The 72,089-nt window shown below is 31.4% G+C and overlaps 4 protein-coding genes and 2 long non-coding RNA genes across 11 annotated transcripts in view; 3 read left to right on the top strand and 3 right to left on the bottom strand.

Annotated features, from left to right (window-relative positions):
* LOC121119125 (endoribonuclease Arlr) overlaps positions 1-3,105 on the bottom strand; it is a 5,748-nt gene extending 2,643 nt beyond the window's left edge. Inside the window, exons 1-8 of one of the 4 annotated variants that reach the window (XM_071888203.1) lie at positions 2,872-3,105; positions 2,389-2,510; positions 730-768; positions 552-656; positions 430-480; positions 249-366; positions 130-177; positions 1-44 (exon numbers count right to left, since the gene is read on the bottom strand). The exon at positions 1-44 is cut by the window's left edge and continues 76 nt beyond it. In XM_071888203.1, the coding sequence (XP_071744304.1) occupies positions 335-366; positions 430-480; positions 552-656; positions 730-768; positions 2,389-2,510; positions 2,872-2,900 (378 nt within the window). In that variant the 5' untranslated portion in view covers positions 2,901-3,105 and the 3' untranslated portion in view covers positions 1-44; positions 130-177; positions 249-334. Of the gene's footprint in view, positions 45-129; positions 178-248; positions 367-429; positions 481-551; positions 657-729; positions 769-2,388; positions 2,511-2,579; positions 2,841-2,871 lie in introns of those variants that run through there. The other 3 variants (XM_071888201.1, XM_071888204.1, XM_071888202.1) reach the window with 3 other exon arrangements.
* Positions 3,106-40,435: 37,330 nt separating this feature from the next.
* Positions 40,436-47,694, top strand: LOC121118891 (uncharacterized). 2 transcript variants are annotated; one of them, XM_071888200.1, is made up of 5 exons: positions 40,436-40,601; positions 44,597-45,171; positions 45,233-45,904; positions 45,967-46,099; positions 46,213-47,694. In XM_071888200.1, the coding sequence occupies exons 2-5, from the start codon at positions 44,909-44,911 to the stop codon at positions 46,267-46,269; spliced, it is 1,125 nt and encodes a 374-aa protein (XP_071744301.1). In that variant the 5' UTR covers positions 40,436-40,601; positions 44,597-44,908; the 3' UTR covers positions 46,270-47,694. The 2 variants fall into 2 exon arrangements, with proteins under 2 accessions (XP_071744301.1, XP_040569420.1); XM_040713486.2 differs by having other exon boundaries at positions 40,437-40,601; positions 47,509-47,694.
* On the bottom strand, positions 41,585-44,396 carry LOC121118892 (uncharacterized). The gene is made up of 3 exons (XR_005864601.2): positions 44,269-44,396; positions 42,465-44,209; positions 41,585-42,060 (listed from the first exon to the last, which is right to left on the bottom strand). It is a non-coding gene; the product is annotated as an uncharacterized lncRNA (long non-coding RNA).
* Positions 47,695-51,425: 3,731 nt separating the features above from the next.
* Positions 51,426-53,362, top strand: LOC121118666 (putative sodium-dependent multivitamin transporter). Its single transcript, XM_040713257.2, has one exon. The coding sequence runs from the start codon at positions 51,654-51,656 to the stop codon at positions 53,277-53,279; it is 1,626 nt and encodes a 541-aa protein (XP_040569191.1). The 5' UTR covers positions 51,426-51,653; the 3' UTR covers positions 53,280-53,362.
* A 598-nt stretch (positions 53,363-53,960) lies between these two features.
* On the top strand, positions 53,961-54,960 carry LOC121119122 (uncharacterized). The gene is made up of 2 exons (XR_011779967.1): positions 53,961-54,108; positions 54,206-54,960. It is a non-coding gene; the product is annotated as an uncharacterized lncRNA (long non-coding RNA).
* Positions 54,961-56,914: 1,954 nt separating this feature from the next.
* On the bottom strand, positions 56,915-67,211 carry LOC121118665 (diacylglycerol kinase theta). Of its 2 annotated transcripts, none has more exons than XM_040713255.2 (14): positions 66,043-67,211; positions 65,895-65,974; positions 65,505-65,831; positions 65,262-65,436; positions 65,032-65,196; positions 64,705-64,969; positions 64,438-64,634; positions 64,156-64,368; positions 63,780-64,089; positions 63,468-63,725; positions 63,028-63,384; positions 62,806-62,962; positions 62,630-62,737; positions 56,915-58,647 (listed from the first exon to the last, which is right to left on the bottom strand). In XM_040713255.2, the coding sequence occupies exons 1-14, from the start codon at positions 66,221-66,223 to the stop codon at positions 58,468-58,470; spliced, it is 2,973 nt and encodes a 990-aa protein (XP_040569189.1). In that variant the 5' UTR covers positions 66,224-67,211; the 3' UTR covers positions 56,915-58,467. The 2 variants fall into 2 exon arrangements, with proteins under 2 accessions (XP_040569189.1, XP_040569190.1); XM_040713256.2 differs by lacking the exon at positions 56,915-58,647 and adding an exon at positions 61,852-62,093.
* Between the last annotated feature and the right edge of the window lie 4,878 nt (positions 67,212-72,089).

Raw genomic sequence — 72,089 nt, 5'->3', positions numbered from 1 at the left:
ATTACAATTAGCATTGCATTGACACGCGTTTTCTGTATTGAAGCCTGCAATAATGAATTTATTTTAAATAATGTGTAGTTGCGTGATTTATATGTCATAAGTACCGTAGCAGATATATTTCATACTTACGTTCATTACATTTTCCCACACAAGATTTTGTAGACTCTACTGTTGCTTCTAATGAATATATGATAATAATTAATAAGCAATTTTTAAAACTCAAATTATCTGTGAAAAAAAAAACATACTTGATGGACGTTTCGTGGATGACTTGGACTTTTTACATAGAGCATCAAAGTCTGAGCAACAATTAGAGAAATTGTTGCAATTAGAGTTACATTGACAAGAATTTTTTTATATTAAAAGCTAGATTAAGTAATAAAATATATTAAATGAGTAGATGAAATGAATTAGAGAGATGTCCCTTACGTTGATTGCATTTTCCCAGGCAAGAGGCTCCAGAAACAACGGACTTGGAAACTACATAAGTAAAAATAAAGGGTCTATTAAATCAAAGTTATGTAAATTAGGAATTCAAAATTTCTACTAACCGGTGGATTGGGTTTGTGCGGAACACAAACTTTCATAATCATCACAACAATTCCCTCTGGATTTACATCGATCATTACACTGGCATGGGTCTTCAGACTTGAAGGCTAACAAATCATAAAATAATTATTAATAGTAATTGTAAATTAAATAAATAAAAAATTGGGTCATTCTTATTACCTTCAAAGCATTTTCCCTCGCAGGATTTAATCACTGGTGCTGAAATTATTCAATAGAACGTAAAATTACCGACATATATATATTTGTTAAAAAATTAGTCAAGCGAAAATATTATATACATACATGTGATTTTAATGGGTATAGTATAAAGACACATGCTACATTTTTTATATAGGGCCGAATTGACAAATATATATAACTAGAATAAACACACATAATCTCTCAAATCACTTTTATTATATTTATTATTCCATATCATATAAATATTATGTTATTATAAAATATAAGTAAACTTGTCTTTATTATTCATTTATTTATTATATTTGATCTTTGAAATATTACATAAGTATGTAAAATTGTTTTTACATTTTTGGCAGCCATGTTGCAAAATCAACCAATTTTTGACTGTAGCATGCAGATAGTGAGAAAAATAAGTCAATTTTATAATGATAATATTTAGCTATTTCTAGTAACAATATGAATCATTGATTACGACTATGTATATTATTGGCAGCTACATAACATTTTCACAGTTGATATTTTTACTACTCAAAATGGACAAATTTCCAATAAACCTTGATACAACTCTATCAAATGGTTTTATAAATACAAAAAACTTAATACCTGCATTAACTACTACTTAATACCAATAATAAACACTGATATTTGAATTAAATCAAATTAATATGTACTGAAAATTCCTAAAAATGGTTAGATTTGTACTATATTTTATTTTTTTGATAGATTAGGTTCCAGAGGAAAATATCTTATTCTTTCCATTGTAATAGTTAATTTTTATCTACAACAAGGAAATAAGATTGTACAATGATGTAACAACATATTTTTAATACATTTTAGGGACAATTATATATTAAAACAAGGCAATTGAGTAATAAAAAAACTAAAGACAGTAAGATTTAAGTTTTTATATTTGTCAGTCCCATTTTCACACCCAATAGTTCACTATTTGGGCGGATATTAATGAAAAAATTATTGGTTGTTTAGGCCTTCAAAATGACCTACATCAAGAATGCTGACCTCACGTGAAAACGCTGCATAAGTAATAACTAAAAACATATTACCACCACTTTCAAAGATTAGAACTTTTATATTTTCTTACGTAAAATGAAAGTCGTAGTTGACAAAAAATTTATTTCCGAGTACTTCATATTTTGGTTAATCTGCTGGGGATTTTTTTTTAAATTTATCTATAATCTACGATTTGGTATTGAAGATGAAATCACATTCTTCAAAGGTGTAACGTTTAATCTGCTAAAATATATATTGATTAAAAGTTTTAGAAAAGAAAAAATGATATTTGAAGATTTTTTTTCACTAATACCCTTAAAAAGCTAAAACATTGATTAATTATATAATTATTTTGATAGATATGCTATGAGTATTTTTTCTGTTAAGTCATATTTAATAAATGTTTAGATTGTAAAATATTGAAAAATACATAATTAAATCAAAATAAATTTAGCTGTTTTGTAGCCATTTAATATCAATAGTATATTATGCGTATTCAATGCCGATTTTTCCAAAAACAAACTACAGAAACTGTTTTGCATTTGAGAGTATGCCATGATATTTATATACAGGGATGCATTACATAAACAAAAGCAACATACAAAGCAAGTAATATATCAATATGTTTACCTTGAGTCGTAGAGGTGGTCGACGCTGTGGTGGTACTGCCACCTTTTTTCTTACCAGTTTTACATGAAGTAGAACCAGCTGTCAGGAGAGTCAAGAGCAAGAACGTTCTCCACGACATTCTTCTGCTCAGTTATGAAAGTAGAAGTAAAATAATGATCTAGAAACATCATTAACATATTGATAATAATTACCCTAGTTATTATTTTACAAATATTGTACGAGTACATTAGCATACACAAACCCGTTTTTGCTCATGTGTTAAGAGTGGACTCAGTTCTTTAGTTATTTACCCTCATGCGCAAATACGAGAATACGCAAAATACAGGTTTTAAATAATATATTCTAATATCAACATTACGAAGAGTATCACGGTATCAGTCAGAACTAACATACACTACTATTTATTTTTTTGGCTACAAAACATGGATGTATAGAGTACACCACAAAAACTTACTCAAAACAGAAGAACTCTTGTTTATTTACCTTAAATATCCTAGATGATTGGAATGCATCTTCCTCTTCTACTCCAAAATATGTTAGTGGTTATTCAAACAATATACACAAATATGGATAAAATACTATTTACTTATTAACCACGGGCGGTATTATGGCCCTGATAAAGAGGGCGTTCACAAGCCTTCATCAGGTACATTCATTGAAATATAAGTACATATATAAAAAAACTAAGTATTGACACTCTCCTATACATTCAAGAACGGAAAAAAATAAAGTTAAAGTTCCAGTCTACTCCTTTGAGACATGAAACTTTGAAGTGATTAATTTTCCAGGCTTCATTAGCAATTATAATTTATGTAATAACAAGTACATTATAATTGATTATTCCCTTTTCATGTGCATTTATTATTTTGCTTACTTGGAAAAGTTATCAATCTTAATAAATTAACGGAAATATTGAAATTTAAAACTCTTAAGAACCTTTAAGTACCTACTAATAGATTCAAGTATTAAACTTTTCGAATATTTATTAATTGTTTTGATCATTTGTGCTGTGATACTTATTGTAATAAGTGAAAAAAGGGATAATTTCCCTTTTATATGGAAATAGTGTTGGATTGGAGATATGACTATCGAGTTTAAGTAACTGAATATTGAGTAGAGTCGAGTTCGAGTAAATACATCAGAGAAAGAAAAATATATATATCTATATTTTTTTGAATTGATAAGATCTTAAGTTCAACAATTAAGTCAGTTTGATACCTCAATAAGTAGACAATAGGATATGAGCGTTGTTTACTTATATTCGTTTGTAAACAAAGTGATAGAGAGTGGCGCTGTCATATGGCAAAATAATACAACTCTCTGATCAAATTGTAATATTATCTAATAAAATATATTATGTATGTTTCTCCCAGAGAAGGTGCTATCAAAAATTTTCCGATTATGGGCCATTTTTTAGAGAACAAGCTTCGGCAGACTGTCACACGACCTTGCAGATAATATATATTTTTTATTTTGCTCAAATAATGTAGGTAATTTTACAAAATATTTCTTGGTACAATATGAAATTATTTCAAAAATGTGTATCACTATAATCACAACAAAGCAATTGTATATAAATAGTCTTATTAACAACATCTCAGTTGTATCCAGTACTGCCACTCGTAAAGGGAATTCTAAAGCTTTAAACCAAGTTGCGAAACGAGGACGACAATAATTAACAGCTGAAAATATTGGTCAGAATTTGTTTTTTTTGTCTACCGGAGGCAATATTTTGTTATTATTTATACGATCAAGAAAATAACAACTTTAGCTATAAACTAGAATATATTCGTATATTAATAAATAAAAAATAGCTAGATTTGAGTCACAAGTGTAGAAAGTAGAGTATTCTATTCTACTAATTATAGTGTTAATAAATAAGTATTAAGAATAGTTTAGTTATTTTAGTGAGAAATTATATGAGATGATAAGATGAATGTATGGGAGTCTTCCGTGAATTTTCTGCTTTGAAAGCTGTTCAACTTTTTCTTCAAGGGAGCAGACGAGCTTTTTGACCATATCAACAGTAATTTTAGCGAGGAACACTGCTAGTCAACTTTCTTCACAAGTAATGTACGGCTTTGCTGCCCACTGTCGGATGATACCTACTGGAACATTCCCCTCGTTTTGGAGGAGTTCCATTCTAAAATTCACCAGGATGTCCTTGAGGAGAATAAATTGATTTTTTTTTTCATTAACGAGGCTTCAAACTTCAAGGCTCCATCTTTAAATCCTTCATGCAATAATTTGTTGGGGTCTCTCTGGAGGTGGAGAAATTGATGGAAATTCATAAGTCAAATCGGAGTTTAGGACAGTTCAATACTGGTCTGCAAAGGGAATGCTCATTTTGAGACAGAAGAGAGGGCAAATACACCCGGGACTACAGGAGACAGATATTGATGGAACTTTCAAGAGAAGGCTACAGAACAGATTGAATTCAGAATTTATTCTTGAGTTTTTAGAGTTTACCTCAGATGCAGGATAAACCTTTTATATATAAATTGAAATAAATAAAGTATATAAATTATGCTTGAATTTGTGTTACTTCTTTTCAGTTTGTTCGCTGTTAAGCTTTTATTTGCTCTTTAGTTTTAGATTCATTTATGGGAAGATACTTACTTCACTCATGTATTGTCATCGGAGAGGATCTTCTCATGAATAATCCGCCTACTATATCAAAGATGCGTGACTAATTAGTCTCCAATGATAATATAAATTAATTGAAACAATATATTGACAATTTGAAATTTTAATTTATTTCTTAAGAGATTTGCTATTAATGGTGTTTTTCTTTAGTTTCTATTAACTTAGATATCTCGTTCATGACTATTTAATGTATATATTAGTAATTTATATTTATATTAAAACATTGTACGGTCACATATATCTCAAGCTTCTGGTATAAGTGCACATTTAAGGTCAATATTACCTGAAAAAATTATTTGTATGTAGCTTGTAAGAGAATCTTCGTGTACACTTATCAAATTCCATGTGAAAACTTGGTACCGAAAGAGAAGATCCAGAATATCTATTGACAGACTACGGGAGCGAGTGAATTACTTCAAAGAAACATTAAGGTCAAAATTCACTTATCTGAGGAGATACGAAAGAATTGGGGCCTTAATTATATTTTGAACTGTATTAAAACTACTCACCCTGTAATAACGATGATAAAATGGTTCCTTCAGCTTCCTTAATTTGATCTCAGTCGGTAAACTATTGTAATCTTCAGTTATGTTACTGGCAAATTAGCGTTTAATTTGAGCAAAAGTTATACCTTTAGGCATATTGATGTGTAATTTTATCTTGTCTAGGGACCATTCTCCTTGTCCGAACCTCCCATTCGAAAAAGAGATGCGTCAGTAGTAATTTCTAAATATTGATTCAATTCCCGGGGGATAGGAGAGCACGAGTCTTTATTAAATTTGACCATCATTTTTAGTCATTCAGACTCTGATATGGCGATCTGATTGATGGCTTATAAAGAATGTGAAAGTCCCCTTAATTGAGATCAAATTGTAAATACCTATAAAACAGGGTGGAAGCTTTACTGTAGGTCTTACTTTTATAAAAATATAGTATATGTTATGATGATATTTCATAAACAAATAAATGACGTCATAGGAAAAGCGACATCTTGCTAAAAAAATATAAAAAATACTGACCATACAACTTTCTCTGACTAATGGTCGCGTTTCGCCACTTGGTTTAAAACTTTAGGGAGTTCAATTGGTCGTATGAATAAATTATATAGTGGATGTCTCCAGCACCTGGACAACAGACTAGAAAATGGGCACTCAAAGGACTGGTTTAGAAGAAGTTTACGAATATGTTATTTTTTAATAAAAATATATTAATACGGTTTTTCAATACAGATTGTATAAGTAAAAATCTATAAATGTTTATTCATAATAGGACAATTAATAAGACTTCAAGACTAAATAAGCTGCAATATATGACCAATATAATTTACATTAATTATTTAAAAAATAGATGCACTCACCAGAAAATTAATGTTCATAACTTAAACATTATCAGATTAAAGTTTAGTAACCTTTTTAGATTTGAGATTGTTTTCAGATGATCTTTTTCTGCCTTCCTGTCTGATGTTGTCATTGAGTTGAGAAATCAAATTTTTACCCATCACTTTGAAGATGATTTGTGAAATCTTGCCAAGAATTCTTGCCAATTTATGAGCTTGATCACACACAGTATGAACTATTGCTTCGATTGTAGTTTCTTAGCTCTTTCTTGACATTTTATTTTATGGATTTTCTTTGATATGAGCAAGTTAGAGTGTAGCAATGGTTTAACTTCTAGAACGTTCAGGTGCATGCTGAAGTATTCTTGTCTTTGGAAGCAGTTGTAAACATTTTTTATAACTGTGTACAGGGTCAAAGATTAGATGAACTTTTCTATTGATGTTGTGTGGATGAATAATTAGAGGGGTTTCATAATTAAAGTATATTTACTGTAGAGGAATTCAGCGTTTAATTTGGCTACCGGTATGGGTGCTACTATATCCATAAGTACCTCCAAAGGATTTGATCATAAATTGTAGAGACCGTTTTAGTTTTTCTTGCAGCCCAAGAAATTACCTATAACAAACTCGACTCTTTCTGCGGAGTAGACCTCATCGATTATAAGATTGACATTACACTCTCTGTTGTTAACGTATTTGATCCTTGTTCCAAGATATTTAACTATAGATGTCGGTAGTCCAATCTCTAGGGTATCTGTAGTAGACAGAGTTCTAAGATACTTGGGACATGGAACTGTAAGGCCATTTTAACTTGAATATTTGATCATAAAGGTTCGTACTAACACTTTGCCACAGAAGACAAACAAAGAGAAGACAAGTTGAAAATCTCCTTCTATTGGATTTCTTTAAGAGTAATATCATCTGTTCTATGATGAATGACAATTTTTGATTATGAATTGGTTCCAAGTCTTAGGATGCAAGTAGTTTTTTTGATAAGCTTCATTATTCAAGAATTCTTGATTCTAAATACGCAGCAATGTTGATTACTTCAGTTACTGATTTGATGACATTAGCCTTTGTGCCAAGACAGAGGGAGACTGAACTATTGCTAAGTGTATGATGCCCATGAAAAATTTGAAAGGTAAGGTCTTCTCGGATTTTGAGGCTATCCTTAATATCAAGGCCTCTGCCTTCAGTCGCTTCCAGCTTAACAAGGTCCAATTTGGGGGATTTAATTAGTATAAATCCCGACGGTAATGTTTCAAGTAACAACCTATCATAAAGCTCGTTAAGGGTTAGTACTTCTTCTTCCCACTAGTGGATGCTCGAGTTGGCCTAGGAAGAGGTGGAGGAGAACAGATGGTTTGTCGGATTTGTTGATATAAATGTGCCTTTAGTCCCCTGTCTAGAATTACACGCCACTCATTATCCTCATCTCATATCAAGATCATGGATATTCATCTAAAAAATCAAGTTAATGATGAATACATCAAGTCAGACTTTAACTCTGATCTCACAAAGATGCTTAATGCATGTAATATAACCTTATCCATTGCTAATCATCTATGTTCAAAACATTTATGGAGAAATATCCCTTCCCGAGGAACTATCATTAAATTAATGGAGGATGTTGGTACTGATGCCATTTATAGAAATACATATAAAAATGTTTTGAGTCATCCACACCAAATGACGATCAAGTTATCAGTAAAAAGTATAAAATATTTACTAATTTCGAAATGGAACTCTGAATTTTGTACTATCTAACAGTAAGTATTCAATTTTTTTAAATCTAACCCTAAAATATGATTCTATTTTAGCCAAAATTATCAAGAATTATGATACACAACTCATTCAATGGCAAAAAAAAGTGCTTAAATGGTCACCACAACGGGAGTAGTAGCTTTGGATGGTTCGCAACTAGTTTGTCTGAAACTAGTTTCTTCACTTAAAGACTTGGGTATGATAATTAGGTTTTCCAATATTACATAGTCAATAAATATTACTCTTTTTATCACTTAAGGCTTAGCTATGGTTGATAGGCTCCAAGAAATGGTGAAAACTCATAAAAGGCAAAAACAACTACTTAAATGGTCACAACAACGGGGGTAGTTACATTGGGTGTTTCATTATAATTAGCAATTGTGTATATCCTTCATGATAATAGTATGTTGTTATATAAGCATAAATAACGGGGAAAACATCTTTTTTGATGCTCTTAATAAGGAGTAATATCGCCGGACATTACTACATAATTAGCTTTTGCTCTAAATCTTTAAAATGGATTTATTTCTAACATTTTTTTTGTTAGTATATTTATAAGAAAATATTATTTGGATCAATCTATTATTTCAATATTCTGTATATATAATTTATTGTTATTAGTTATATGATTCCAATTGTTTAATTTTGTATATTTAACATAAATGTATAATGGTATATTTTTTATTATCTAGATTATATTTAATTAAAGCCTTCTTTTTTAAACCTGGAACTTCAAATATATATCGAATAATGATACCATATGTATTTTTTTCCCCTTCTCCTTGCACGCGTTTTTCTCTACAATATTATCAACTTTACTAATTAGTATCTATCCCTACGGTAAACAATGAGTCATTGTTTACCGTAGTGATAGATACTAATACATTGTCAATGACCAATCAAATATTAAAAAAAAGCCGTGCGTTGGAGCCGGTGCGCTATTTGAATCTACATGGCTTGTAAGCTCGAGATGTCCATGATTATATTATCGAAGGAAAATAATTATCTAACCTTATCCGTACGTAGGGATATTTTATCTTTACTTTATTTTAAGTAACTAAGGATATGAATCGACACAAATCTTGTAGGGTATAATTACGTTTTGAGTATGACTATGAAAGGGTAAAGTTTAAATTGTGTTGCCCGATAGTTCTGGTTTATTAATTTATTTTAATGATATTAATATTTTCGATGGTTCTTTATCTACCCATTGTTCCAATGAATGGATATATTTTCATTTGAATATCCTAGCAGCACACACTTTAAAATTGTTGTGTAGAGATATTGTCCCTTTGAGGAAGAACATTGGCTCGCTTTTTAGCTCTCATATTCATTAATGGAGATACAGTTTTACAAAAAGTTCCATTATTGTGACTTCTAATCTCGTAGTTCATTAAATGAAGAATGTAAACCTATATTTTTTTAGTCGATTAAATGATTAATTATTATTATTGATTCAATAAAGAGTTTTACTGTTACATTTATTACATATTTGAATACACATGTCATTTTAAAAAAAAAGCAGACAACACAATCAAAGGACCATTTGAATCTTAAAAATAACAAATACATATTTCGATTACATATTTGTTGGCCTTTTGAGTGTAGAATTGAGTTGTGTGATTCTGCATGCGAACAGTTCTTTTAGCTTCCTCAACTTTTGACTATAATTATCCACATCCTCAAGCGTGTCTTCCCATTGAGATAGAAGTAAATCATTTCCTTTTTGAGCATTTTCAAATCCTACGACGAACTCAGATACTTTGTCATGCATATCTGCCATGCCATCGGTTATTATCTCAGGACATCTTCCTTGAATATAACTCCTGGGCTGATCACTTGTAGGGTCTGTCTTTACGTCCAAAAGCTCTTCAACTGATTTGTGATGAACACCAAGAGGGGCGGAAGAAGAATACATTGTAATAAATTTATATTATCTTTTGATGGATTGAAGTGAAATGCTTGAGTTCTGATATCTTTTTCAGTTTCAATACCAGAACAATCGTTTCTTCTTTTTAATAAGTAGGAGAGTAGAGCATCCAAAATTTAGTCGAAAAAAGGCCAAAAACGAACAAAAAAAGAAAATTTATAAATTAAAGGATATCACTCTGAAGAAATTGAATTCCAACTATTTTTTAATATTTCGTTTCACTAATTTTAATTTTAATTAATATTTTAAAAACCATATTTACCAATAAAATAAATGAATCTCTGGAATTGATTATTACAATTTGATTTTTATAGTGTATCTCAAATTTCCTCTAAAAGAAAAATAATTCAATTTCTCAAACAGATTCTTATCCTCAAATGACCATATTTTTATTACCAAATTTTAGATTTGACGATGCTTTCATGATAGTGTCACTGTTTCTAAACCCACTTAATGATCGATCCACTGCTTCAAGATGCCCTCTGTGAGATATTGTACTTCCATGCCAAACAATTAATTTCCCTTTTTTAATACTTTTGCAATTCTAAAAGATTGATATGTTTCTATTTTTCTGCATTACATACCGAATAATCTTAAGATGCAGAGCTAAGAGGCAATTTGAACATACTATTACAATGAGCATGTTTTCTTCCTTATAAAAAAGTTACATCAATGTCCGATGGGCGATGTAGCTACGTGCAAACATTAACAAAAAAATAAACATATTTGTAAAGAAAGATTTTCCAGTGTTACAAGGTGCATCTAAGAAACTAGTTTTCCTTCAATTCCTTCAAGTTACTTCAATTTATTTTTAAAAACCATATTTACCAATAAAATAAATTATTCATTTATTTATAAGTTTGAGCTCATGTAAGAGGTCTATGAATTGAGGAAAAATAATAATGACATTAAAGGGGCGTCCGCAGGATTTTATAGAAGATTTTGCCATTTTAAATTTTTTATATAAGACGATCATTTTATATAACGATAAAAATTTCTCAATTTGGAGTAGGCTATGGACCTCTCCAGTCTACTTACTGCGGGCATTCCTTCATTAATACTTACATAATTCTTTCTAAGTATCCATTTCAAATAAAAAGAAGTCTGTACATATAACAATTGAAATTTTTAAGCGAATGCTCAAGCACGTCCGCTGCAAATTTGGTAAAGGAATTGATAAATTACTAAAATGACATAACATAAGTTTAAATGGACATTTGTCATGTTTTATAGAAAAAGAAGGTATATAATAAATTTAAATATTCAAACATGAATGTCCTAGAAACGGTTGTTGTACCCTAGATGAAGGCAGTGGCTGAGGGCAGGCCTTGCACATTCCAGCAAGACACTGCACCAGCACTCAAAACCTGGATAACAATTGAATGGTTGAAGACCAATGTACATCACTTATGACCACGAGAGGTATGGCCTCCAAACTCTCCAAATTTAAATCCATGCGATTACTATCTATACAGAAAGTTGGAAGCCAGTGCTTGCAGGACTTGCCTTAACAATATTACCTCCCTAAAGGGAGTAAAAAAACTCAGGAGCCAGGAATCTTAATCCCGGGAGATAATAAGAGTCAAAGTAACTTGAAATACAAGGTATGTCAATTACGCATATTTGGACTAAATTGTGTCTTCAAACACGTGTTTCCCTTTTTTTTCTTTATCGATGGAGTGTGACGTCACAGTCGATATACTATTAAATACATCGATTGAGTTAAACGTATCATTATTAAGTGATTGATCTTAATAATTCAGACTAAAATGCTTTTCAGTTTTTAAATAAACTTAACAATTTTTTCAGATGCAGTCTCAAAAATTGTTGAATTTGTTAGTTATAGATTTCTATTCCGATATGGAGAGCCAAATTTAATCTGCAATGATATGAAATGATTTTTAAAGTTAATATATCAAAATAATGCTAAGACATATGGGTTTATTAAACTAAAGCCCTTCAATATTACACATAGAACAAACTAATTAGAATGTCAAATATATACAAAGGTGTACACAAAATAAATTATTATAAATGGAAAAATTAGGTACTGTTTCTTCATCTTTTTCAATATATTTCATGAAATGATAACTGTATTGTTGGTTATGTAAATCCTTAGGAGTTTAGGATTGTATCACATTGATGCACTATAAATCCCGAGAGTTCTATAATGGACCTTTTTATCCTTTGACATCATCATCCACATATATAAGCTCCAAGCATGACCATACATTATTATGTTAAGTAACTTATGGAATACTAAAAAAAGTATCTGTAGCGTTATCCAATTTCTACAATGGCTTCTGAGATCCTAGCACTAAGGTCGACTTTGATGTTAATCTGTCTCAAGGTGTGATGACTAAAAAGTCTGAAAATATATACCTAGATTTAGATGCAAAATATTAGGAATTGAATATTTCTTCCCATTGATATGACAAAGGGATTCTGATGGTGATCGTTGCAAGTCAAATATCATAATTAATTTAAACATTTTAAGCCAAAACGTCAGTAACAAACAATACATTGTTACGATAATTTATATAATATAAAATGGCTGAAAGATAAAATAATACTTTAGGTCTTTAATTTTTATTCAAATTGTTTTAACACAATTTCGAGAATGATTGATCGCTTTAAAATTTTGAATCTACCTTTTAATAGTTGATATACAAGGAGCCAGAAGAATGCCACTTGACTGAATGTATCTTTAACTTTTTGAGTAGAGAAAATTGAGTGCCAGTCCCTGAGTAATATCTTCTTTATTCAATCTAACAGATTTTTCTCGCTGACGATGAGTTTACTTTGAACCTTAGTCAATAATTTTTTTCAAATCCTCCTTTCCTCACATTTAGAAAATATGAATTAGATTTTGGCTTCTTATTGCTTTCCTCAAAATGATTTACACAAATTCTGGGTATCTTTTCAAGGCAACCCTTTCGATGACAAGCTCTTTCCCAAATCTTTCGCCTTGAGCAATCCTTAGGGAAATCTGGTAAACCAAATTATCAGGTGAGTCACAAATGCCATCTGCACCGATCCAAGATTTATTGCGGGACTCCATCACGAGTCACTATATAAGTAGAGGTATAGGAAATTTTAATGATAATAATTTTATCTAATTACTAAGAATACGATTTAAATACAATATTAATTTTAATTTTATATAAATTCCTCAAATCGGATCTGATGTCACAAAATAAATAATTCTATTTAGCTAGACCAAGAGTCGAAAAGGAAGGCTGCCCCAATGTATGTTATTGACATACCTTGTATTTCAAGTTACCTTTATATGGTGTATCTATATTACTTTTAAAATCTAATATAAGATTATTAGATGACTATATGTTGATTTAAGAATAATGTATTAATAAATTATAATTATTAATGAATTTTTTTACCTTCTTTTATGTCTATATTTTGGGTTTTTCTTTTTTTGATTTTACATTCCATTTAAATCAAATTTCAATTAGCAATATTTTGTCCCCTATAAAACTGGAGAATATTTACCTTTATAAAAAAGTCCCCAGACGTCTTACAATGTATTAAATGGAGAAAATGCCTAGGAAAAAGAGGAAATTGGTCAATGGTCATCCTACTAAGATATATATATCTTTGTTATTCATTTTTGTACTCCATCGATAGAGTAGAAGCTTTTGTAAAAATGAAATATGAAGTAAATGTTGCCACAAATATATATTTTTTTAGTCGATTAAATGATTAATTAATTATTATTGATTGAATGAAGAGTTTTATTGTTACATTTATTACATATTTGAATACACATGTCATTTTAAAATAAAGCAGACAACACACTCAAAAGACCATTTGAATCTTAAAAATAACAAATACATATTTCGATTACATATTTGTTGGCCTTTTGAGTGTAGAATTGAGTTGTGTGATTCTGCATGCGAACAGTTCTTTTAGCTTCCTCAACTTTTGACTATAATTATCCACATCCTCAAGTGTGTCTTCCCATTGAGATAGAAGTAAATCATTTCCTTTTTGAGCATTTTCAAATCCTACGACGAACTCAGATACTTTGTCATGCATATCTGCCATGCCATCGGTTATTATCTCAGGACATCTTCCTTGAATATAACTCCTGGGCTGATCACTTGTAGGGTCTGTCTTTACGTCCAAAAGCTCTTCAACTGATTTGTGATGAACACCAAGAGGGGCGGAAGAAGAATACATTGTAATAAATTTATATTATCTTTTGATGGATTGAAGTGAAATGCTTGAGTTCTGATATCTTTTTCAGTTTCAATACCAGAACAATCGTTTCTTCTTTTTAATAAGTAGGAGAGTAGAGCATCCAAAATTTAGTCGAAAAAAGGCCAAAAACGAACAAAAAAGAAAATTTATAAATTAAAGGATATCACTCTGAAGAAATTGAATTCCAACTATTTTTTAATATTTCGTTTCGCTAATTTTAATTTTAATTAATATTTTAAAAACCATATTTACCAATAAAATAAATGAATCATTTATGGTATAATGAATCTCTGGAATTGATTATATGTAGAATTATTACAATTTTTATTGTGTAAAAAAACAATTCATTCACTAAATTTAATAAAATACCTATTTTAAATCAGTATTAAGTTTCAAGTTATATAATAATCTAACACATTTTGAATTTATACATCCGGAAAAATAAATTCCATTTTTCTAAAAATACTAAAATAACAAGATTAAAAGCTCCTAAAATACTTCTCAAAATTGTTTGCCTATATATAATTTGAAATTTGAGCCGTAAAATCAATCAAATTTTATCAAGGAACAAAGTCTGTTGTTTAATTTGTTTGTTTATTGTATAATAAAGATAAGAATAGAATGATATATTTAGAGTAGACTAGAACACATAGCGTTCTTAATTATTCAACCTTTCCTAGTGAAATTCTGAGGACAAGTACTTCAGATTCAATTAACTCAGTAACTTGCGATAATTTTGTCACTTTTCCCAACTCTTCTTAGGAAATTATTATAATACGTTTCTGTTTTTGTATTTGGGGTATTTAAATAGTGTTATAAGTTGAATTAATATATTCACTGCTTATAATGGAATAATTAGAACTCTGCTGTGACTTGCTGTGACAAGAGATGAAGGAGAACAGGAAATAAAAAAGGACATTTGTTAGAATTACTCCTATATCACTACCCCAATTCTACTTCAAGTCCAACAAGGACTTACAATTATAACTCCGCCACAAATCCTCAGGGTCTTATATACAATCAGGTTTTGAATATGATTAAATCTATTTAGGAAAGGAAGTTCACTACTCTGGAATTAAATAAAATAATAATCACAACTATTAAGGAAAACAAAATCCGTTATTATACTACCAATTATAAATTAAGGTGGCAGCTAAAAAACACACCGTATTATATACTTATCTATAATACATTCAGATGAATATAAAAGAGTGCCGGCTCCAAGACAGGCATTTAAAAAAAATTTATTAGTCATTCATTGGCCAACTCATTGCCAAAGTTGATAATTCTGTAGAGAAAAACGCGTGCAAGGAGAAGGGGGGGGGGAGAAAGACTTATGGTATCATTGTTTAAAATACTGATGTGATTATCATTTGCCTGCTTTATTATGATTTTTGAGGGTATAACGAAATTATTTATTCGCAAAATGTTTAATAAAGATATACTACGTATATACTACTTAGACGTTTTGTATCCTTTACAGTAGATTTGAAAACGTCACACTCCATGAAATTGTAATTCATTATGAACCATATTCTCAGAATAATAACTAATGAAACGACAAAGTAGAGTATTTCGAAATATATTTGAAGCTCAAAGTTTAAAAAAGAAGGCTTTAATTAAATATAATCTACATACTAAAAAATAAACCATCATACATTTAAATTACATATACAAAATTTAACAATTAGAATCAGATAACTAATAATAACAATAAATTATAAATACAGAATATTGAAATAATAGATTGATCCAAATAATATTTTCTTGTTCTGACATTGGAATCCAGTTAAATATGTCATAACTTTAGGTTGCAAAACACAAGCCAGACGTTGAGTTTAATCAAAAAGATCATCACCCCTTTTTCTTCATGTGGAAGTTGCTATATACAATTGTGCACAGTATATCTACCGATGAGATCTAAATAACTATTAATAATAAAGTAAATGTCAAAATCATAAAATTAGACAATATATATACTAATAAAAATGTTGGAATGAAATCCATCGTACAGATTTAGAGAAAAAGCTAATTATGTAGTAATGTCCGGTGATATTACTCCTTATTAAGAGCATCAAAAAAAAATCCCCGTTATTTATGCATATATAACAACATATCATGAAGGATACACACAATTACTAATTATAATGCTACACCCAATGCAACTGTCCCCGTTGTTGTGACAATTTAAGCAGTTATTTATGCCTTTTATGGGTTTTCTGAACACCATCTCTTGAGCTTATCAACCATAACTAATCCTTAAGTGATAAAAAAGTAATATTTGAAAAGCTAATGATCATACCCAAGTCTACAAGTGAAGAAACAAGTGTCAGACAAACTAGTTGCGAACCATCCAAAGCTACTACCCCCATTTCTATAAATGATATCATTACCAACACCCTCCATAAATTTAATGATGATTCCTTGGAAAGAGATAGGTTTACCCGTGTATTTCTCTATAAATTTTTTGAACGTAGGATGATTAGCAATGGATAAGGGTATATTACATGCAATACAAATCTTTGTGAGATCAGAGTTAAAGTTTGACTTGATATATTCATCATTTACTTGATTTTATAGATGAATATCCATGCTCTTGATATGAGATGAGGATTATGAGTGGCGTTTAATTCTAGACAGGGGACTAAAGGCACATTTATATCGACAAATCCGACAAGCCATCTGTTTTTCGTCCGGTAAGTATTTCCAAATTTTCAGTATCTAATATTATATTAATATGGAATAATAAGGAGGGAATTGATAACATTTTTGATAGAGGAAGATGTTTATTATTTAATAAATGATGGCATAAGTAGTTATTCCCTTCTCCTCGCACGCTTTTGTAGCCTTACCAAAATTATCAACCTTAGTCATTGCTTAAAGTACAAATTGTAGTGACAAATACTATACTTGATATTTATAAGCTCAGGATTCTGATCGTGGCCGTTAAGTTTAAGGTGAAGGGATGGAAATACTGTGCCCCTGGATGCCGTCAAGGTTATGATGGCACCCTTAATAATTCTAAGATCCTAAAATATAGTTTTCCTGGTTTCAATGTGCTTCCTAATCTGGAACTAGATTCCAAATGGGAGAGGGCTGCTCCAAGACAGAAATTTATTTCAAAAATTTAGACAATTACTAAGAATTCAAGACTGTGCAGTCTCCCTTTCACGAAATTGGAGTATATTACCCATTCCGTAGACCAAAGACAGGGCAGTGGTCATCAACTTAATGGGCAACTGGAACTACGGTAGGGCTCTCATGGGCACAAGCTCAAATATAGGTTTGGGTAAAAGGCTAAGTTGCTTCAAAATTCAAGGATTGACATATGTACTTAATTGAGTTACGTTATTTTCAGGAGATTGAAAAAGGATTATATGCCTTGAGTGTGGTCAAACCTTCCACTCTACCTCTCTTCTCCTCTGCCTCTTCATAGGGATCTACAATATATGATCAAATCCTTTGGAGGAAACTATATGGATGTGGTAGTACTTATACAGGGAGACAAATTAAATGCTGAATTCCTCCACAGCAAATATACTCTAATTATGAAAACCCTCTAATTATTCACCCAAACAACATCAATAGAAAAGTTCATCTAATCTTTGATCCTGTACAGAGCTATAAAAAATATTTACAACTGCTTCCAAAGACAAGAATACTTCAGCATGCACCTGAATGTTCTAGAAGTTAAATCATTGCTACACTCTAACTTGCTCATATCAAAGAAAATCCATGAAATAAAATGTCAAGAAAGAGCTAAGAAACTACAATCGAAGCAATAGTTCATACTGTGTGTGATTAAGGTCACAAATTGGCAAGAATTCTTGGCAAGATTTCACAAATCATCTTCAAAGTGATGGGTAAAAATTTGATTTCTCAACTCAATGACAACATCAGACAGGAAGGCAGAAAAAGATCATCTGAAAACAATCTCAAATCTAAAAAGGTTACCAAACTTTAATCTAATAATGTTTAAGTTATGAACATTAATTTTCTGGTGAGTGCATCTATTTTTTAAATAATTAATGTAAATTATATTGGTCATATATTGCAGCTTATTTAGTCTTGAAGTCTTATTAATTGTCCTATTATGAATAAATATTTATAGATTTTTACTTATACAATCTGTATTGAAAAACCGTATTAATATATTTTTATTAAAAAATAACATATTCGTAAACTTCTTCTAAGCCAGTCCTGGGAGTATCCGTTTTCTAGTCTGTTGTCTTGGTGCTTTTGGTTAGATACATCATTAATGAGGAATATAAAACAAAATAAAACCTGTGCATATAAGCGCACTTTTTTTAATAGTTTAATGCAAGATTGAACAATCCTGAGGCTATCATCCCCCCCAAAAATTGAGATAGCAAGTACTTAATCGTGGCAAAATTTGTGTCTTCACAAATGAACGTATAAATATGTAAGTTTTGTCATAGTTAAATCTTTTCTTTTTCAATTTTTATTTTGGGACGATACCCTCTATAATGAGTATGTTCCCCTCAACTAGTCAGTCAACCAATATTTCTATATAAATTATGCCTCCATCTATCAATAAAGTCCTTGTGCATGAAAAACAAGCGATTTAGTCATTTGTTTTTCGAATTGGGCTTTATTTTGAAGAAGCTTGAGAAGCATTAGATTAAGATATTAAAAATGCCAGACTTAATCACTCAAGAAAATCAGCAAGAATTAATTTCCCCAAAGGTCAAACTAACCATCTTCTGATAACATCCCACCTTCGAAGATATAATTCGAAAGAAAATAAACTAAGAAAATACTAAATCAATATTTATATTTGTAAAGTAAACGTTGAATCTGATGAGATAGATTAAATTTATGTTTTCTATTATTTGCTCTCTATCAACAAATATATTATATTTCTATTATTTTTATAAACATAAAGAGAAATCCTTTAAAAATTATATGAAATCAGTTGAAGCTAATATATTTTTGACTTTTAAGTTATATAAAACTTAAATTACAACTGGAATTATAAAAATCAATATAATATCAATTTTTGTAGTTTTGGTCGCTTTTTAGGGGAAATAAAGCACTGTGCTTTGTAAAATTTGAATCATAATACAGGCCTATAACGAATAAAATAATATTTTATCAATTGTAAATTAACTATTTCCTTATAAGAAAAGCTCGTGATTCATCACATCAAAAACCTTGATTAATATCTTCTGGAGCTAAACTGCCATTACCTCTTTTTAAAGCTACAACAACCACTCTTAAGCTATGCGCTTTAAAAACTTTAACGTTAATACATTGTTATTTGCATGATCTCTCTTAACCAGTCTGAGTTGCAAGGGGTGACAATTCCCCCTCAAAATCACAAACAATTTATCTTTTAATTTTAGTCCTTTTTGCATATTCAATGATATGTCTAACTGGATCAAGTCTCTCGTCTGATAAAACTTGCTAAATTAATTACACTTCTAATATTTCCTAAACTTGAATCTTTCTAAACACAAAAAAGGGGAGAAAAATAAATAAATCACTATTTATTTTATAGCTCGAACTAAATGAAGTTAAAGAACAAGCTCTAGCAATACTCACCGACGCTATTAAAATAGGGGTCTTTTTTGCCAGTACTTTATAATATGAAACTATCCAGACACCCTTAATCTTTTAATTTATTAATGAGCATTTTAACATTCCATATTTAGGTAACTGATAATTTAAATTGAATGAATCTGGTCAACAACTTATATGATGATAACACCTCTAGCCTTAATTGATTCTTTACTAAAGCCACTTTTGTTGCTGCAAGGGCGCTATAGGAAGACGTAGGATATAATACTGAGTAATTAATTACCTCACTCTCTGAAACGTTAAAGGGAGAGATACCCCCCTCTTAAATAAAACTTATAAAAATATTTAAAACTCGATGTGTAAGTCCTCTTAGTTGAGGAACAAATATCAGAATTTTTTATTAATTACTTTAGAATCGACATCTAGATGTTGTAAAGACAATGTTTGTAAGTTTTTGACCTTCGATATGAAATCACAGGTTTCAATAGCTTAGTTAAAATTATAGATACTGATGTCAAACCAAAATATACAACATTAAATTGCTAACTTTATTTCTCCATCGAAATTTGAAGAAACAACAATGGTCAGAAAAGATCTTAAAATGCTGGTATGCATCAGATAGATCTAAAGAGCATAAAAAAGAATCTTTGTCTAGCCAAAATCTTAACAAATCAACTTATTGTAATTTAAATTATGAATAAACTTATTAAAAACCTTGAGATGTATTATTATTCTCCATCGAGAGTTATCCTTGTCAAGAGCAGCGAATACTTTGGAAATGAAGGAAGAAGATGAATCACTTTCAGTGACTGTCTCAATAGCATTGGAATCCAATGCTTCTGTAATCTCTTTATCTATTGCTTGTGTAGCCTCAGAGCATAAATGAGGATTGCATACCACATAAGAACAAGAAAGTTCTTTAGAAAAAAATTGTGGTTTATAGTCACATTCAATAATATAAAGTATAAAATTTACTCTTAGTCTTAGCTTTATCTAAAGTCTCAAAATCAAAGATATTCCTAAATGAGTAATAAATCAAGGAGGTGTATTTCTGTATCCTCCTCTTGGAGGTCCCATAAATTAGCAAGCAGAGGACTTATCAATACTGCAGTCATTGATCATAGTTTTGTCCAAGACAAGAGGATTATCATGTTCAACAATTTCTTTCGTAATCTTTTACGACACTTCTTTACATAGGGACTCCAATTACATTGCGAAGGTGTAGCGTGAAAGAATGGCTTTGCCAGTATAAAGTTTTATAAATTTTACAAGATTTGAATGGCTATCAATAAATAGTGTGACATTGCAGGAAACATGCATCTTGTTCATATCTGACATAAAATTAGAAGCATCAGGATCCAGGACTGGATTCAATTACAGTATGTCCAAAAATTGATGGTGGTTTTAAAAAAAATCATGAAATAACCTAACAACTTTATTGACTTCCCAATATGACTACATTTAAGCTTACTACATTTTTTATGCGTTTTGCCATCTCTTCATACAGATTATTCAAAGTATTGGATAATTTTTTCCCCAAACTTTTGTCAGTTCTTTTTTTAATTCATCCTCTGAAGTTTCTTGGCGTATTTTCATTGAGTTCCCTCTGGACCAAGGCACACCATTTTTTAATGGGAGACAAATCAGGACAGTTGGCAGGCCATGTGCCTTTGCTCCAGAAAGAATCCAAGTTGTCTGAACACCACTTTTAGGCCTTTTGTTTTGTGATGTGTCAGACAACATTTTCCACTTAACGAGGTCTAGTTTCTTCAGTACGAGACAAAGCTGACATCAAAGACTTGCTGAAGATCTCCATTATGTTGTACTCGACCGTCATAGTTTAGTTTCGTGGAATTAGGTAAAGATCTGGCACTGCCTGGTGGCTGATAACGGCCCAAACCTGAATTTTCAGAGGAAATTTCATAGTTGGAGTGGGTTCCACCTCTCCCTTATCTCTTGCCCAAACCCAATTTGTTTGGGGATTTGGAGCATGAAATAGCTCAAATGGACTTTCATCACTAAAGAGGATACATTTCCAGTTATCTGCAGTCCAGTGTTTCCGCTCACGACAGAATTGAAATCGGCCTTCGTTTGCTTTTCAGAAATTTTGGGGTGCAGACGAGGTTTTTATCGCAAAACATTCAAAGAGTGCCTCAGGTAGTTGTGGACAGATGACATGGTTATTAGATAGCCCTTTGAAGTCAATCTTGCTGCAAGTTTCCTTGTGGATTGCCTCTTTTTGGTCAAAGATTTTGAAATCTCCAGTTTGGCAACTTTGCTATTTTTTTTCTCCTTCCTCGACCCTTCTGATTTGCAAGGGTTTGTCCATTCTTCCTTTTCTTACATCAATTCTCAATAGTCCTGAGAGGAATCTGTAACCTTTGAGCAACGTCTCTCTGGCTTGATCCACCCTCTATCATGCCAATAGCCTTGGCCCTGGTCTCCAAAGTGTGTTTTCTCACCCTTTCGGATATTGAATTTCGACTAACATCCTGTGGTTTATTCTGAGCCCTTTTATACTGATGTATGATGCAATCATCGAAAATTATTGCATCAGAAAAATTCAATATTGCCTAATGATTATATCAGCCAAATTTCATTTCATTCCGACGAAAAATATTTTTTTTTACTACTATAAAACGGATAATTTTAATACCACCATCAATTTTTGGACATACAACATATATACACTTTGAATAAAGCTTCAAATTATTATCGTCAAGACAGTTTTTCTTATGGTGTTGAAATGCAAATTTTCTAAAGGCTAAGATCCCAAAACCAGAAAGGCCATGTGGCAAAAATCTTGAAGCCCTGCCATAAATCTATACTTTTTCTACTCCTTTATCAGTGGAAAAGGAATTAAAATTATATTATAACAACTATGACATGAAAATCAATGTTTTTTAATGTTAAAAAATAAAATATACCTAACTGTTATTTTTTTTCTTGTAACATACATAATATTATATTTAAAACATGTTAGATTTGTTAATAAAAAAGAGTATGTAATATTGAAATTGTTGGTCCAATACATTTAAGAATAAGTATACTACCTAGAATATACTAGAAAAATTATTAAACAAATGGAAATCTGTATAAATTATATCTTACATTAAAGAAGACATGCTATAAAATCAACATAAGTTTTTATTTTTAAATTTGATATCATTTTTTTAATACAACTTTGGTAATATCCATCTCGATTATACATTTAAACAATTTGAGTTGTCTTTTGTAGGGTTTTGATAATGACCATGACGTCCACCATAATATTAAATGACAGTTTTGTAATTAAGAAGATAATATAATTTCAATATTTAGAGGGAATCACAGTTTAATATTGTAATATCAAGGATCCATATTGTCTACTCTTCTCATACCTTTATTGAGAGTTTTACCATTTTAGGACACAAATGATATTGGACTGAATCCTTTTCTTTAAATTTTAACATATGATAAGTCATTCAACTGAGTGAGATAATGGACTAATAGTGTAACCATTTTTAACTATGCAACATTGGTTGGAAGGTTATATTTATGCTTATGATAAAAAGTCCTTGTTCAACTAAGACTAGAGTTTAGGATCGAATCTGAAGTAATTCTTGCCAATGTTTTTACAATAGATACAGAGTAGGATTTGTGTTTACTTTCTTTCCTACTCTCTCAAGGCTGTTGACAGCTAATCCAGTGTACGTCATGACAGCTAAGCTGCTTTTCTCCAAAACATTCTTCAACTATCAGGGGTAACACGTTAATGTTTGGTTTTTTTTTTAACATACCGGTGGATAGCCCTATTTTCCACTCTGCATATCCCTCATCATCTTTTCCTTTTCCTTTGAGTGTGCTATAGCTAGAGTTGAGTAGCTTGTAATGAAAAAAGAGCGCGAGGAGAGGGCTAGAGCAAAACATATGGTACAACTGAAATATGACGATTGTTAATATCAGCTGCTTATTATATGTCTTTTTTTTATTATTGTGAAGGAGGGGGAGGAGAAAATGAATTACTGTTATAAAGAGGAGAACCTTCGACGTAGAAAATAGGATTAGTGCAGGGAAAATATTTATTTATATTTATTGTATTATTCATTTTTAAAACAATGGTCACCAAAGATTGGAAATAATTTATACATCAGATCAGAGTGATAAATTAACACCACGACGACCGATTAAATAATAAGAAAGAGTACACCCAATAACCCTTTTTCCTTTTCTAATTTTTAAAGGATAGTTTTTACATTACAAATTAAGTCTACCGATAGGTCATCGAAATCGGAGACTCAATGTACTCGATAGGCCAAACATAGTATCCTTATTTTATATTTTCTAAGACTAATAGTTACAAAACTTTATCTCTAATATACCTTGTGATGAAAAGTGTGATCTAGTGATCAAAAATTGGCATGTTAAAAAAAACAAAAAACGAAAATCAATATGTGGATCCTCAAATTAACTCTGAGTTTAACAAGGACTTATAATTATAACTTCGCAACAAATTAAAGGTTACTCTCTGTCATTTTAGATCACACACGACTGTTCTATCAGGTTTTGAATATAGTAGAAAATGAAGTTTCTCAACATGGGAGCTAAGTAATAATGACAACAGCTGAGGAAAAGAAAAAAAACAGGCGAGCTAAAACTACATTACTAACTTGTATAGCCTTTGAGTGTAGAATTGGGTTGTATGATTCTGCATGCAAATAGTTCTTTTAGCTTTCTCAACTTCTCTACATACTCAAGCGTGTCTTCTAAAAACCATATTTATCAATAAAATAAGTGATTCATTTATGTATAATGATTCTCTGAAATTGATTATATGTAGAATTATTAATTGAAAACAATTCATTCCAATATCCTGCATACACTAAATCTAATAAAATACATATTTGAAATCAGTATTAAGTTATATAATCATCTAACACATTTCAAATTTATGCATCCGTAAAAATAAATTCTATTTTTCTCAAAAAACTAAACCGAAACAAGATGAATGCTTTTAAAAATAGTTTGCCCAACGACAGTTTGAAACTTGACCTTACAATCAATCAAATCTTATCAATTTATGTTTGAATGACCAAAGTCTATGTTCTTTAATTTGTGTGTTTATTGGATAATAAAGATAAGAATAGAATATTTTTAGAATAGACCAAGGTTAATAGAAATATAAGGTTAGACCATCATGTAATCGAGCTTGCTAAAATTTTCAGTCTGATGTATCGTACCGACTGCTGGGCAAGACAACCAGATTTTGACACAACACGCAACCACTTATACTTTATGACGTCACTAGTGCTAGAATTTTCCTGGGCAATACATATAATAGAGGGTTGCTCTTTTGAAAACTCAAGGCGTCTCAAGTAAGTTGCCACTATGACGTAGTTGCATCATACTAATCAGTGGTACTAAGCGATGTTTTGTGTCATTTTTAATGTAATTTTGATAATGAAAGGATTAAATGTCTATTTTTATTTAATTTAAATTAATATTAAAAATCCTCTGGATAAAAAAGTTTAACATATAGTAAATTTCATATAATTAACCAATTATATGAAATTTAATATAATTTATGGAAAGTTATGTTATATAGTGTCCTACACCTCAGTCCAGAGAGGAATTCTGTTCTGAGCATCGTCATGGTTTCAACACGAGATCTTCACAACAGGGAGCTCTTGTTACTCGTGTATTTGTCGAATGACTCCAGAAAAGGAAGCTATAGTTAAGGCGGAGATATTCAAACTAATCTCAGCGGGAATTTTGCGAAGGTCAAAATCAAATTGGTCGTCTGCAATACATTTGGTGGAAAGACAAGACGGTTCCTGGGGTATGGTCGGAGACGACTATAGGCAACAAAATTATCTTACACTCCCAGATCGATACCCAATGCCTCATATTCACGACTTCATTGGAAATATTGGAGGTTGCAAATACTTCACCAAATTGGACCTCAAACGTGCCTAATATCAGGTTCCTATGTCGAGTGAGACGCCAAAAAAACCAAAAAAAACCCGCCTATTACTATATGCACCGGATTGTACGAGTTGTTTCATTTGTTCATTTGATCATTCTAATGATTTACTGTGTCTTGTTTCGGAAGATACCCAATTCGTATTTCACCTTTAGCAAGATTAAGAAGTATATGTCGGATACAAATATTGATGGATCTACATATATCTTTTTTTTAGTTTGCTTCTTTTTATTAGTCCATGGCATGTAAAATGATGGTTTTTTTTTATAGATAGGTTCTTCTTCAATGTCCTTATTCAAAAATACAATGAGTCCAAACTTGAATTCTAGTAAGTGTCTAATCATTTATACATAGGTATATATTTAGCCCATAGCTTCCAATGATTTTGGAATGTTGTTTCCACTCCTGCAGCTTACGACAACACATTAATCAGAGTAGGGACAAAGTCATTATACTGCAAGTCCACGTAAAATATCACATGTCCAAGTCCTTCAAAATATTTTCACGGAATCTTCAGATTTCATTCTTTGGAGTCAAAGTCGAGTTGCAAGAGTTTGGCTATGGGGTCTAAATCAAGTCTCATGTCTTTGACTGTGAGATTGTGTTCAAAATATGGCCTCAACTTCAATTCGAGTAGCAAGCCTTGAGTCCAAGTTCCCACCTCTGGCAATAATTGATATTTTTTATTGACATAATATCTTATATTATAAATTCATTATTATACTATGATTATTATGATATCAATTAACAAATCATAAATAAATGCATAGTTAATTGAAAACCCCTTTTTAACTTTAAAAAAGAGGTGACGAGTGATCAGGTTAAGAGAAGTCTGATACATCACTTATACTTAGGTCATTAAGTTAAATTAATAATTACGTTTGTATGGGTTTTAATGATTGAATGTTTGGTCGTAAAGCTGCTATTTATTGTTGTATGCTGGGGGGTCATTAATGATGGCGAGTTAAAGGACAGGGGTAAGTGTCCTCCTACAACCAGGAGAAACAAAGTGTCCTTTTCTTATTTTTTGTAAGATTTTTACTTATCAATAGTGATGTCCAAATAATGGCTAAAAATGAAGCTAAATATGCATGTAGAAAAAGTCAAAAATGAAGAAAAAGGCCAAAAATGCAAATAAATTGGTTTTGGTAATAAAAAAAAAAATATATATAATTAAAATTTCTCAATCAAGCAGGTCCTTGTACCGTTGAATTATCATCTGGAGTGGCTATGCATCGTCTTAATAGAGTACTTCTCCAAGAAGTCTTTGAACTCCCTGTTGTTGATCTTGGCAAGGGGGATGTTAGCAGAGACCAAGGCCTTCACTAGGTCAGTATTGAAGATACCAACACTGTTATCGTTGGAGGGGAGGGCGTTCTGTGTAGCTTTGTCGCCATTATTGTTGAAATCTACATTCTTTTAGTGGCCGGCGCACTCTCCATGCTGTTCTAGGACACACTTCCTGTTGGCTTTAGCGCTGTAGTTCCAAAGCTTGCATAGCAAATACTTTGTGTAAGGCACATAAGTACAAATCTTAGTAACACTGAGCTCTTTAATGAACACTGAAAGTCCATTATTTTAGGCATGGTCAATTTAAAAAGATGGCCTTTCACTTCGAATGAATGTAAATATAATGAAAAGAAATTGAACTGGATGTTCCTTTAAATTTATAGAGAAAAAACGGATTGTAAAAAATCTAAATAGCTTTAGTGACAAGATGTTCATTTGTGAGCACACACGGATACTCCCTCAGGTTTTGAATATAATTGAATTTAGTAGAAAAGGAAGTTCACTCATTAAGATTTAAATAATAATGATAAATGCAAAAGAAAAGAAAATTCATTCTTTAAATTACCCAATTCAAAAAAAGGTGAGCTAACACATGATTTTCATTTCTAGATATACTTTTCTCTAAGTATCATGGGCGCAATGGATAGGAGTGGACAAATCAACAGCTGATGAGGAAAATGCATAGTAATTATTGACGTTGTAGTAGATATGTCATTTTGAGAGACCCTGTTGCAAGGTTAACTTTACAAAGAGTAATAAAACAAAAACAAATGTATGTATGTAGTTCAACGTTTCAGAGTCCGAGGCTCTTTTCAATATGACATTGAACAATTATGTGGAAGGAAAGAGAAATGAACTTGACCATGCAAGTACGTAGACTTGACATTTCCTTCTTTCTTTTCTTACATAATTTATTATTATTCTTTTTTTTTTCACAAAAAAAAAAAAAAAAAAAAAAAAAAAAAAAAAAAGGAGCAAAGAGCCACCATGACTGCTGTTGTGTCGGCCATTTTTTAAAACTGAAGACTACAGTCCCATACAGATCAGTCCAGGTCCGGTATAGTTCAATCCTGCACATCAGTTCTAAAACTTGTAAAGTTTGGTCATTGATGACGTCACTCGACTTTATTTCTTTTTTCAGATCAGTTCTAGTGCCAACAGTCCGAAGGACCGGCCACCATTCCGAATAAATAAGGTCTGCCACAACACTAACCATGACTTGAAATCATATGTTAGTTACTTATTCAAATGAATGAAAAAAAAAAAAAAATAAGTAAAAGCATTGCCAACAAACACAACATGTATTTTATCTTATTTTTCAATCGACCTTAACCTACTTATTTCAGGCATTCATTTTATTATATTTCATTTAATAGGAATAGGAATACTCCAAGACATTTTGTAGAAGGCTTTTTTTTTTTTTTTTTGGAATAATTTATCAAGATCACTTAGGCCTTTATTGTTGTTGTCGAGCTTAACAGAAGAGTTAAATGTTTAAATTGTCGTGAAATATTAATGATTGTATTATTTTAAAGTGGAAAACAAAGGTATTTTACACAAAAGAGATCCGACAAGAAAGATCTTAAAAATTTAGGGTATTCCAGTGCAAAACATTTATATTGCGTACCACATAATTTTAAAAAATTAAACCATTTTTGACAGACTATTCATAGATTACTTAACATCTGGATAGACATTAGACATGCAACCTCGAATTTACAAGTAAATTTTAAATCATTCTTCCATTAAATAACAATTGTATAGGAGAATAATTTATTTTTGTTTAAAAGTTATTAATCATGGACGCGTGGACAGGGATTTATCCCATCGTCCATTAAAAACCTTCGTTTGTGATTTATTTAATTAATCATGTAGCTGTGGAAAAATTAAGGATTTCGACGGAAAATGTCCTTTTTTGGGCGCGAAACCTGAAAAAGTAATTACCAAGTATGGGTCAATTTGGTCAAAGAAATAACCAAATTTATAAAAAGAGTTTTCTTCTATTCCTTTAAAATCTAACTTCCAATCCCATATCTTCTTTATTAGAAAGTATGGAGGAAGGACCAATTGATAAATCTCATCTAAGGAATATATTTTTAGAGGGACTATCCATGAAATAGTCATTATATTGTCAGTTCCTTTGTAGGTTATCATATTTTGCCTGTATATTTTACCAGCGTGCACATATTTGAGAGTAAGTTGCTATATGCCACCTCCCCCTCCCCTGTAAATACATATTGTAATATTATGGGTGGATATAAAGTTTTGTTAAATTGTCATATTATAAAATTTAAGGAAAAATAACGAAAGAAAATATATAAAAACCAGAAGAGGGGTGAAGGTAGCTCAAGAGTATTGGCAGGCTTCTCTTGTACTGTGTTACATTACTGAAATCCAGTTCAACAAATGAATTTAAAAATCTAAAACAATCTTCTCAAATTTGTGTTTACTATTGATAATATAAAGCTTCATTAAAGTGGTCCAAATGCTGTATTGCCCCGGGTTTAAAAATCACTTTGAACCTACGTATACTTTAAAAACTCAAAGGGGCGTGTCTTTGTTGGATCTTTGGTGACATTTGATGCGACACCGAATAATAACAGAGGAGTTACGAACTTATCTTGTAGTCCAGATATGTTAAGGGAAATAAATTATTTCACAATAGAAAGAGCAAAGTAGTCATCAAAAGCATGTATTGCTGTATTAAATAATTTTCCAAAATCTTTGTAAGGAGCATTAAAAAATAAACATCCTGTGGGGATTTAAAATTGCGACGTAAAACTTTTCCATATTTAATTTTCGCAATTGAGCTCTTAATTCTCTTTTTCCATTATATCGGTAGGTTTAACAAAGAGGTCGGCAATCCCTGGTCCGTGGGCCAAATTGCCCTACTAGGGAATTTTACCCGTCCCGCCATCTTATCATGGACAATCATCTAAACATAAGTATACTAATCCAAAATGGCAGTTGAGAGCCTTCAAAAATGTCCTTCTTTGCACCTAGAGAGTAGGCCTGTCGCGATATGCAATAAATCGATTAATTGTGCAATAAATTAAAATACGCAATAATTTTTTTGCCAGCTGCAATAAATTCTATCCCCACGCTTCTATCCCCAGTGTTTTTAATCCGGTATTGGTATTTCTTGCTTCTTTTCCATTGCTTCATAGGCTTCGTCCAAATATTTAGCCAATGTTTTTTCTGTCTGGTAGTACACGCTGAAAAATAAAGAGGACAACTTGGTATTAATGATCCAAATTTTAATCATTGATCACCTCTCACATCACCTGTAGTGTCTCATCTTAAATTAACCATCTGTGGAAATGTGTTTATATCTTAACAATAGGACTCTATTATTAAAGATTTGTTTTTACCTTGTCACTTGGTCGAACAGGGATTTTGCTGACAAGTTTTTGAAACGCCGGCGACTCAACTGTAGAGAGAGACAGCGCATCCTCCTCGACGTACTCAGCCACCAGCCTTCCCACTTTTCCTGTCTCAAACATCTTCACCATTGGTCTGGAGAAATCCAACTTTTGTTGTTTTAATTCGCTCGCGCCGTATCTTCCACCGGCCCGCTCGCAAGAGGTTGTTTAGCCACAAGCTTAAGGTTACCGTGCACTCTCTCTAGGGGTTTCGTCGGGTTACTTGTGCTATTTTTAGACGTTGACAGTTCCCTCAGCCTCCCACCAGCACATAGAGTGCACCTTACTGTGAAGTTCTTCTCTATTTCTCTGATAAATTGAAAATAGTGTGAGTATAACCATTTAGAAAATGTTGAATTATCCTTTGTTGTTGCCATCTTGAAATCTCCCAACCAAATCGTCTTATTCTTGTGTTGATTTAAAACCGTCTTCTTCTCCTCTTTATTTACAGCTGTTGTGCCTGTGTTGTTTTTTTCGAAAACTCCGTGCCTGCGAAACAGCTCGGATTGTAACCTACGTTACGTTACCGGACTCAGTCACTGTAATAATATTACCCTAATATATTTAGTAGCTCGTTATATTACTCGGTTACTGCCTAATGTAATATAATACAGTAGAGCGTTGCTTTTGTAACACGTTACGCCCAACACTGTTCAGCATTCACCATCAAAATCCCTAATCTGGATGTTCTATTTTGGAAATATGCGGGGGATCTTATTTGCTACTACTTACAAGTTCGAATAACGATAACAAGTTTCTTTGTCACCTGATACGTATCCATGGACATTTTCAGAAGTTTTGGGCATCAACAGTTCATTAGTTGTCTTTTTCCTTTATTACCATTGATAGTTTAGGGATTTAATTATAATTTATCATGTTTATTTATATATATTTGCGTATTTAACTTCCCTAGACCAATATAGATAGGAAATAAAAAGATATATTATGAGATATGTGTTATGGGTATTGCACATTTCTTGCAAAAAAAAATATTCTTTTTGTCGTCAAAATGCAATATAGTACGAAAATATTATATTTTTATTTATTTATATAATTTATTATATAAATAAATTTGTCAAACAAAAAAAAACAAAAAAATCCACAGCTTTTTACACAAAAAAAAATTTGAAATATTATTTTTTTTTTGGTAAAAAGCAAAAATGCATAAATTTTGGGAGGGCTACAGCCCTTCCAGCCAACTTCCTACGGACACCATTACAATAAGTACATGTAAATGATAGATATTTACATAAATGCAGTTATTCTTGTCATGGAAAGACATTTCGATCTACATCACGTCGCTAAGTATATTGTATCTTGCAATCTTTCATCCAAAACAAATTAAAAGGTTCATAATTAGTTGGTAGTTAGACAATTCTTCGGTACTATTCAATTTTGTAATAATATAAAATAACTGAGAACTTAAAAATAAGGAATGTAAATTTTGAAGAATATCATTGATACTATATGTATTATTTTTTCAATCAATAATAAAACAATTGTACTATTATTTTGTTAGATTTTAAATATTGTTTTCAGTAAAACAACGTATAATTATTATATATGGAAATCATTTAATAATTTATTTATTTGTGTCGAGATCCTAGATTTTTGCGAGAATATTATTCCAATTTGGTGGTCCAAGTAATCTATCTGTTTATTGAAGGATTTTAGACACAATAAGTTTGGGAATTTCAATTACATACAGACGTTAGGAGGTTTGTTATATATTCTGTAAAACACATAATCACTTAACAGCTTAGAATAACTATTTATATGTAATAGCAGAATAAAATATGCTTTGCAGACCAAAATATCGAGAAAAGAGAAGCACATTATCTTAACCAGTCTAAAATAATGTTCCCTTTTTTTTCTCCAATGGCAAGTGACTCAGTAGTAATAAAGCAATCAGGCGTGAGCTTGAAGTGTCTAGCTTATATAAATGTGATAGGGATGAGGGATTTTTCCGTGACATACGTCCAGGAAACTGAAGGATTCTTATTAATTGAATAGTTTTCTTAGAGTAGGAGACGAAGCAAAGTTGACTTCCAATCATTTCAAAGAAGAAGCTGTGGGTGGAGGATGAAACCTCTCTCTGCTACTCACTGGTTATATCAGTCGATTATACCATTGTTTTATGAAACTCCTACGTTCTTATATGTAGAAGTATACGATGATTTCGTATAAGATCTGAAGGAATTTATGTATAGGGACAATGATTAATAAGATCAGAAGTCACTAGTCACAAGTCAACTTGATATGAAGAGGTACCTGCACAATGAATAATTAAATTAATGTAATTTCTCGAAAGATAAGATTCCGTAATTGATAGAAATAAATTTGAGGCAATTATTGCGGTATACTTTCATAAGGCGTTTGATTCTATAGAACACAAACACATTCTTAGGGCTGTTAAAAAGTTTCTCCCAAAATGATTCTTTAATCCAGTTAGAGCCTTGCTTTATAATTAATCATCCCTTATTAATATCGAAGGTTACTCCAGTGAACCAATCAATCTCAATAGAAGCTGCAGATAAGGCTGCCTATGTCACCTTTACTTTTTATTGCGGCAATCGAAGAGTTTTGTAAGTCCTTAACCCATTTATCCCGAATCTCTATCATTATACAAGAAAACGAAACGTAAATCCGGCGATATGATTTTCAATCTAAGATTTACCTGGATCTCTAGGAAACCTATGGAAACTACGGCCAGATGAAGAACCCTTCTCCAAATTGGAGCAACCGTAAGGAGAACAATATTTAAACATTTTGTAAAATTTTCGTCTACAACTATTTTTTATTAACAATTACAGAGTACGTCTTTGAAATTACGCTCACATGAATCAATTAATAATTCTAATCTATGGCATTAAAAATGAATTAAATATAATATAGTTAATAAAATACTTCTTAGATTAACAGGTTAAGAATCTCATTTTTTGAGAATCTACAATATCAACTTGAGTAATTATATTCAAATCTGACGACGTAAAAAAAGTTGACCAATCAATTTATTTCTTTTAGCTGACGTTGAAAATAACATTTGGCTACTGTTCATTTCTGCAAACCGAAGATTTTAATCTACTACTGCCTTACTATGCCCAACTGCCAATAGAAGTTCCTTTTCGCCTCTATGTATTTCTTTCTCTATGGGGCTTTCTCATCTGTCAAAGGTTTCTTGGGCTCACACCAGCAGCAAGAGTAGGTAGCTACATGGTTCTACAATCCAAGTAGAATATTTAACAATTTGAAATCACATGCCAAAACATGGGTGGCACTTATGTTCAATTGATCCAGGATAGTTCTGACATTAAATAAATTTTTAGGGCAATCCTCCACAATTGCAAGCACAAAAATTTCCTTCGTCTTTTTGGCCTTTAGAGATGGAGGGGCTGGTGCAAGCTGGATATTGCTCTTGAATACTTCAGCATACTTTGAAGAAGAAGAAAAATCCTGGCCACTATCCATGCCAAGTTTCAGCATGGGCTTCTTGCATTCTCTCTTCCCAATTATATATTTGATAAAATTTGGTTGATCATTGCAGAAGGCACACCATTTTTCTATTTTTCTGTACTTAGAGGTATTCTTAACATTTTGGCCTCAAAGACAGAATCAAGCCTTTCTGTATAACCATTTTTTTTAAATTAGATGCAACAGATCCTGTAACGCCTTTGGTCTTGGAGGTACTTCGAAGCAAAGACCCTGACTTGATGGTCTTTCTGACACTGAAATTAAGTTCAGTGGTCCTATTGATGAATAAGTTAATCCATTGGTTGGCAGTATTCTTTGTCTTTCAAATTTTGACTTTGATTTTGGTACCTTGGCTTGTCTGGAGAAAGATGAAACCATTATCGCACGGTTCACTTGTCTTCAAATAGTCAGACACCATTCCTCTTTTTTTCTTAGGCTTCTCTAAGAAAAGAGAGGGTTGGAGTAACCTATCTTTGGCTGTTGCGATTTGCATTTGCATGGTTGGTCCTGTTTGGTTCTTGTGAGTGGTGGAATTGATCTCAAGGAATCAGACAACTCTTTGAACCTTAGAAAAGATTCTGTAAACAAGTCAACTTAAATCAAAATTCAAGAACTACCCAAGAAACAACTATTATATCTGGAAGCTCTCTTGGCTCATCATAGTTTTGAGATCTCAAGACTGTGTAACAATTGTTACACAAAGCACATGTTAATAATCCTTCATCGTCATTGAAGTCATAGTATACTTTTTCTTCTAATATTTTCTTCAAATCATAAGGTAGGTGATGAATGAGGCCCTTTTCAAGGCAAAGAAGGCAAGTTTTTTGCCTGTTCTCCCTGTGACTATTCTTGAAGTAAGGCATTTCTTTTAAAAGGATGAATAAATTCTCTAAATTAATAATAAATAACTTTTAATAAGTATTTCCTTAAAATTACCTTATTTTGATTGTAAGAATAGATCACCTTGTTGATATGTCCAAATTAAGATTGAGATAGAGGGAGCAATGTCAGAGTTATCAACATTTTTATCTATATTTCAACCAAATTTGTACACAATAATTCATGAATGATTCTCATTGGCTATGAATAATCCTAGATCATACTGGTTAATCCAGCAAGGATCTGCGTGCCCTTTTGCTCACTTCACTTGATGAAATAATTCAAGTTTTTTTAATTGGTCATAACTTCGTCAAACCTTAACCCAATTGGGCACTTTGTGGATCTAAATGGGTAAAAAAAAAAACTCTACTTTTTAGTTGAAATGGTTTTACGGCTCAAATAATACGCAAAATTTTCCTATAAAGCTCGTTTTTTAAAGCTATCTTAGTTTTCTAATTACACTAACACTACCCAAAAAGTCCAAACCCATATCTCGGGTGGATTTGGATCCCGGATTTTTAAATTTGCATTTTTGGATACCTATGGACATGCAAACTTCAAAACAAATATGAAATGTTGCTTCATTTTTTTTTTTAGACCTAACCCTTATTTTGGAACACCGTGTAACTATATGTCACTAAATTCTACTATCTACAAGAAAATAAAAGAATTGAGAAGTTTTAATCTTCACCGACGGATTGATTTATACAATATCCACATTTTTCCACTGGTTTTATGCAAAGCTCATTTGCTACCCCTCTTGGCTGAAAAAGCAATTAAGGAAGAAAATGTTTTGCTAAAAACCCTTTTCCATCATAATATCTCTCCAACCTCATAAGACCAAGGAAATCCGTTGGTAGTGGAATAACTTTGTTGTCCACCATAATTCCTATAATGTATCGGGAAGTATTTATTGATATAACTCATAAACTTGATATTGAAGGGAGGGCAATTGTCTCAAATACAGTTCTTATATATAATGAAGCTATTACCAAAATATCCACATCATGGGATACTGTTCATCGTATCCTTTGGTCTGGAATACTTGTAACAAAGATGCAACAAACTAAAGAAGAGAAAAGGGAGAAAGGGTTGAGGAAAAGAAGAGAGATGGCGTACAGTTAGAGTTTATGTTCACAAATAATTGGCTTGGGAACGCATTATTATCTATGTTTTTATTTTCATTTAACTGAAAATTTTAACTATCATTACCGTCTCCTTTATTTAAATTACTATTTGACCCATTTACGGTTTTAAAATAATCACATGAATAATTTATCAGATCGATTCTTAAGGTAGATTTTGTATTTCTAATGTATTTTGTTGTTTGATTTTTTTGATTATATATCTAGACACTTCGCTTAGTAGTGAAATCAGTAGGTTGAGTTTCTCAATTAAAACTACCAAAACATCTACATATGAGTCCAATATGAGTAGAATACATGAAAAATATATTTCTCCAAAATACAGAGAGAACAAGTCTTCAAGATAATCTAGCCTTAGAGGATGATGCAATAACATTTCATGATCTTGCAAAATATTTGAAAACTTTGAAAGGAATTATTAAATCTAATGAAATTTTTAGGAATTAATTGTTTGAACGTGAATTTCTGACTCTTGACTCGTTTTTATTATTATGTTTTATTATTTATGATCGTTTTACTTCTTATATTTTATTTTTATTTATTTTACTACATTTTACCATGTTTTATTGATTGCCTGATTTTTTTTATTGCTGTGTATCAGTATCTACTGAAAAATTCTTCGTGAAGGGAATAATTTTAAAATTAAATATTTATTTATGCCACTTATAACTCAATTCCTCTACCTATAGGATACTTATAGGATCCTTTCTATGTATCGCTCTCCTAGTACCAAGCACAATTAATACCAATTAATTTCTACTTTTTTATAGAAGTCTTTCAAGATCTTTTTCTGGAACACAAAGTCAGTGAAGCTACTCACTCTGGGGGCAATATTTTGGATCTGGTGCTCCACTCCTACAATTCTACTCTTAACACTAAAGTGTAGAATGATATTAATGTATCCGATCATTATCCAATCTTAATTTCCACCACTAAAACTATTATCTTATTTGTGTTTTTGTCTTTTATATTTTAATATTTGTATTATAAATCCGTCACTTTTATTAAAAACAATAATTTTTATATTTTAAGTCGACCTTTATAGGCCTTGTTTATCGCCGCTGGTTGAAAAAAAACAAAAAAAATATTTATCTGTTTATGAGCTTCAATAAAAAAAAAGTTAAATAACAATAAAAACCCTATTTTAATTAATGGTAAGCTATTGGAGGTCAAAATGGAACCAAAAAAAGGACCTAAACCAAATATATTCCTCTAATTGCTTGTTTTATTATATATATATATATATATGATATTAAATATATTAAAACTATGTTATTACATCCTTATGCAATCTTATTTCCATATTATAGATACAAATTAACAATTATAATGGAAAAATAAGATATTTTTCTGTAATTATCCAACACTTCTCGTCCTTTATCGATGAAAAAAATACATATGTACAAATCTAGCCATTTTTAGTGATTTTTAGAACATATTATGTAAATTTAATGAAGAATGGGTGCTATTTGTCAAGGAATTTACAATTTTTATTTTTATTTTAAAAGGAAGTAGATTATATTATTTTAAACAGGAGTTAGTACCCGGCATTGCCCGGAGTAACTTAGGGGTAAGCTACAAGACAAGTTTTGCTTTAAAAATGTAGAAGATAACTCCCAAACAAATCCTGGGTGCTACTCTCCGTTTTTGATGAGTACACTCACGCGTAACTACTCATTACTTATATCAATTAATATGACGTGTTCTGTCCTCAAGAGTGAAGAATAATAATTAGAGTGCGAGAAAAACAATTAGTATCATGGCATGACTCATGAGTACTTTAGTCTCTGGAGAACTCAATAACCAAAAACAAACAAAATTCATTTTTACATACCAGTATTTATACTTTATTCAAATCTTAACATTTACTGTAAATGCATATTTATTATGCTTAGAGCTGATATCTTTTTAAGGAAAAAAAGAGCACGAAGAAAAGTTGGGAGCGAGATATACTCCTGTATTAAGGCCTTTTGTTTCTATCAGCTGCCTGTAATATGATTTATGTTGTTGTTTTTTTAGGGGGTGGGAGCAAATGATTTAATACTATAAAGAGGAGATCCTTCAACATTTAAAATAGCATTAGTGCAGGAAAGATATTATAATTGTATTTAAATTCAAATTCATTAATTTTATTTAGCAGTTTAAAAACAACTTATGCCAAAGATAGTCGAGAATTCTTCTTTCAGAGGGAGATACTAACACCATGACTATCTATTTAATAATTAACAAAAAATAAGTAACAGTACTCGCAGCACCCGTTTTTCTTTTTCAAATTTTTAAAAGTACCTTTTTCATTTTCAAGATTTTCAACTCTAATTATGATATAATAAGAGAACAATAGGAAAAAAAACAAATAAACTTTGCTTTATGAATAACATAATTCAAAATTTTGAGCAAAATAATTATATACATGCGATTTCTAAGTATAATTTATAAGAATGAGAATTGGATTAATTATAATACAAATGAGAAAAGACTCTCCAGATCAAAATATCTCCTCAACGTTATGAAAATTTTCGGACAAGAGAATTTATTCAGAGTTGACAGACAGATTCTCTAACAGATGGACAGACAGGTGATGTAAATTGGGTGTATATTTTAGCTGGCCCGCTTTTTTGGATTTGGTCCTCTGAAGAATGAATTTTCTTTCCCTCAGACGTTGTCATTATTATTTAACTTCTGAGAAGTGAACTTTTTTCTCTACTACACTCAATTATATTCAAAATCTGATTGGACATTCGTGTGTGCTCATAAAAGACCTTGAGGATTTGTTGCAGAGTTTTACTTGTAAGTCATTGTAGGCTCAGAGTAGAATTGGGGATCGACGTCAGAGTAATTAATGTTAATGTCCTTATTTATTTCCTTCTCCCCCTCCTTTCTAGTCACAGCTGATGTCCTCCAAAGCATTCTTCAAATTGTCAGGGTTACAATGTTAATTTTCGGTTGTTTTTTTTTTACAACCCCATAATATATACAATTTTCATCAATATATATAACCACTGAGAAGCCTTGCTAAAATTTTCTTTTGATAAGACATCTCTAGATTCTAGGTGGTGGGCTTGAATATTTTTTTAGAACAAAATTTACAGTATTTTGTTTAGTAATAAACAAATACGTAAACAACCAATCCCAACAACCACCTCCTTGAAATACGCCAATATAGAATAGAACAATAAATAATTTGGGAACTGAAATCTTGAGGTCCTTTTTCCATTATCCATAATAGCAACTCCACCTTGGGAATTAAATAGGGTAGAACATATTGTAATTTTCAATTAAAGATTGATAGAGCTATTCTCAGACGAATCCTAGCCCAAATTGCAACAAGTATCTTCTTCATTGTCCACATATTTGTTACTTCAGTAGAACAGCATTGGGGAAAATACAAGATAACTATGGCAAGTCCTTTAAAAATTTGAAGAGGAGATTCGATACGATTTTTGGCTGAATATAAAATCCAGAGCGAGGAATAAACCAAAGAGGAGATGTTGAAGGAATTCTAGGAATTGGCGTACTCTTATGACAACAGATTCAATCAATTCCTTTGAAAGGTGGAGTTGGTAGTACGGATAACGGATTAGAATCTGGAGATTTGTGTTTCCAGCTTACGAGGTAAGTTTCTCTTTCCAATTTATTTTTCTCATATAATAACATAACAGGGAGTGATTGATATAAGTTAGGAAGTGGTTGGTAAGCTATAATTGATTAAACATACCCTATTGACTATCAGACTATCATCCTTCTTGGTGTTGTATTATTTCCCTGCAACACGCTGCCACTCTCTGAAGCATTGATTACAAACTAATATAATTTAACAAGGCTCATCCCCCTGTTGTCGTTACTCAAATATTTACTTTACAGAATATAGCTTAGAAACTCCAATCCTTCACTATGAATAATGGTTTTTTCCCATTTTTACAATTTATCAATTGCATTTTTAAAATTGTAACTTGTACAAACTGTTTATAAAAATTAAAACTTCAAGACAATATACATAGGCCTGTCTAATGATTAATTATTTATATTTCATGCTTAATCTTTAAAAAGGATTTAAAAAACAAAAAAAACAACTCTATTCCTACAATGACAACTTCCTGGAGGAGATAGAAAATCCTGTTCCATCATCCATTTACTTTGTATGTTCAACGTACTTTCAAGTTAGAATGTGCCTAACCCCCTCCATTATTAATCGAAACTCTTTTCATTTTTACATACATTTTTCCTCCAATTTTCTCTTTCCTTCGACTTTCTTTCTTTCAAACGGAATCATGAATATGTATATTATCGTATATATATTATACAATTCTCAAGATAGAGCAAACTGATAAGGTTTTCTTCACTATATGACTCCTGTCGAAAACCGACCTTTTTGCAAAAAAAGAAAAAGAAAAAAAATACTATAAGGTCATGCAGTTGAAATTAAAAAGAACCTTCACAACATTGACTGAATCATATTCATTACTCAACGTACTCCTTTTAAAAAAAATACTTTTGTACAAGAGGGAAAACAGTCGTAATTTATTATACATTTCTTAGTTTGATAACCTATAAATATGAGGGTTTAAGAAAAGAAGGGGCCTTTACTTCCGGTTTTTGACATGATTTGAGGGTAAGTCCATATTTTAAACATAAATAATCTATGCACAACTATCTATACAATTCTCAATTCCAATAAAAGAGATCATTAATCAATCCTCATCTACTACATAAAGCCTTTCCCTTATTTAACAATAAAATAATCGAAAGGTTATCAAATTAGAAAAAAAATCACGCAACTCTCTCTTTATGTACAACATATTATTGTATAACAACTATGTTTTTATGTGAATACATCCATTACATATTATTCTTTAATAGAATGCAAAATCGTGGAAACGAAATAAACATACGCATGAAATAGGTCATTCATGAATGTATTATGAAGCTTACTGAAAGTTAGTCATTATGATTAATAATAAGTAGTGTTGTGTCGGTTTTTATTATTCGGTTCATTCCAGTATTAGGATTGGTCTTTGGGACCCGTATTTAAGACCATAGGTCCTTAGGAATGTCAGTATTAGAACTGATTAACCCTTAAACGGATTTTACGCTATATAATGGTTCGTTTTCAATTTCTACTTTTCTTTTTTTCCAGCGGCAGAAGACGTGATATCTCGTCTTAACAGGAAAAATTAGGTAATATATTATTAAAAAAAGGATAATTTGAGTGAGTTTGGACAAGGATTAGAGTACTCAGAAAGATAACCCACTTGGTTTTGAATTGAAAATAATGAGTTCTCAATATGTTAAGTGGACAATTTAGATTAGACTGGGGCTACATAGCGGAAGAAGGGAGTTCAAAAACTCTTTGACTATTGTGAATCCATGATTATGATTACTTCAAAGGGATTCATGAATTGTTTTGATGATATAGCCTTCGCAGAGGATCAATTACATGATCCAATTTCCATGGGTCTTCGTATTCGTCATGGTTCTTCTCTCGCAGCAGATTAATGATAGTTTATAGTTGATGACTCCTGCCCCCCCCCTCTCCTCTCCAAAGATTTAAATATTGACAGCTAGTATGCTGTCTCTCAGTAATCAGGACGACCATATTTATTTATATTGTCGTCCGAGGCGTGTTTATTTTACAGAAAATAAATGTTACTTTTTTAGATTTGTGTCCCATGAAATTGACATGGATTTGACAAATATATATATCCGTTAAGAGTTAAAAAAAGAAAAAATAAAACTGAGGAACTGAACTGGGCCAGACTGCGGTGTTCATTCCTAAATAAGAACCGACACAACACTAAGAATAAGCAGAACTATAATATATTTTAAAAACTATACATTGAAAACTGACGCATGATTCATGATTCACTATTTTGCAAGGGTCAAAGGTGGATTTCTTCCATCCTAATATTGATCTTAATTTTGTCTCCATTTTTTTTTCCCCCATTCGTTGATCATTTAAATATCTGCATCAATGGATAATATTATTCATGAACAGAGCAGTAACTACAGGGTTATTAGGTGACCGTTCCTCCTTCCTAAAATGATGCGTGTGCTCTCCAACTGAAGAATAACTATAAACATAAATTAAATTATATTCTATTAAATCTGCAATCGTTTATCAAGATATCTCTAGATATTGTAAATCTTATGAAAATTAACTCTTTACTTAACCAAAGAGTAGCTCCACTAAAGTACGTTTTATATCTAATAGGTTAAAGGGAGAAAAAACTATATTCAGGTCATGATACATTTGCGAAATAAATGGTATTATAGGTGTACCATTTACCTATATGTTTTTTGTATGCTTTTTATTATAGTCGCGTGTTTGTTTCTAAATATTTCATGTAGGGGAATATTTTGTAAAATAACTCTTCAAAAACTGAATGAATAAATGTATATATATATATAGGTATTGTAAGAATAAATTCTAATTTTTTTTTAAATATAAACAACTTAACAAATATCTATACTCAACTTTATAGACTAAATCTTATTCCCATGAACTTATATTTGTGTGGTTCTTTATGTATGCGTATTAGAGATGTATTGGTCCTTAAAATGGGGGTTAAAAGCAATCCCATCTTGTCAGGTTAGGTTTTACAGCGAGAAGGCCATTTCTTGTTGTTGATTTTTTAGATTTGAATTTAATTTTGATAACTTTTATAAGAAAATAATTTCGAATCCTGGGGTTTTTCAAATAAAATGTAGGGCTCTTTATTTTTAACATTTATGTTTTTGTTTTTTTGTATCTTTTTTTTTAACAGAATGCTGTGCTTAAGATAGATAGTACAAAAAGGTAAACTATATTTTGGGTTCCGTTATCGATTTTTTGGTTTCTTTTCCAATTATCAGGGTCCTGAACTTTGATTGGTTAAGTTTGAAATAGTTCTTGTTCAGCTGTGAATAATTCCCAGCAATTATTGAATAATGATTCCATAGTTGGGAAAAATTAGATAATTATTCTCTCATTAGGGGTTTTTTATTCAGTATCATATTGGTAGAAAGGTGCCCAATGATTTTGCTTTAAACTATTTTGCTTCAGAGATGTTTTGCCTTAATATATAAATAAATGAAGATTGTACAATGTTATTTTTGGTTGAAATTGATGGTCCATTTCAATTTTTTAAATCTAAATATGCAATATTTATTACTATAAAATGATTTAAATGTTTATTTTCTGTTGGAATAATGATGGAATTATTCTCTTGCTTCATATCGTGCTTGTTCATCAATCCATGAGTATTTTCTAGTATGAATAATCCATCATATCTTGTCATAATTACTAATAGAAAAGTGATTAGGAATTCTTAGACACGAATTGTTGCCGTGTTTACTTCTTATTATACTAACTTCATTACATATTTTGTCTCTAGTTCAAAATTAATTACAAAATGAGACTTTGTTGGGCTTATGAATATAAATTTTTCAACATGATTTCTTAATTTTTAAACAGAGAACAATCATTTAATGCAAAGCAAATGCCCCTCATAAAATTATCCCTACTGTTTCGTCCTGTTTTAAATTACAGTAAAGTAGGTTAATTTACAAATTAATTTTATTCAGTAAACTATAATTATCTTCCATATTCAACAAATGTGAATATACAAATGCATGATAATAGTTTTCCATTATTAATTAATTAAGTCTTAATTAAATTATTTAGTTTTCTTATAAGCATTGAATGTTTATAGCTCCCAGTTTGATAGAAATATCATTAGTTAATATTTATGATGATATCCTTATTTTGGACGGTTTCTTTGTCCAATTGCGAGCACGGTATTATCGTATGAATATAAGAATTTACATTGTATTTTTTTGTTAGCTGTCGATTTCATGCTTATTTCCCCCTTATCAGTTCTCTAAACGTTGATTGATTGAATTCGAATTATCTCTTTTTAGGCTATGAACTAATTACCAACCCTTTTTAAATAATAATTCTATAGTTGTGAAGAATTGGCTCCATATCAACTAATTTTGGGCATTTTTCTAAGGTTGTTTTTTTCCTAAATAATGTCATAAGTTTTAAATGGGTAGTCTTTTCAACAAAAAAGAAATTATAATTTCGAATATAGGACTTTTGTATTTCAACAAAAGGTAATTAAAAAAATTGGAAAGACCTAGTCAAAGGTTGAACCAGAATGTCAAATAATAATCACTAAACCTTCGTGTATAAATGAGAAAAACAACATTAATAAACAGTCCACGTTATGCTGCCCAGCCCTGTAATTCAAAAATAGATTAATTATCAAATATTGAAGTAAATACATAATTTGTTTTACCTTAGTGCTCAATATATGAGTAACAAGTGGATTGGAGCAGATTGTGAGTTATAAATGATTATAAAATTGGTGAAATAAGAAATTATTTTCAAGTAATTCACCAAACATTTATCCTTGAGAAAAAAAAACCCTACTAATTTGTTGTAAATACATTTTGCTCCTTTGCAAAATAATAATTGGATTTTAACACGTAAACGTTTTTTTCTCTTTAAAAACAAGTTTAGAGGATAAAAAAACTTCTAATATTTTTGTGGATTAATAAATTATATATAAATAATTATTATAATTCTTTATCTTTAAGTGATTAATCACTAATCTGTCTTTACAGTGTTACCTCTTCATGGAAAAAGGGCATAGATGAAGTACTCGTGAGGTATCATTTTCTCATCTTTTCTGATTACAGGAGATTTTTTTTTAAGAAGAGGTTTATGCATGAAGGAAGAAGAATAATTTCTTGAGACAATTTTGTAGGGCTACTTAGAAATATAAATCGACTTCGTCAATCAAGTCAATCTGAATGCTCTCATTGTGACTAAATTAAATCAACACAGGTGTAACAGAAAAAAGAGAATGTTATTTCCAGTCTATGACCTTATTCTTGGATATCACTGTTCTCAATACTCTCACTTTTCTTTAATCCATGAGAGAAGGGGAGTCCCCTAATCTTAACTCACGAGTTGGGTTCCACGTTCTGAATCCCCATTCCCTTAGTATAAGCGAAATTGAGGAGGACCTCAGAAGAATCCCAAGTGAAAAGGACATTTTTTTAAAAGTACCAAACATAAAAGAATTGGAAGGCATTGGCCGCGTCTCGGAGGGATCCTCAACATCCTTTGGACAACAAAAAACAACGGAGTCACGACACGCTCCTACCTGGCATACTTCTCCAACAAGACTCATAAGGTAATGTGCCCTCAAAAATCAGTATTATATCCATACACAGGATAAAATCTTATAATTACAGAGATCATTCAAACCCACGGGTCAAAAGAGGTTTGATGGATACCCGAAATGACAATGGAGGGGATTTGATGGACCCCCGATTACAGCAGCAGTACAGACGCAGTCGTCGTCGTGTTATAGATGAAAGAGAGGAAAGAGAGGATAATGAGGATCCCGAATACTGTCGACACCCTCAATCTCGAATATGTGATAATCTCAAATACAACCTTCAACAGTTGAAACTTCGATCCCAGAAAGATACATATTTGGCTGTTGTTGATGCTGCCATAATTGGACCAGAGCCAGTTCGCTCCTACGAAGTCGAATCGATCCTGGGTATCAGTAATGATACCTTTTTAAAGACTCGTCTTCGACGAAAAGAAGCTCTGGAATATGAGGACTTTGAGTTCAATAGAGATAGAGTCGAGGAAATGAGAGAACTTCAAACTCGAAGGCGCTCCAGTTACAAATCCTTGAACAGTAACAATAGTAATAAAAATGGACATAAAACTGTTATTCCAAGGCCTGCTTTGAAGGAGCAGTTTGAACTCTTTGCTAGATATGGGGATCCACAAAGCATAGGAGAGCTTATTACCCTGAGTCAAACCGATAAATGGCTCCGACAAGCAGGAATAATCGACAATTGGAACATAACAACCACTGACACTGCCATATACTATAGAAAAATTAGCAGGTATTTCCTCCTTTCATGATTCTTGTGACTATATGTTTAATTCCTCTCTCCAATTTTTTCAGAGGATCCAAATACTTGGACTACGATTCATGGCGAGCCTTCCTGGATGAATTGGCTTGGAGAAAAAGAATAAGTGTGGAGTACTTAATTGACAAATTGGAAATATGTGGAAAGCCCTCCTATAGCAATACTACGGTAAGCAATCACATTATAAACTCTTCTTAAAAAGAAGAAAATAATTTACTTTTTCATTCATTCAGACAAACAAAAGTATATTAAAATGTGTTTTCTTCTTTTATACCTTATAGACAGCCAGTCTTAGTGACCCGTTTTTACAGAGAGGACTCAGAGTTCATGACTGCTAATAATACATAGAATTAAAGTATGTAACTGGTATTACTGGGTCTTCAATACGCTTTCTTTAATTCTTTTCTTCTTCTTTTTTTTTCACTACAAATCCCTCGACTACAGAATAAAGTTTTCTCTTCTCTGACAAACTTTAATGTAGGGTGACCAATCTGCTTTTTATCCTGTCTAGATAATTTTATATAAATTCATGAAATGTCCAGGGCTTTATAACAAATAGTGTATGCTGAAAATCAAATTTTAATACAAATGAGCAAGCTAAAATTGCAGATATTATCTGCAAGGTGGTGTGACAGTCTTTAGCTTTTTGTTTAAAAAAATGGCACATCCTCGCAAGAATTTTCGCAGCGCCTTTTGTGTGAGTAACATACAAATGTTATTTATTTATTAAATAGAATTAACATTGAGGGAGTTGTAGTAGTTTGGCACACTCTTTATTGTTTTTTGTTTTTTTTACAAATGAATATAAATAAACACCACTCATGTCCAATTTAAATGAAATATAAAAATAATAATTTTTTTGAATAAAGAACAAAAATTCAATTCTTGAATTTTCTAAATCAAATATTAAAATTTGTTATTACTATATTTCAAAACCTATGAATTTGAAAGATTGTACTTCACCCTGTGTCAACCCATTTTTAAGAGGAATCAGTATTATAAAGAGCCATTGATAGAAATTGTATAATTATATGAGTCAATGGCGACCAAACTCAACTTTCACAGGAGGGCGGCTTTTTAATTTTACCGCCCCTTGGCTTGCAATATTTACTCTGATAGACAAAATTTTAATCTTTTTTTGTAAATCTCAATTAACCACGTCCTTGAAATATTCAGTGTAGAGGGGACAGGGTCTCTTGTCAGGCCACGTTTGACATAATAAGGAGAGCTCAAACAAGGCGGAATCAATCTGCAGTTGAAGGATTTTATGAGTGAGCACAGTAAATAGATAAATGAAAAAGTATCAAGCATCACTTTATTCCGAGCTATGATAATTTTAGAAGGGCGGGTTGATCCCCTCTCTATATATACATAGTTAGTTTGTGGCACATGTAGTAGGTAGATGGCGCTTTTCATTTTAGGAACAATGGTGTCAAACAGTTGTTTCATGTGTATTCCTTTTCATAAATTAATGATGAAGTAAAAAATAACCCAATTGATTTTGGCACTTTTGTTCTAAATAATTAACAAAGATCAAATGTCCTCTCTGACTTATTTTTTTCTGAATTATTTTCCAGAAATGAGACGTACTGTCTTCGATTCGTCCAACTATATATAATAACAAATTCAATTGAAAGCTTACATTATCATGTACCGAATACGTTTACATTTCTTATTGTACTAAAAATATTATCTTTTTGTAAAAAAACATTATTCCATTGTATTCTATAACTTTTAAATAAAAAATAGTATCCTAACCCTTGTATTATGTTATAGAAAATTTTCGAGCCATTTTGACTATAAAACAGTAAAACGAACTGATTAAAAAAATCTGGATCAACAATAAATTGTTCATAGGCCCTGAAATATCTTTTATATCTTAAATCTACTCTTTAGCATCACAATCGCTGTTCCCAACTTGTGTGACAATTTATTCAACTGAAAGCCTTTTAGAGCTCATTTTTGGTGCGTATGTCCAATAAAATAAATGAAAAGTGAATATAAGTTCCTCATTAACAAACACTTTTCTCTCTAGGCTTGATTGGCAGTCAAATAATAATACAAAGAATTGGGAGACCAAATTTAAACATCAAAGATACAAGTTTGTTCTGGATATGGACACAATATAAATTCTCCGGATCAAAATGGTCCGTAACAACATATTTGTATGCAAACATTGCACAGCCATTTCACGTCCTTCAAAATGTCCAAATTTGGAACATTAAACAAGGAAAAGTCAAAAAATTCAATTAAGAAAAAAAGAGGTTCATATGATAATCATAAAAATTAAAAAAACGTGTCAAATTGACCCTTAACATAATCCAAGCTAAAACCCACTTAGTTTTAACTATAATCACGTAATAGAGCATTGAATTTCGAAGCTCAAAATTCTTTATTTTTTTAATAAGTGGACATGCCTATTTACTAGACTATTTTACTCTATGTAAAAATTTATTTAACTATGTATTTGTAGAAACAAGCCTAAACATATGCATAATACGTACGAACATACTTATAAACAGGTGTTTCTTTAAAGAATTAAATTTTCGTTATTAGGCCTTCAATTATATAAGTATACAAAATAATGTGAAAGGAATTAATATAATATATAAAAAAGTTGAATAATATGTTGATATGTCAGCTGTTGTTGATAGATACATCCAGGTTTGGATATTGAGCGCCATTTATGTTTTCTGCTCATTTTTATACGCCTGAATTGGGAAAATCTTTAAATGTGCTTCTTCTCTCCAAAGGAACAAAAGCTAAAACCAAGTGGCAAAACGACAAAGATGTAATCAATTTTTCCCAATTTAGTAGGCAACAAGAAACCGCTGAGAGTACCATGAATAGTAATGAAAATTGTATGTATTTTGGTTATTAAAAAAAAGAACAGGGACACCCTGACAATTTGAATAATATTTTAAAGGAGAGCACCTTAACTATTATGAAGTTTCATTAGATCGGCTACAAGCAGCTGTTACGAGGGTGAGATGGAAATAAACAAGGACATTGTAAAGAATTACTCCGAAATCGATCCTAATTCTACTCTGAGTCCAACAAGGACCTACAATATTAATCCCCAACAAATCTTTAGTATTCTATGAGCGCACACGAATGTTCGATCATAATTAAATGCAGTAGAAAGGGAAATTCACGACTCAGCACCTTATTACCTTTATTGTATCACACAACCTTTCCTTCAAAAAGAAAAAAAGAAAGGCCAAAAATCATATGGTAGTTATCCAAATAAGTCAGTCATACCAACTGCTATGTATCTCTTTGGTACTCCCAGACTGCCATTGTCATATTATTTCTCCAGAATTTTTAACATGAATTACATATATACGAGTATATTTAATTATATTAAACTCCTACATAGGTAGTATTTTATTCGATACTGTATTATAATATTGCTTACTAATACTTTATTAAAAGTGTAGCTATACATTTGTATTTCTAACGGTGATGGGACGATTAATTGGAATCGGGAATCAGAGAATTGGGTTTTTTTTCTGGAATCAGCATAGGGAAAATAACTTATAATTTGCAATTCCGATTCTTAAGTACTATTATTTATTACTTTTCTAAGTTTAAAAAAAAAAATTATTAAATATATCCGTCAAGACATAAAAAACGACCATGTGAATTTGTTACTTCAGTCTTATAATTTATAAATATTATAATAATACTGTTATTTTAGGGAATACATTTTGTAAAGGGATGTAGGAAAGCTACCAAAATTTGACAAAAGCTCGGAACCCGTCAAAACCTCGAAACTCGTCAAAACTTGGGATTTTCTGTTTTTCTTTTCCGAGCCCATTATAACATGTGAAGTGAATCTTCCCAGGCTGACTTCCTTTCTTCGCTACATATTATCACATACATTCATAATAATAAGCATCCGTACCACTAAAAAAATATTGGTTATTCGATATTATTCGATTATTTCTCGTTTGTTTTTTTAGAAATTCGAAAATACTCATGCAGTAAAATTCACCTCGTGGCAATTATATTTCTTAAGTGCTATTTCAAATATTATAGAAATTGAATCGAGATTTTTTAGTGGAATCCTCCCATGACTAATTTCTGTTTTCATTTCAGCGGAGGAAAATACGATTAATTCTTCATATAACCAATTTGAAAAAAACACACAAAAAAAAACAGGGTAATAAAAAAATGTACAAATTTTTTATCACTAATAATGAGTTACTTTATAACTACGTAACCTCCATGAAGGGAAGACAAAATTGCCTAAGTCAGATGATTAAGTAAGTGACTTCATTTTTTGTACCTCAAAAACGGATAACTCACGAGAAAAAAGTTTTTTGTAGGCAACAAAATTTGAACGAAATTGATCGGAGGATTGGCGTTTCGTTTAAAAAAAAATGAACAATTGAATGGAAAGAAATTAACAAATAAGAGCATGAACAGAAATTTCTCCGAAATAAACGGATGAACGAAAAAAGTATGAAAGGATCCAAGTTTGGATAAATGTGTAAACTTGCTTACTTGTTTAAATTATATTAAATGTTTTTCGTATTTAAATTATAAAAGCAAGTAGTGCGTATAACAATATATTTTACATAGTAAGTATAAAGTATTTGAAATTTAATTGAAGAGGAGAACAAAAAATTAGGTTCACCTCACAACAATGTTATGAATATATCAACCTGGGACGATATATATGTATGTTCTTCATCAGAACTTTATAACTATTTGTCTGAAAGGAGATGCACCTGCTATTAGTCAGTGTAATTGAACTCCTAGTATATCTAATATGTTATGAAAATTGATTCTAAAACGTGTCATTGAATTAATTTGAACATGTTGACTTCATTAGCCAATAGTTCTATAGGCTCATGCATCAAAGCCTTCTATTTTTTTAGTTTTTTCACCTTTAACAATCCATAAAATCCGTCTCATAGTTCAAATCTTTCTCAACTCAAGATATTAAAAGCGATTAAAGGGATAATGATAGAAACATCGAGATAAAAATAATATGAATTCAAGTTAATATTTTAGTGATGGAAATTCCGGCTCATTATAAAGAGTTATTTCGCTCCCAAACTCGATTTTTTTGGATTTTTTAGAAAAAAAAATTGAATTACTTTTTTGAGTAAAGAAATTCCTCTCTCCCCCAAAAAAAAAAATAATAATAATTAAAATCTCCCTTTTTCGCTTTAAATTCATCGAGATAAAAAAAAACCATCATAAAAAGGCAAGAAATCCATCATTTGGGTTGAGCCGGCTCTCGTCGTTCACTTCAAAGAGCGTTACGTTTGCAACGACACATCACTACAATATATACGCGCACTTTGTCTTCTTTCACCTTATTACAATCAAAGCTACTTATAATGGAAAAAGATGCCTACACGTGATAAGATTTTTTTTCTTCTCCTTAGGAGTGCGCTGTTCACTGCTTTCTATCTTATCAGTTATCATTTATGTATTTACTTGTGCCTTATAAATACATCGGACATGGACATCATCATTGATCATTGTCGTATGTAAGTACTTCAACCTAAACACTATATGCATAGTGTCATTCAGAGGGATTTTAGGTAGAGTAGAGATATCGTTGTCTCATCTGGAGCTACTTATTTAGATCAAGGTAGACATCATTAAACTATCATATAAAAACAAAAACACTCAATTAAAAGAGACGTGAGAACATTTCTGAAGTATTCAATATTATTAATCGATCAAATTCATCGATAACAATATGGAAGGACTCGGGATCGCAGATTACATTGTTTTTGTTTTTATGCTCCTCATTTCTGGTTCCATTGGGATCTACTATCGTTTCAGTGGAGGAAAACAGAAGACAACAGAGGAGTATATTCATGGAAGCCAGAGTATGGGTATGATTCCTGTGGCATTTTCCCTTATGGCTAGTTTCATGTCAGCAATTACTCTTTTGGGTGTTAGTAACGAAAATTATACCTTTGGAACTCAGTTTACTATAATCAATTTTGGATATATAATCAGTACACCCGTGTGTGCATATCTCTATTTACCCGTGTTTTATAGACTCAAGTGCAATAGTGTATACGAGTACTTGGAAAAGAGGTTTGAGGGTAAAATAATCCGACTAGTTGCTTCCTTGGCATTTACTCTACAAGCAATAATGTATATGGGCATCGTTCTCTATGCTCCAGCCCTCTCGTTATCAGCAATAACTGGTATCTCTTATATTGGATCTCTCATTGCTGTTGGAGTATGCTGCACAATTTATTCTACGCTAGGAGGGATAAAAGCTGTTCTAATTACGGATGTCTTCCAATCTCTGATGATGTTTGGATCTCTTATTGCAGTTATTATAATTGGTGTTAATAAAGTTGGCGGGATTACTAATATCTACGAGGCTTCTCTCGATGGTGATAGAATTGAATTTTTCAACATGTCTGTAGACCCCACTGTGCGCCATACTTTTTGGACTCAATTAATTGGAGGAATATTCACTGCTATAACCATATATGGTGTGAATCAATCCCAAGTTCAGAGATTGCTCACCATCGGCAGTTTAAAACGTTCCCAAGGATCTCTTTGGATACAATGGCCTATAATGGCTTCTCTTAGCTTTTTGACGTCTTTTGCAGGTCTTACTATGTATACATACTATAAGGACTGTGATCCCGTACAAAGTAAACGTATTCCAAGGGGAGATCAATTATTGGCTCTATTTGTAATGGATACAATGAGTAATTACTACGGAATAACAGGGTTATTTGTGGCAGGAATATTCTCTGGATCCTTGAGTACTGTTTCATCATCCATTAACTCACTTGCTGCAGTATCTCTCGAAGACTACATTAAACCCCTTGTTAAAGTACCTCCGAAAATGGAAACTTTGGTTTTAAAATTCCTTGTTCTTTTTTACGGAGTTCTTAGTATCATACTTGCTTTTCTCTGCGAGTTTTTGCCAAGTGGTATTTTGCAGGCCTCTTTAACAATATTTGGAATAGTGGGAGGACCATTGCTTGGACTCTTTACATTAGGAATATTTACACGTAGAGGGAATGAGATTGGGGCTTTGATCGGATTAATTTCTTCACTTGCACTATTGATATGGATGGCATTTGGTGGACCCCGTCCAAAAATAGATTCTCTTCCTGTCTCAATAGATGGATGTCCAATGAATATCACTACTCATTTGCTATCTCAAACCAAATATACTTCTGAAGAGTACTTTTACCTCTATGAAATATCTTACGCATGGTACTCTACTATTGGGGCTATTTGGACATTTGTTGTCGGATATGTGGTATCATTATTTACACAAAAATGCAGCAAAGTGGAGACACAATCAAAGTATCTCTTTCAGTGGAAAAATTCATCCTTGAAATGATGTTTATAGTAAATTCTTAGTAAAATATTATATATTTTTGTACAGAGAACATGTTTCAGTTATTAAACCTTCAACACGAAAAACCCTCTATTATTTTCTTAATTAGTATCGTCTTTGGAATTAAAGAGTAAATTATTTTAAGCCAACATAAATTAATGAGGATTAGACCATGAATAAGGCTTACAAAATGACCAATTATCAGATCTGTTACTTCTAAAGAAAGTAATAGAAATTCCGTGTTTATGAAAGTGATTAGTAGATACTCATTAGAACAATCTTTTGTGCATTCAGATCAAAAAGAAAATAATTATAAATGATTGAGATTTGCTTTTCAAACTATCCCCCCCCCCACCTTAAAATTAAATGGGAAATTCCAAATTAGTTAGTATTCCTTAATCAACAGTAAGCGCAGATAATAATTTTATAGTTTAATCAATCAAGATTTTTTTAAATTTATTGATTAGAGATTTATGCTGTCCTAATGCAAATGGAGAATGAGTTGGAGGGAATATTGGAGTTGATAGCATGGTCTAGCCTATTACTACTCAATCAAAATGATAGAAGAATGATGTTTCTCATGTAGTTAGATTATTAACAAAAGAGGGCGCAAAAAAAAAAAAAAAAAGAATAGCTAACTAAGAAAGAAATAGCTAGAATTAAAGAGAGGAGCTAGTGAAGTGAGTGGTTGTAAAGCGTGCCCGCAAAGAGAACGAAAGAATTTTTAGGAGTTTGAGGTGAAAGAGGAAAGAAGAGAGAAGGTGGTTGAAGGTGCTTTAGTTGTAGGTAGAGCTGGTGGCGTACGTGTGAAAAAGGTAAATGGGAGGAGTGAGTATGTATTGTATTGACATTGTATTGAGTAAGTGAGTGGGTCTAGTCATCATCATCTTATTTTTCTTTACACCGTCATTTGGATATTATTGTGATAGGCTCAGCTAATGTCATTGGCATCATCTCAGAACAAGTAGGATGAGTGGTGGTGAAACACGGATGCTGGAGCGTCGTGTTTCTAACAATCGCTGTGACTTAACTTCGGAAGGTCAATTAAACTATTTTCTAAGCTGGTTCAATGATTGGACAGATCTTCAAAGGTCGGACTTTATTCCTATCCTTGGTGGAGCAAAGGATAGCCCAGAAATAAATGGAGACATTTCTTCGTCCAAGCCCCTATCCCTTTACGCATGTCAAGTCAAAATATTCAAAAGCTGGTGGATCCATTGGTCTCCAGATCAGCGCGAGTACCTTCATCTGAGGTTCAAGGACATTGATCCCAATTTTTATTCCAAATATATTGAATATTCCAAAGATCCAGAGGCCTTTCTTATGAGGGACAAGGATTATTTCGAACCAGGGGTTTGATTTTAGTGCCCCATAAACGTGCCAACATGTCATATTTTCTCTTAGTGCGATTATCTTTTTACTATCATACATATTGATATATATTTACATTGTGTATGTATATACTCGTACATATATATTGCCTATTTAATCTGCATCCCCTTAACATTGGACTATGAATTGATTTTTTTAACATTCCTTTTATATACCTATATATTTATAGATAATGTGAAAACCATTTTTTATACCTATCTATCTCTGTCCTTTCTACTTAATTTTTTACTCTTACCATTACTGCGATTCGTTTTATCAATTATTAATTTAATATATACGTATATTCTCAAAATTGTTTTGTTTTTTTACTGCCTTTCCCATCCTAATATCTTAATATTTATCTGTTATCTCTTTACCACTGATCTTGGTCATGCAAGTATCAGATTGTTGGGAGGCTCTGTTAACTCCCCCCACCCCCTCCTTATGTTGACAAAATAATATCTAATCAAATAAAGATACATACATATATATATATTATATTTATGGATAGAGAAATATATATTTTTGTATTATTTAAAACCCTTTAAGAAATAAACAATATATATATATATATGTTTATCCATAACAAGAAAGGATTCTTTCTACTTCTTTTTTGTTTTGTCTTTCTCATGTTACACAATTTCATTACAATTATTTTGAAGATAGATAGATAGTTAGTTAAAGACCAATTTGAATAAGTATATAATATTTAGCACAAAATATTTGTTGTAAGTATTTATAATATGTAATAATAAATAGTAATTGCTTACACATAGTAAAAATAAAATTAAAAATGGTAGTTGATAACGCATTAATATATCATCATGCTTATATTTGTTTTCTCCCGCAAGCCGCTAGCTAGGGGTGAGCTCTTGGCAAGGGCAGAAGTTTTTCGCCCTATTTTTGTGACACTTGAATTGAAGCAAAATCAATTAAGAAAAAAAAAAGAAATTATAAGTTTAGTCGTTAATTGAAAGGTGTATGTAGTTACGAGCAGTAAGGATCCTAATGGAAACTTGGCGATTCATAAATAAAGATGCATAATTAATGGGGATCTGCTCAAGAAAGGGAAGAAATAAATGGATTAATAAGTAGGGTTGCGTGTGTATGGGGTCTTGGTCGTCAGTGGCATTCATCAGCATCAAAACTGCCGTTCCAATAGTATTAATAATAATTAATTAAACAATAGCTCTCACTATTTACTTTTTTATGCAGTATTATGCCTTAATTTGCGTACATCAATAAACTAAATACATTATGATTATGTGTTAAAATGTTAAGTTTAGTTGTAAGTAATTTATATATTACATATTTTGTATAATAGGGGAAAAAAATATTTAGCTGTAGTCTGTCTAATGAATGTATCTTACAAGGTTCATTTTCAACAATAGTTACATAAATTAAAATAATAAATATAAATCAATAACAATTAATAGTAATATATATAATTAGTTAATTAAACAAGACATTTTCAGAGAGATTGAGTTGCAATAAGTTAGTCTCTTTTTAATATTTTCATTCGTTCGTGCTGACGTTTTCCTTCATTTAATTTGAAATGTAAGGGCCAGTAGTGGAGTGACAGGGGGAGGGACAGGGTATTGTCACCTCATCAGCGATGAAGTTTTTAAAGGGAGGAGGTTAATTAAGAAATATAGGCAAAAATATTTTAAAAGGAAATGAAAATTCATCTACTCTTAAGAAAAAGGTCGACTGAAATTCTTTTTATAATAAAAAATGAAAATTTCTCTTTTTTTTTTTATAAAGATCATAAAAGGGATTATTGATAAGTTCTTTAAAAAAAACCATTTCAAAAAAGTCAATAAATATCATTTTACAAAAAAAAAAAAAAAATATATATATATTTGAATAAAATACCCGTCAAATCAAAAAAAGAAATCTGAAATGTATTTTCTAAAATATAAATCAGGTCCAAAATTCCTCTAACAAAAAACTTTTTTTTAAATCGACTTGTAAGTCTGGAGCGTAGATGTGCTAAAATTTAAACATGGTATCCGGCTATAAAATTCCTGCCACACCGCCACTAGTAAAGACCCTGCAGATGATCATTCATATGGCTTTTTCGTTGCCTTGGATCTATGTAACAATTACAAATCACTAATATGTACGGATGTAAGCTTTATGTGAAAGAAAGTAAGAAAACAAGGATAGTATGAAATGTTGATAGCATAAGTTTTTACAATGCATGTCGATTGAGAAGATCCATGTTTAAAATAAAAAATAATAACCAAGACTATTGTGTGTCTATGTTTTTGTAGGTTATAAAGATTTTTGTTAATAATGATATAATCATAATAGTTTTAATACAGAGTAGAATGTAATACAAGGATAATAATTACGAAATGGAATGGAATTAATACTTGAAAAACTTAAATAATAAAAAGATAAAACATTACAAAATAATGTTAAGTAAGTAAAATAAAAAGAGAGACCTGTAATTGTATTATTTATAAGACGTATAATGTATCTGTCAGAATTTAACACGACGTTATCTTGATTTTATCACACAACCTTTCCTACGAAAAGAAACAGACAATAAGCCAAAAACCTGTTGGTAGTAGTAGGCCCATTCTTCCCCACTATGGGATTATTATCCAATAACTATTGCTGGATCGGTCTAAAAAGAATGCAGTCCAGTCCTAATAACATTTATCAGTCGTAGAACCGGTCTTAAAGGGTAACTACAACAGCTGAAATGAAGGAGTTAATAACTACTTTAATTCAGTTGCTGAAGTTTCATCAAAACTCAATCTTAAATCATAACCTCTTTTAAAGCGACAAAATGTCTGAAGTTTAAAGTAGGAGATGTGCGGCTAGAACTGATTATTATACGTTCAAGCTATTATTTTCTTTGCTTTTATATTCTTCAATTCTAGCTAAGAGAAGACTGACTAGAAAATCAGTCCATGAACCGATCCAACACTATTAATAATTGTTTTGAATTGCTCTTAGCTTAACAATAGCTAATTCAACAAATCAACGTTCCGAACATTGATTAGAGTATAAAGCTGAAAGACCGAGAGCTGGAAACCATATACTAATGCACCGTTAGTATATTAGCGAGGGGTTAACGCCGTGTTAAGAGACATACGTAGTAGGAATTGTAAATATAATCTAGTTAGTTGAATAATATTGTTTTTCAATAGGTACGTAATCGCAATGGCCGATAACTTGGTCTTTTTATTTTAAGTGCTCTTCTCTTTAAAAAAAAAAAAGAAAAAAAAAGTCAAATAATCATCATGATGAAATGGTCTAATACAGTGGTTCTTAACCTTTTTTATTTATATTACACAATTTTAGAATGTCAATAAAACAATTCCCATTTTTACTTGGAAAAAAAAATCATCATATTTTTTCCATAATATGATTGACGTTTTTTTAAAGAAAATAAATTGCTATAACCTTTTTTGATATAAAATATATTACAAACATAGATTGCGTTTTAAAATAAGCATCCCCTCCCTCCCCCTAATGGTTAAGAAGCACTGCCTTACAGGATTTTAAAGAAGTAATAAATATAGAATAATGACGATTATATTTAATGAATAACTAAACATGAGCAATCCGTAGGTTATGAATACTTCTATGAATAAATAAATATAAAACCAATAAACAAGGAGAGAGTTTGCGTAGAAATAGGATATTTGAAGGGATTTGTATAATTATAATAATTTAAATATTTTTAATAGTAGTTCTTAATTAGAAATCTATGGATTTAGCTGAAAAAATAATGATTTGTTAAAGATCGACTTTTGTGATGCAGTAGTTTTTAGAGACACATAGATGGATTAGAGAGTCAGTACTAAACTGCGGTGGCATGTGTCGGAGAGTCACAAATATCCGCCAAATTTACGGGAGGAGGAGGAGGCGCTTCCTCTTTCACATTCATGGTTGTATTTGATATTGCGATGGAATTGTTGACGGAGGGCTCTGTGTTTCGACGAGTAAAGCGTCTATGCTTGCTTTTTTTGAGCATGGTTGCCTGAGATAGAATGAGATAGAAATGAGAATACATAATGAGGGCTGTGCTGCTCTTTTTAACTAATTAAATTTAAGATATGATTATAATTAATTATTATTATTTTTCTAACTAATATTTATTAAGATATTTGTGTGGAGGGGGGGTATGAATATGATTTTAGTCAGTCAGGAGAAGGTGGAAGGACGTCAAGAAGAAGAAAAAGATCGTATTACGAGTTGGGTTTAAAATCCCCATCAATGGAAGACTGTAGCACGCTAGGAGAAGCTGACTCACCTCCAAGTAAAACAAACCTAGCATTCGTGGAATTTCCCTAAAGACGTAGCACTTCACCATGTATATATACCACTTTGATTAATCAATTATAAGTTAGTTATAAGTAACCAGGGCTCGACGATTGTTAAAATTACCCACTAGCTAATAAATTATTGTTATTTTTTTATTAACCATGTCAAAAATTTACTAGCCCATAATACTACAAATATTAGATCATTTTACACTAGTATTGGACTAATATAGATTTATTTTTGATGCAAAATACGCTAAGTTTTGAGAGTACAAAAAGAAAGTAATATATTCTTAATTAAATCTTATGAATAAAGCTCAATATCAAAGTTAAAAGAACTTCAAGGCTAACGAAGAATATAAAAGAAAAAACAATATAAGCTAGATAAGTGGTTTCCGACCTGTGGCTCGTGACCCCAACTGGGGTCGCCTAAGGCCTTCAAAATAGTTGTATGATGATGAATGCCCTTGTGTTGTATTCTCGTGTTAATATCAATATTATATATTTATAATAATAAACTAAATTAAAAGATATTTTGTAAAAAACTTTGAGATGCCTCGTAATGAATCTAGAGACAAGTATTCGAAAAAGAAAATACCAAGAGAAATTTTTAAAGTAAGGATTTAATTTCATAGTTGATGCAGGAATTGAAAAGTCACAATTTGTCATTTGCAATAAAATTTTGTAAATAAAAAGCATTGAGCATATAAGTTTTCAGATATTTAGATGTCAAATTTTATTTATAGCCTTATACTAGTTAGCTCCAAAAATGAAGTTATGAAGGATCAACTCAATCCAACTTGGTGTCACTGCAACTTGAGAAATGAATTTAAGGGACCACAGCATCAGAAAGGTTCGGAACCGCTGATCCAGATCATCATGGGCGTCGTTAACCCAAAAAAAATAATCCAAAAATATGAAATATTCATTTAGATATTTAATGTTTAAACTAGTTTGAATACTGAGATATATAAACACCCTATGGGAACTAATCGGTTAAGGTACGGTATTATACGTAGAAAAACAGGCTAGATATAGACTACTCTCCATTCACCCGAATGTTTTTTACTAGCCCCGGGCTAGTGTAGCTGTTGAGCCCTGGTTACAATTATCTCTGCAACAAGGCGTTTGAGTTTTTTTTTATAATAAAAAATATGTAAGTACTCTAAATTGAAATCATGCAGCCTCAAGTTTCACTCCAATGATCAAAGATGAGAAAATTGTCTAAGTCCTCGTGATTGTAAATCAAAAAGAAAATTATAACTCGGCAACTTTGATAGACGATATATCTACTGAAAAACATCACTAAATAAAGTATCGGATCGGTTCATTCCCCCCTTTCAGTCTTTTTTATGAGTCTGATTTTTTTACAATTCAATGGTCATAAGAATCGATACTTCTGTCCTGACTATCTTTATAGCTATTCAGGTATCTCGTCTCTTGAAAGAAGTTATGTTGAACAGCTGAAATGACATAGTTAGTAACTATGTCATTTCAGCTGTTGAAGTTACTATAGAAGACTGATCCTAGGACTGTCAAATTTTATTAGGATCCGATTGAAAACTTGGAAGTCTTTTAGTTTTTTTTAGAGTAATCCAAGACTAACTTCTTGTAAATTACCATTTTTTATATATGTATGCCCACGAGGATTTGAACAATTTCCTCATCTCTACTGATGATTCTCAAGAGGTGAAATGTTGGGGTAGTGCAATGTGAGGGGGAGGGCGGTGAATTAGGGTTGTTGTTTGCATGCAGGGATCTTGTAATAAAACATAGATATGTTGATAATATGCATATTTTATATAGAGTATATCTAAGGGCTATGATGGCCCATGCATATCTATGCATGTAGATATTAAATTGTCAATAAAATGATCGTTTACATTATATATTGTATTTGTGGTGTTTATTAATCTGTACAAAGGATTGATGGTAAAATGAATAATATATTATTTTGTATGTCGGAAAGTATTTTTATTATAAAATAAAATCATTCAAATTCCACACAAACAACAAGGTCGTAGTACTAGGTATGTAACATCTTATTTATAACTGAGAGAATGATAGATAGATATAAATAGACTAAAAAATAATGATTATAATAATAAATATATTAATGAATAATAATGATTATAATTATGGATTCAAAATAGTGTATGTATGTATTTAATTAATTAATTATTCTTCCTCTGTAATGATTTGGACAGCAAAAAATATAGATGGATTTCCCTCATAAAGTGACTATTTTATTATTATATGTATGGTATAATATACATAATTAAATAAATAAAATTTTGACAGTATTGTGACGATATTATAATCTATAAATAGAGAACCAAAGTAAGTTTGGTAGATTAATACTTTACTTATAAAGTGTGTGCTGTTGTTTTTTTTTCAGAATGGAGGTCCCCTCCCCCCTTACATAGATAAATAAAAACGAAAATAAATAATGAAAGAAAAGGGACAGAAGATTGGGAAGTCAAGTCTCTCATAATAATTAGTAAGACTTGGCCTCCACGGAAAATAGATAAATAGAGAGTGCTCTGAATGCATTCTACTCCTTTACAAATATGTAATTAAGTACTATATACACATCCATGTATATAGGACATAATATGTAAGCGCATAATATACGATTAAATATTATAAAAATATAAATTTTTGGTCAGATAAAGTGAAAAGTAGTGATACAGCTATTATATATTAATATTATGATGGGAAAAAGGGAGAGAGTGAGCATGAGAGCTAGAGAAAGAAAAAGAGAAAGGGAAGATATAGGAGGAAGAAAAAAGAAAAAAAAAAGAGAGAGATTATTCTTCTCATCACTGGCAGAGGTGGTTTATTATAGGGTTGATAATTGGGTTTTTGTATGTAGTAGTGGATTGTGTGTATGTACTCTATTGAAATAATTTGCATCATCATTTATTCATTTTGTGAGAATGTATTTAATTGTATGTACAATACAGCAGTTGTTCAAAAGTAGTAGTTCTTTTTCTAATAAAAAAGAATCCCCTTTACATAACAAAAAGAAAAGAAGAAGGAGGAAAAACTATGTCCATGAAGTCTCCTTGGAATCGGACACACCGTGTGAGTACGAGGACTGTCTCACGGATCCACTCTCGGCGTTTCTTCTTTTCATCTTAGATTTCTTTAACATCGTGGCCTAATCAAAAGTAAAACGATGTATGGAAATAAGAAAATGTTGTGACTAAAGCCCAGATTGTATGTTTTAAAAATATCAATATGTAAGTACAAATTAAAAATCAAAATGAAACACAAGATCCGAGCAAAATCTCTTCATTGGGCCAACCCCCATTGTTAACTACATACTCTAGCGTATGTAACATGCAGTCAATTCGGCTCTTATACATATTATACTACTAATGAATGAGGATCATATGGCTAAATTATTGTACTCAGACAACTTTTACGCGTAAAACAGGGCATCAAAGCCAAAGCAAGGGGAATATCATATTATATATTATACAATGGATTGATAATGAATAACTCTATAACGTTAAGCTCTGAGTACATGTAAATTAAACTAGGAAATTTGACATTGAGGTTTTTTTCATTTCTTTTAACAAGAACTCTGAAGGAACAATAATGACCTCTGATACTCTCTGTCGAGCCTCTTCTCCTCACTAGTATGACTTTATAACTAAATATATATGTATAAATATGTTGTCCTAAACTTACTTTCAATGCTGATTTAAGAACGACAATGTCACCGGAGGGTTGTATCCAGGGCTCTCCGTCAACTTGAACAGGAATCTCAGAGTTCATTTTTATTTTGATATGACTTCCCTATTGAAAATAGTACATGGTGTGGTTCATTATATTGGTTCGAAGAAAAAGTTATAAAACATAAATACCTGAACTATTCGTATAGCAGATCGAAGTCCAGATTGTATTTGGCCTAAATGAACAACTCCTGTAACTCCTACGACTTCTAAAACGCCGTCCCAATGATTGGGCTTTGTAAATTTTTCATTCACTTCAATTCCCCAAGCATTTGCCCCAGAGCCCCAGCTATTTAAGTTAATACAAATAATTAATCCGTTATTGTCACAAGTACCTAATTATATCCATCTCACCTCATAATATTAAGAATTATAATTCCTTCTAAATTTGGAAGATCCACAAGTTTACCATCAACTTCCATGGTAACTTCTTTGTTGAGATCTTTGCAGGATCTACGACCCACCATTTTTCTGAGGCCCACTTTGACATATACACCTTTATTATGAAATCTGGAGTTGAATTTTTCGGGATTCTCTTCCCTTTTGTTATGAAAGTCTAAGCAAAGATCTGCGTCTAAACCTATTCCAAAGTAATTGTTCATTACAAATATCTGTGCGTTGTCTTCACTTGTTTGTGCGTTTGATACAATGAGACTTTGGCCATCGGGACCAGTCATGTCTTCCGTATTGGGTCTAAAAACCACCGTCCACCTTTCATTAGAGGGAAAGAACAGAAAAGGATGAACTTGCAATAAAATCACTCGCATTGGCATTATAAATCTCGATAAAGTTACCTATCTAGCCTGACTTCATCTGCGTCAATGACATCTCGAAGTAGTGTCAAAGGATCTTCTGTTCCAGTATAGCCTGGACCCCAACGAAGAACACGTGCTAAGTCGTTTCCAGTGCCTAAGGGAACTATAGCGCATGGCGGAGTAGAACATTGCGAATCTTGTCCTACGTTATCTAAACACTGCAACACCCAACCGATGGTCCCATCTCCTCCACATACCAAGATTTTGTATTTCTCCATCTTTCGGAAAACGTACAACCTAGAGGAAAAGACTTACTTTACCATAATCATTAAATCTAACTCAACTCCTTACCCGCAAAGTGGTCCCCCATTGCAAAGATCAAAGACTTGATGAGGATTAAGCAATTTTCTGAAGCTTTGTATCAATTGTAACCCCTGTCCCCCACCACTTTTAACATTGACAAATACGAGTAAAGGACAGACTGAACTTGACATCATGGACGGCTTTATACTTGGTAGCATCATGACCAAGAGCTTTTTATCCTCATAGGATGAAGCTCTTAAGACTTGATAGGCATAAACGGCTGTGTTAGAGCTATCAAATGTTATCACCATAGAACCATATTCATAATAAATAGGGCCAATAAATGTGAAACGATTTCCTTTAGAGGAGATATCACTATTATGTCTGATAACTAGGTTTATAAATATCTATACACGTCACTTACCATCATCCAGAAATTCTAAAAGTATAGTCTCATACTGCTTATGAGAAAGATTTGCGGGTAAATTTCCTACAAAGAGTGCGACGTCTGGACCATGCGGATCCTTCCTCATTTCGAGGTAAAACCGAGTGAGCTCCATTAAGCGAACTGCCTCATGTCCACGTCTTTTTAAGACCTCCCATGGAATGTCATCAGAGGATAAAACTGTTTCAGTCACTAAATAAGGTTGAGTTTATGATATAGAATGGTAATTATAATTATACATCTATCCTTTCTCCCTCTTACCTCTCCCTGCTTCAACAGTAACCTTAACTAATTGATAAGTATCTGTTTCTTCAGACTCGAGACGGAACCGACAAAGAGCTTCCTTTATAACTTGTTCAGTTGTGATATTACCGGACACGGGTATTGTAAGAGAAGGTGGGGAGACTTGTAGCTTTCTAGCCCATACTTTAATCACTCCACTATCATTTTCATTGTCTCTGTAAAAGTGAATGAATTATATTAATTGTGAGAGAGCCTTCTTTATGGAACTTGAAAATCAATGTGTACCTCAGACCGATTAATATGGCTGGTCTTTTTCCTTCTTTTCGTTTGAGGCGCTGTACTGGATAAGGATCCTCGATTTCCTCGTCTCTGTCCCCATCATAATTGGCATAGACATCTAATAGATAAAAATTACGAGAATCCTGTGTGACCACGAATGCTCTCATGGCTGCTAAGAGAAGCTCATCTTTGGAGCAGTTTTTATTGACAGTGACTGTTCGAAATAGTCTTTTTCTAAGGGAGTTGTAGCCATCATATACTTTTATTGTTTCTGAAAGAAAAAAAAGTGGTAATTATTCAGGATACTTAAAACAAGTACTATACTGGTTTTACCATCTTCGTTTTCCTTTTCTTTTTCAACTTTTGCTCTTTCCTTTTGCCTTTCTTTGTCCCTTTTTTCTTTGAACTTCTCCTTATCTGGTGCATTAATTTCTAGCTCAGCTGCAGCTTCCATGAAACCAGTACTACTCCAATCATCAGAAATACTTGTGCGTATAGCTGAAACAGAATTGCAATGAACATGAAAATTTTACGAAAATAACATTGACATTTCTCTTTCTTACGGGCCTGCATCAGTGCAGCTGATGAATCCTTCCCCTTGATGGGAACTGCGTTATGTTGAGCCAATTGTGTTCGGGGTATGGAGATAGCCGAAGGAGGTAGAAATATTGGGCCAAGGGAACCGAATTGACAAATGGATTGACATGGAGTCATACTTGACAAACACGACGAATGCCCCTGGAAAAGGATGGGAAATAAAACTAACAAATAATATTATGAGGAGATGGAATATGAAAGCTTCTTACCGTTAGTCCACACCATTGGCATCTCATCCCTGTGAGGAAGTCCTGTGACCAGCAAGCTCTCTTACATTTCATACATTTTGAGTTAGGTGGTAAATTCCCCTCTTGAAAATGATGCTGATTTCTAGAAATATCCTGAAGTGATTTTGCTGGATCATAGGTTGCGCTTTCTAAACAATTTGGTACAGCAAACTCATAGCATGTTTCGTGGAGGTAGTAATCGCATACCTCACAGCAAAATCCCATAATATCTTCTATCTTTTTTCGGCACACATTACAGAATCGACGTTTAATTAAAGTTCTCTCTGACCAAACGTGTGCCACTGGGTTCTAAAATAAAGAAAACATTTGAAAACGGGTTATATTTATTGGATCCATAAGAGTGATACATACTTTGACTAGGGTTGCAGCAACGCTCACGCAGGGTAAAGAAACCGTTTTCAAGCATTTTTCGTGAACAATGAAATTGCAAACTAAAATCAGATCAAGAGGAGGGGGTGTAATTAAGAAATAATTTATAATAAGGATCAAACTTCCTCACCTTCGCAAATATACCCTTGGCCCATTAGGCTCCAGAGACACAACAACTCTGAGCAGTAATGACAGTTGGTAGGCTTATGGAAAGTTTTTTTAATGAAGCTGTGTCCATGCTGATAAGCCATATTATGATTTGTTTTAACTGGACTTGTGTTACCAGAGGAGCCTGATGTTTGTTTCGACATCTTGAGAGCTCAGAGAGAGAAAGTGTGGAGGTTTTCTTCGAATAGTATGATGATGGCGGGAATAAACAAAGAACTCAGATGGTCGTAGTAGGTTTCACTCCCCAGATGAAATCTGCAGGATTTCTTAGCCTCTTAGGGAAATCAATATTTTCTTATATTTTGACGATAACATTTATGTAGAAGAAGAGGATCATCAGGAAGGAAGGAAGAAGAGAGCACTTTTTAGGGAATATGCCTCTTTTTCTGCTCCTCTATATATATGTATATGCTTCTCTACAACAAGCAGAGAGACGGAGGGGGGAGATAGAAAAGAAAGGGCAGGAGAGACAAAAAAAATTGCTGCAGAAATCAAGTAAATATTGGAATATCACGTATAGATTGATTTAATAGAACATCCCTCTTCTCCTTCTTTTCCCTTCTTCTTCTTCTTTTCTTTTCCTTTTGAATCAACAATTTAAATTATTTATTTCTTTTGGGAAATCATTGATGATGAAAATCACTCTGGTATTATTATTCCTCCTTATTTTCCCCTCTGTATATATGGAAGTTAATCCTTCCTTCTTCTGTTTTCCCCAATCCTTTTTTCTTTCTCCTTCTTCCTCCTTTTTTTAGACACAGATGTTTGATCCTTACAAACTATTATATAAACTCAGAAATGAAGCACACACACTTCCATCACTATAGTAAGAAAAAGAGGAGCAATCCAAAATCCCTCCAACTGTGTTTTCACTGATTTTTTTAAATCGCAATTCACTTATTCAGATATTATCCTTATATATATTGAGAATACTTTTTCTTTCCTGGTTTTTCAGAAGAGATATAGAGAGGGGAGCACCATCTCTAAGCCAGTTTTCACCAACATTATTATTATGATTTGTTCGGTAAGAGAGAGAGAGAGAGAGAGAAGGAGAGAGACGGGAGAAAGAAGAAAATAGGAGAAGAGAAATATTTTTATGTTGCCTTTCAGATACATATACGCAAGGCCAATAGATTTGAGGCACCATTCTTCTTCTTAATAAAGCCTTTCTATTCTTATTCTCGCTTCTCTTATTTCAAATAATATATAGAAGGATAATATGGGAAAAGCAAACCGGTAAAGTGTGGATGTTTTATTATTATTTGAGGCTTTCTCCCTTTCATTCTCTCTCACTCTTGCCCATCTAAAATAATAATAATAAGAAGAAAAAAAAACATAATCGCTACTCTTAAAAACAAGGGCATTTGATCAATACAGAGACTAATAACAATAAATAATCCAACTTATGTATTTTAGATAGAATACAAAATAAGTAAAATTCAATCTCTGAATTCAAATTTCCCTCTCTCTGTTCTCCTTCCTTCTTGCAAGAAACAGCTAAAACTCACTGTATTCCTATAAAACTACACAAATTAGTTATAAATCCAGATTCTTATATAGCTACATAATATTATGTCGATTTTTGGTGGATTATCGGGTAAAGGGGTAAAGTAAAACTATGAAATTATACTCCACAAAATCCACGAACAACGATACAGACAATAAGGTAGGTTCTACTTTGCAGGTTGCTTAACCAATAATCCACCTATAATGTTTTTGAAAATTTGAATTATCTCCCCCTTAAAAATTGTCTTGAAATATTATAATGTTTTCTTTGACCTCAAAATTGCATTATAATTGAAGGCGATGCCTTCTTAAGGACTCATACATAGGTGATATCTTTATTACATGGAATGAACTAATTTCCAATAAATCTTGATTAAACTTTATCAAATGGATTTTAACAGGAGCGAATATAAAATTACTCTTTTATTGAATGGCGGTATTTCATTTTTTTTTTTTTAATTTACCTCATTTTCAGTTAGTACCAACCTTCAAAAGACAGCTGTAAAAAATTTCATTATCACCTGTGCTTTAGTTTGTGAGTAATTCTGGTAAGTGTGGTGCTACTCTTGTTATTTTTAAAACAATGGATCTGCAACTATTAGTAACGAGAGTATGTAGCTAAAGCTCAGCGCCTCATATAAAAAAGAAAAGGGAAGTACATATATATTTGGTTATAGTTCCTAACAATTTTTAAGCGTTTGAATTTTTTTGCTTTTGATAACCTGAACAATGTTTTTATTAAATTCATTCTGGAGGAGAGAACATCGAAGTATTGAGTAACTACGTGTGAGTACTGAGTACATTCTTAAAAATTGGAGTGTAACATGGACGATGTGCTGGAGAGTTATCTTTTACATGCAAAGCAAATTTCAATGTTATTGACGCAAAGTTTGGCTGTTCTTCGACGTCTAATAACTTAAAACAATGCGGGATACTACCTCTCAAAGTTTGAAAGGAGACAAAAGTTCTTTATTTACTCAAGAAAGATTAAAATAGAACTTGAATCATTATTTTGAATCTTTCAATTATGATAAACATTACACTAACTTATAAAAAATATGTATAAAGTTTTTTTTCTCAAGCTAACCTATGTAGCAAAAAGTAAGAATCACATACAAAAATTATGATCTTTCTTTTCTGAAAATGTAAAAAAATGATGCACTCTATTAACGGCATTATCAAATTGTCCTTTTTTTCTTCCATATAAGAATTTTAGAAAAAAAAACTTGTTAAAAATGATTTTTGATTAAGAAATTTTTTGTACTAAATCCCTAAAAATGGGTTCTTAGTACCTATATTAACTAAGTAAAGAGTTTTTGTCTTTTTACATAAATTAATCAATAGGTGCAACTTAAAGACGATAGGACGATAAAATCTTTAAATTATAACATTTATCCCACAAGCCGTAATCAAAATTCAAAAAAACTTAAAAAACAAACTGGATTAATGTATTTACTAAACGAATACATATTTTTTGATTCAATATTATTCACAGCGTTACCTCACTTACACTCAAATGTGTTCTGTACTTTCTCGTCAGAAGTCCATGTTTCTGTTTCTTTTCCTCTAATCAGTGTTCTGAACTTTGATTTGTTTAACTAGATAGAGCTCTTGTTAAGCTCTTAACAATTCTCAATAATTATTTAATAATAATTCCAAGTTCACTCTTGTACTATTTAAAGTAGCTGACTCTACGTATTATGAACTCAAAAAATATATTACTTAAGATTGGGATATTTATATTAATTTATTACAATCCAGGGGTGTCGTTTAAAATTTGTCTCATTTCGGACTCTGTTAATGATAATTAATTTGATATAATTATCAATTCAATATCTACAAAGAATAAAAAATATTATCTAAATAATATTTAACGGTTGGCAACAGGAAAAAACAGAAGGAAAGGTACCATATGTTTTTTTAATAAATATTTCCTTTCCCTTCTGACAGTCAAGGGTGAGAGTGATTTTAATTTGAATGTAAAAGATTTCTTGGAGCTTCATAATCTCTCATGCTTAGATATTATTGATATTGACTATTATACATACGGCGGAACAGGGGTCTTTAGGGATAACTTTTTAAAGCACAGCTTTTTTCAGTGTGCTTCTTTTCCACATAGATCTTTTTAAGGCTATCAAAATTTTCCTTATTTATGTTGACTTTCATCCATAAATGAATACATTAATACAATGTTGATAACCTAAACTATAGTTTTATCTATTTCACGTTACTTAATTTCAAAATCAAGTCAAAATATTCCATATTTTGTTCCAATTTTAGCTAGAAAATGTCGCTATAATCCTTTGAATTGATCAAAATTGCCGTTGTATTCCTAATATTGAAAGAAAAATACACCAACAAGGTTAGATGGAACTTTCCTACGAAGCATTCGGTTGTACTGGACCTCCATTCACCCATCATTTCTATTCCTGAGAATTAATGTTATTCTTTTGGGTTATCCTAGTCATATGTCGTCTGATCCTTGCTTCAACTTTATGTTCTGTTTCTATATGGATAATTATATAACCTGAATACTTCAAGCTCACCCTTGATTTCTTTATTACTTTTGAGTCTATTTTGTCATTGGAAAACAAGTGAAGGATAATATATTCTTCAAGATAGTATAATTCTCTTTTCTCGAACGTTTTGTCTGCAAAGCATATTCTGTTCTGTTATTTTATTACATATAAATTGTTAATGGGCACTTTTAAGCGATTATTTGTTTAAAAAATATAAGTGACCTCTTAACTTACATATACTTCAATTGGAATATCTGAATATCGTTGCAATTCTCAAACTTATTGAGTTGGAAGTCTTTTTCTAAACGGCTTTTCATCATATTAGAATATTACTCTTGCAAAGATATAGGATCTCCCCACTAATAAATGTATTACAGATAATAACTAAATATTTTCCATGAGAGCTAATTATAATTTGTTTTATTGAAGAAAATAGTAAAAATGTAGTAAAATAATACAACGATTTGGTTGGGCAAATAAATTTAAATACAAAAGATATTCCTCAAAATTTAATTACCTATTTATGAGTTATCCGTTATTTTATTTTTTTATCTGATTGATTCCTTCAACTTTATTTCGTCAGGCAAATGCTATTTCATTATTGTGATTGTAGTCATGCCAGTTATCAAAATTCTTACTTTTACCAGTTGTAGAGCTATTATTGGTCTGTGCTACAAACTGTGTCAGCAATATTAATAAAATGATGCTTTAAAATTTTTTATTTCATGAGTATCATTTAAATATTTGCAAAAAAATATATTTCTAAAGGAATAATAGTTAAAATCACAAAGCTTACTTAAGACACCATATGTAGTAATCTTAGCAAGATGTTTCATTATATTGAGATCTATATTTATTATATTCGGGATAAATGACAAATTGATATCTTATTATTAGTTTTTTTTCCATGATCATTTCATGCGTATTACATAATATTCAATTATTATTAGTATATTAATTATTTTTCCATTAGTTAGATGACTTTTTGTTATAAAAAAATATACCTAGTATTAAAAAAATAATGTTTACATATATCTAACTAATGAAAATATCCTAAACATATTCATAAATAACTTGGATGCGGTCGATCAAAGTTACATTTTAACTCAAAGTAGACTTTCATATTAATAAACATTTTTGAAGAAATATGAATTTATACTCAATTTGGTACCTCCAAGGTATTTATCTAGGCTTGATTAGGTGTTATCATTTCTGAATGAAGAGAATAAACATTAATACTTTCACATCCCCAGGGATCCTCTTACAAAAATAACAGGTACAAAAGGAAATATCTGGTACTTTGCAATGTTTCTCTTAGTCTATAGATTGAAAGAGTGCTGTTCGATCAATAAAATTTTATAGTCTCAAGCTCAAAATAGAGAATCTTAAAAATTATTACTGAAATATATCATCATTAAAAATTGAAATGCATGAAGTTGTATTTGATAGCCAGTGACAATGTAGTAACTGTTTAAAGTGGGAATTGAAAGCAAGAATCCATGTAATTATGTCTTAAGCTTGATTAATAGGGAATGTACATAAAAGAAGAGAGGTTTAATTGTAAGCAAAGTTTTTGTAGAGTCAAAACCTATTTTTCATTTAATCGATCTTATACTCTAGGACTGTTTCTTTAAATGCAGATAAAATTTGATTACCGTCATTCATAATTAATGTTTCATTAAGAATAAATCCAATGATATGTTTTCTACAAATTGTTTAAAGAGTAAGTAACCTGTTTTAAATATTTGTTACATATTTAATATCTAGTGAATTATTTTCTAAATAATTCACTAGATATTAGTCATTCACAATAAATTAAAGCTAAGACGTAGACCATAAATATAATTGAATTAATAATTTGTTATCCATTTCCCAAGGTACATCATCATGTCAAAATCTGTACTATAGAGTTTGTACAAAGCTGAGGGGATTAAGGCACTTGTACTTGAAGGATTCATTAAACTTAAATCGAGCCATTTTCATG

The sequence above is a fragment of the Lepeophtheirus salmonis genome, chromosome 5, assembly GCF_016086655.4.
Source record: "Lepeophtheirus salmonis chromosome 5, UVic_Lsal_1.4, whole genome shotgun sequence".
NCBI lineage: Eukaryota > Metazoa > Arthropoda > Copepoda > Siphonostomatoida > Caligidae > Lepeophtheirus > Lepeophtheirus salmonis.
Note: the sequence above shows the minus strand (reverse complement) of the source record. Positions and strands in the feature narration are given on the sequence as shown.

Bases quoted from the DNA above. Each gene is read 5' to 3' on its own strand.
- LOC121118891 (XM_071888200.1), top strand. From the start codon at position 44,909: ATGAGAGAAGGGGAGTCCCCTAATCTTAACTCACGAGTTGGGTTCCAC. The intron at 45,172-45,232 runs GTAATGTGCCCT...TTATAATTACAG, and splicing joins TCTCCAACAAGACTCATAAG to AGATCATTCAAACCCACGGG. The intron at 45,905-45,966 runs GTATTTCCTCCT...CAATTTTTTCAG, and splicing joins TACTATAGAAAAATTAGCAG to AGGATCCAAATACTTGGACT.
- LOC121118666 (XM_040713257.2), top strand. From the start codon at position 51,654: ATGGAAGGACTCGGGATCGCAGATTACATTGTTTTTGTTTTTATGCTC.
- LOC121118665 (XM_040713255.2), bottom strand. From the start codon at position 66,223: ATGTCGAAACAAACATCAGGCTCCTCTGGTAACACAAGTCCAGTTAAA. The intron at 64,970-65,031 runs GTAAAACCAGTA...TTTTTCTTTCAG, and splicing joins AGAAAAGGAAAACGAAGATG to AAACAATAAAAGTATATGAT. The intron at 63,726-63,779 runs GTAAGGAGTTGA...CTTTTCCTCTAG, and splicing joins AATGGGGGACCACTTTGCGG to GTTGTACGTTTTCCGAAAGA.